The following is a 72,089-nucleotide window of genomic DNA, read 5'->3' on the forward strand; positions in this document are numbered from 1 at the left end:
TATTTTTAGTATTTTTGGTGTTCTCATTATACTTTAGATATATTAGACATTTACTTTTGACTATTTTAAATATTTTAAAATATTAAGATATATTGATAGGTGAAATAGAGAGAAATAAAATATTATGATAGAGAGAGAGGCTAGGAGAAATACTTTTGAACTTGATTAGGAGCTTTTTGAGGATAAGGATTCCTAGATTTCCTCCTTGGTCGTGGAGGACGAAGGTGTTAGTTATTGCCGCTCGAACTTTGAAACAATACTTTTGAACGTGATTACGTATCTGCCAAAACCCCATTAAGAAAACATCTATATTAATCTCGTTGTTCCACAAAGAAAACACGTTATAGATAATTTCAGACAGTAAAAACATGTTTGTCAAACATGAACGTAACATATAGTTTCTATACTATTAAACACAAAAATTTCATCTTCAAATATATTTCGAACAAATTCCAAAAATGCAAACGCTTGATCACATCCATACAAATCAATATGACTTTTTAACTTAATAATGTGCATCAAATGCCAAATACTAATCTATATAAACATTGTTATTAGCCGGGAAAAGCTCCCTAATTTCGAATCGAGGATCAAAATCTAGTTAACTTTTTATATAAATCAACTTGAATATTATAAAGATTTAGTATGTGTTGCCATTTATAATATGCCACTTTTTCAAAAAAAAAATTGTTGATTAATAAATTTGATATTGTACCTTGGCCGACCTTATGTGCCCATATTTAAGATATTATTAGACAGGAGCTTCTAAAGATAGAAGATCACAAGATAGGCTTTCAATATCGTGAAGATCAGAAGTCAAATCGTAAAGGAAACTATCTCTTTTGAGAATAATGCTCCAAAATTGTACTCTATTATGCCAATTTGGTGAAGTTATTACGTGGGGCAAAAAAATTGATAGAAGGAATAAATTTGCACGAACGCCGAATACAATACATGAAACCCAGGTGCGCATAGCCACACTTGCGGTAATCCAGGAACTCTTAAAAGACAATATTAACCCTCATCCAACCTGTTCTGAGGTGGGCATAATGGTAATTAGCCTATCAATTCACCAGACTTGGCCCACAAAAACATGGAAAACCAGGGGAAGACAGCGTCTGGTTTTGCACTAACAAGCGGCAAAATCTGATCCTCTTCTTTATTATATTAACGGACTCATCAACACTCATCTTCTTCATCGACAACTTTCACAAAGCAATTCTCCATTTACAAACAAAACACAAAGCTAAGAGTTTCTGCAATTAAGCAAAAAAAAAACAGAGAGAAAGATGAGTTCAAGGAGCAAATCGTGGTTAGTGGCAGCAACCATTGGAGCTGTGGAGGCCTCCAAAGACCAATTAGGTCTATGCAGGTGGAACTACACGATCCGGTCGGTGAATCAACGTATCCGAAACAATGTGAGATCCGCTACTCAGGCGAACAGGCTCTCTTCCTCGTCCACCACCGTCGTTGCTTCCGGTAAGGATGGTGACAAGGCAAAGCAAGCTGAGGAGTCTCTCAGAACAGTCATGTACTTGAGCTGTTGGGGTCCTAATTGATGAAGACAGATCTAAGATTTTTTATTATCTTTGCCATATATAGATTGGTTCGGAAAGCCTAAGAACCTTATTAGACGCTATGAGTCTTGGGGTTTTGATTGATTGCTTTGGGGATGCAATTAATGACGGATGCGAATTGTACAGAATGTAGAGATGAATATAGAGGTTTATGTTCATGTTACTGGAAATGACAGAAGCTTTAAGCTCGGTAATCACATAATCTATTAATGTTTGGGAAGTTAAAAGACTTAAAAGACATCAGTCTCACACAGAAGTTTCACTACAGTATCATCAAACAATTTAGCACCAATGAGAAATAATGGTTCGTACCTTATAGCTCTGAAATAAAAGGAAATATTAAAGGAACTCCAGCAATGACTAGAATTATAAGAACAGTTAGCTAGTTCTTGTGGTGAACAGAAAAAAAAAAAAGTTAGCTAGATCTTGTTGTTATTGGAGTTTGTCTTAAATCAAGACCATCCCACTTGGATCGATTTTAAATATATCACTTGGATCAAGACCATCCCACTCCAGAAAAAAAGTTATCTAGATCTTCCATAATTTTCTTAAATCACAGATCACTTTCATCTTTGATTTAGGAGATGTTAGTGGGAATTATATTTATAATGATTATTATAATTTTAAAGTTTAGTATTATTGGTTTATAGATTTTTACATTCTTATTAAAATCCAGTGTTACTGGTTTGATGATTTCTATACAAAATTATTTGTTATTCAAAAAATTTAAATTTTAATGGTTTTTCAAATCTATTAAAATAAGTGCGAGTTGTATTCTTAAATTTTTACTTCGTAAACCAAGATTTTGAAAGTATTTCATGTTTCCATAGAACTCATAAAATCATCATATTCCTTTATGGATTTTTAACTTAAAATCCCTCAATTAAGTTTGTTTAGGGTAAAAACTCTCAAACTAAGTATTTAATGAATAAACTCCTAAATTAACTTTATTTAATGAATTAAACCCTTTCCGGTCATAATTACCAGTACTACCGGTAAATTTTTAGTGTAGGGGTTTTTACATTTAAAAAAAAACATAAGTGAGGGGTTTTACCACTTGAAATAAAAAATTTCAAAATATAATAACGTTATCCAAAATTAATAACTTTAATATTTCAAAATTAGTTTTTAAAAAATTTCTGTAAAATATATGAGTCTACTTTATTTTCATAGATGTTCACAATATACAAATTCTCTATAACTCTTTCCAAATTTGACAAATCTCGTAACTTTTCAAATAAAAAACTCTATAGAAATCTAAATTTCACTAACATCTCCTTACTCTTCAACAAAAATGTCACAATTGGTTAACCAAACAAATCCATCTTTAAATTTTCTTTACTATCACACTATTTTATCAAACAATAATTCATTTGACCAAGATTTTCATTAAAAGTAATTGTAATTTAGATATTTTTAAAAGTCTTATTTTCATTTTTAATTACTTCAATACATCATATTTTATTTAAATCTAATTAACTAACTATATATCAGAAAGTAATATTATAAAACAACATAATGTCATTATTTTGACATATATACTTAATATTAATGTGAGATTCAACAGTTTTATTATATCAAAATATCATGTTTATATTTGTATAAAATTTGTCAGAACTTTGTTATCATACATTGTAAAAATTTATTATACTGTAAAAAATACATATCATCATTTTGTAAATAATTTTATTTTACATTCAGTTTAAGCTATATTTTCCATTTTCCATCTTCAATTTTATTAGTTTTAGAACTTATCATTTATAGTGATTTTTTAATCAATTTTCATAAAGTAGTTTGCAATAAAATGATATCAAGTAACATGTATTCAAAATAAGGTAAATTATTAATATCATCAATTTACTAATTAGAATTATTAATGTAAATTATATTTAAACAATATAATAAATATGATATCAACTTGCAAGTAATCCATGTTCAAAATAAAGTAAGTTATTAATGTGATATTGTTTTAAAATAAATGAAAAAAAAATTGACCAATGAAATTATAAAATTTTTGGTTAAAATACATTTATGAGTGACACGTCATTAGAAATCACTAAATTGATTTTTCTATTAATATATAAGAAGGCAAAATTCAATAACAAAATATGATATTGTCGTTAGGCATGGGCATTCGGGATCCCAATCGGGTTTCGGTTTTATCCAATCGGGTTTCGGTTATTCGGGTTTATCAAATTCAGTTCCATTCGGATTATTTAAAAATTCGGTTTGGGACCGGTTCGGGTTCTATCGGGTTCGGATCGGGGTTAGTAAATCTTCCAAGAACTGGTACAACTCAATTTACTTTCGGATTTGGGTCCCAATCGGTTCTTCGGTTTAAAAATATCTAATTTTTACCTACTTTTTAACCAAGAACTTGGATACATACTAATATCGGATTCGGTTCGGATTTTCGGGTTCGGTTTATTTGCCCAGCCCTAATTGTCGTTACAAATTAATTGAAAGATTAGTTTTTTTTTTTTAAGAATCAATCGGAGATATTACAAAAAAAAAAGTTGGCACGAGCGCCAGATATAGTAAGAAACCCGAGTACGCATAGTGCCATCCCGGATCTCTTAAAATACAATATTAGTCCGTATCCAAGTTGTTATCAGGTGGCACATTGATAAACAAGGAAGTTTACTAAATCCAGACGACAAAAACTTGGAGAAACCAGGGGGAAATAGCATCTGGTTTTGCATTCTTAACAAGTGGCTAAATATATAAATAGAACTCATGGACTCTCGTCTTCTTTCATCAACAACTTCCACAAAGCAATTCTCCATTTTACAAACAAAAAAAACAAAACAAGAGTTTCTTTGATTTTTCCAGTTAATTAAAAAGAGAAAAAAAAGATGAGTTCAAGGAGCAAAGCATGGTTAGTGGCAGGGGCGGACCCACATAGACATTGGGTGTGGCACGTGCCCCACACTAACTCTATATATTGTTTTATGAAAGTATACTTGACAATTAGAATCGTCTAGTTAAACTGGCTGCAGAGGTCAAAGTGTGCTCTATCCCACCCGAGTCCAAACCATGCGGCTGCGTTTCATTTTTTGTAAAATATTTTCTTTTGATTTTTTTTGGTCAGCAAATATTTTCTTTTGATTTACTATCTAAAACTATTCTCTTTTATAATGGTGTCATTTAATTTTTAAATAAAAATGATTATTTTCATAAAATATCATAAATTTGTGATGAAAAATGATTAAATGAACTTTCTTAAATCATTTATAAAATTCAACACACCCAATTCCACCCCTTAAAGACTAACGCCTAATTAAACAATAACTCATAAATTTAAACATTAAAGTATTTTTCTTGAAAGTATTTTTTAAATGATGGTTAACTTATTGTATTTTAATAAATTTTTAATATTTTTGTTCTCAAAACAAAAAACTCATAATTTATTTAAATTTAACTTTAATAATTCTTTTATTAAGTTTATTCTATAAGACATAAGCAAAAACTAAAAGAAATGTTTTTTTTATAGTGAAATACTATGTGGATATATAATTTTATGATATTATTGAAAATTAATATTTAAAATTGTAAAAAAAAATTCTTTTAAATTTTATTCATTTTGAGAAAATTAATGATTAATGTATTGTAAAAACTATAGTTTAATTTAATTTATTAAATTATATCTAATACAACATAAAACTATATATTATGCCCCATATTAAGTTATTTTCTGGATCCGCCCCTGGTTAGTGGCAGCAACCATTGGAGCTGTGGAGGCCTCCAAAGACCAACTAAGACTATGCAGGTGGAATTACATTATCAGATCTGTGAATCAACGTATCCGAAACAACGTGAGATCCGCTGCCCAGGCGAGCAGGTTCTCTTCTTCATCCACCACCGTCCTTGCCTCCGGTAAGGATGCTGACAATGCGAAGCAAGCTGAGGAGTCTCTCAGGACTGTTATGTACTTGAGCTGCTGGGGTCCTAACTGATGACAATGGATCAAAAGATTGGATCCGGCAGGTTATATCTATGTTGCGGAGTTTAAAATCGAAAGCCCAGAAACCCTAGATTGGAGGAATTTTTTTTTTTTTTGAAAAAGAGTTTCTAGATTCGAGGAATTACGGACTCTATGAGTTTTGGCGTTTTGAGGATTGAATTGTAGAGGCAAAAATGGTAATTGTTCAAAATGTATATAAATATCATATTATATATTATGATCTTGCTACATCTCAGGATATAAGCGTCCAAGTCCATGATCCATTTGTTTTACACATGATCAAACTTGACTCCATGCTCTTCTTGGAATTGGATTTCTGAGTGGTTTCGCATCAAGAAAAACACTATACGGTTTACGTCAAGCTCCGAGAACTTGGAACATCAAGCTTGATCGTGTCCTTAAGGAGACTGAGTTCACGAAATGCACCAAGGAACTTGCAGTATATCAAAAGAGAGAGAATGGGGAGCTTCTCATCATAGCCATATCTATGTCGATGATTTGTTTGTAATGGGGACTTCGCTCAAACTTATCAAATAGTTCAAGAGGTCAACGAGCATGAGATTCAAGTTGGAATTAAGGAGGAGAATGTTGGATAATTTCAATTAACTTGAGGAGCAAGTTAACTCGTTAAAGTGAAGTTTAATGGGTTGAGGGAAAAAGGAAAACATATCAATTTTAGAAATGTTTCCATATTATTATTAGGAAAAGATGTAGCTTCGTCCTATATAAAGAGTTCTCATAGAAAGATGTAACATCATGAGAAACATATTGATTTAGTTTTGAGAGAGTGTTTAAATCTAATAAGAAATGCTAGTTCTTATACTTTTTGTGTTCTTGAAAAACTTTAAGTTCGTACCTTAGCTTTGAAAGAAAAAGAAAATATTATAGGAGTTCGGAACTCCAGCAATGAAAATAGGAACATTTAGTGAGTACATGTTACTATTGGTGTTTGTTTTATGGTATTTATGATAACTACAGCCTTTGTTTTGTTTTCTTATTATCGTAATTGCATCATCATATCTAGTAATAATCTTAGTTATCGCAAGTAGGCCTGCCATTTTAGGTATCAGTTCGGTTCAGGTAGGATATTTTGGATATCAGATAGTGCTGATGAGGGCTAGATAATGCTTTTATAGTAACCGACTAATGAGAGCTTACTATTCATGGACAATGTCTATTAAAGTTGCTGAATTTTTCAGCATTCAATTTAGCACAACAAGACCCAATTCCATGGTATTGGATGGTGTGTTTATATTGCAGAACATTTTCAATGGATTCATTGAGGCCTTAGATTTGTGCTAAGTGCCATATCATTTTTGTATGAAAAATTGACTGGTGGGTTTACGGTTAGTCTTTGTCTCTGTTTTATCATCCTCCTCTACCCAGGGAGTGTACCTCCTCACCATCCTTTTTTGTGAAAGGAGATGCTTCCTCGGATTTGCTGCTAAGTTTTGGTTTTAGCTTTCTCACTGTTTATCTTTTTATGTAGTGGTCTATACGGGATCAGAAGAGGCAATCGAGATTAAGTTTGGCTCTAAGGTACATGATGGCTTTTAACGTCACTTTTTCTCAACACTTTCAAGCTCTGTCTCAAATTCGCTGTCATCTTCATTCGAAGAACTATCTCTTTTCTCTAATATTGTTGTAGTTTATACTTTTAATAAAAAGGAGGATATATAATTCTGTCTCTAACTATTGTAGTCAAACAAAATGAGAATTAAGGAAAATAATTTTTGATCCAATGTTGAAGCAAAAAAAAATGAAAAAAAAAAAATTCATGTGATGTTCATATCGATTTATTATGTACTTCTATATTTAGCTTTGTGTAGATAGGGAACTCTAACTGAACAAGAATAGTATCATTAACACAACACAAAACTTACATGAATTCCTTTCTCTTTTTAGAGGATATATATGTGACTGGATATTCTTTTTCTTCTTTGAATCATGTACATATACTAAAATAGTAAAATATATAAAAATATGTAGAAAGTTCAATATTACCCCAATTTAACTGATATATACAAGAATTGTTGAATAACGTAAACAAATTGAAAATACGATACCAAATTAAAGTGAATTAATGGAATAGATTTAGTTGTGTACTGTAACAGTTTCGTAGAGGTTTAGATTTCTTCAGACTAATCCAATGAGCTAAAAATACAATGGCTTGTGTTTATAATCCAAAAACTCAGTCAACGCAACAAATGAGAGATACATATGAGGGTTGATCCTCTACTTAAAGACAGAGACCATGAAAAAGTTCAATAACAAAACCTGATATTACCGTTACAAATCTATTGAAGTTGCTGACAAAAGAAAAGAAAAAAATCTATCTTTTTTTGTTTAGATTAGCTCCCAAGGATTAGCTTAAAAAAAGAGAATCAATCGGAGGAGATATTACAATTTTTTTTTGTTTAGACTGGCACGAATACCGATATAGTAAGCAAAACCAAATGCGCCTAGCTGCACTTGCGGCCATCCCGATCTCTTAACATATAATATTAGTCCTTATCCCATTTGTCAACAGGTGGGCACAATAAGTAGTCAATCCACCAAACCAACGTGACAAAAACTTGGGAAAACCAGGGGAGACAGCGTCTGGTTTTGCACTCTAACAAGCGGCTAAAACTTTGATACTCTTCTTCTTCTCTATTATTATATAAATACAACTCATGGAATCACTTTCTTTCATCAACAACTTTCACAAAGCAATTCTCCATTTTCAAACAAAACACAAAGCTAAGAGTTTCTGCAATTAAGAGAAGTACAGAAAGGAAAGATGAGTTCAAGGAGTAAAGCGTGGTTAGTGGCAGCAACCATTGGAGCTGTGGAGGCCTCGAAAGACCAATTGGGACTATGCAGGTGGAACTACATGATCCGGTCTGTGAATCAACGTATCCGAAACAACGTGAGATCCGCTGCTCAGACGAGCAGGTTCTCTTCTTCATCCGCCACCGCCCTTGCCTCCTGCAAGGATGGTGACAAGGCAAAGCAAGCCGAGGAGTCTCTCAGGACAGTCATGTACTTGAGCTGTTGGGGTCCTAATTGATGAAGACAGATGGATAGAGATTTTTTTCTGCCGTCGATTGGATCCGACAGGTTGTATCTATGTCGGGGAGCTGTGAAATCGGATTGTACAGAACGCAATGAGTTTTTGGGGTTTTAACGGATTCGAATTGTATAAGGCGTAAAGGATACTTGTACAGATTTCAGGGATGAATATAAAAGTTTTATGTTTATCTTACTGGAAAAAATAGTTATGTTTATCTCAACATATAGCTTCCATAATCCATTCTTTTGACACATCAAGCTTGTCCCTTGTTTTTGCTATCAAACTTGACTAAATGCTCTTCTTGAATTTGATTTCTAAGTGGTTTCGCATCAAGCCAAGCTTTAGATTCGGTAATAGCATGCTCTACAATGTTTGGGTAGTCAAAGACATTAGTCACACACAAGGAATAGTTAATAGGATCAGTAGGAACTCCAGCAATGAGTTTTGAATTAAAGAAACAGTTGGTGACTTCATGCCATTGTTGGCGTTTTTTTTCTTCTGAGAATTATCATCTGTTTCCTTTTTTCCTTATTACTCCACCTTCTGAATTACATCCTCACATCTAGAATTATTTTATATGAAATGGTATGTAACTATAGTAAAAATCTGCTTTAAAGTATACTATTTCATTAATTAATAAAATACTATTTTTAATAATATTTTAAAATAGCATGAGAAAAGTTCCTGTAAAATAATTTGTTACTAAACATCGTTCAACAAAATCTATAATAATTTAGAAAACATAATCGGTAAACACTAAAATTTCATTAATATTTCATTTCAGATATAATTATGATCTGAAAAAATTATAATATTATTAAACTATATAAATACTATTTTAAATTGAGAATTAATTGTTTTATCAAATTGTTCTACATTTTATATAATTTAGTTTGGAAGTTGACTAATCTTATATATTAAAACATAAGTCATGACTTCTTTCATGTACGATTTTTTTTATTTGGACAACCCCTTAGAAAATTACTTAAATGATTTTTTGTATACATATTTGAATTATTCTAAACAAACAAATCAAATAGATATTTCTAGATTTTCTCTTAATTACATCCCAATAAAATATTTTCAAATTTATTTATTTACAATATAAATATACATTCGTATTTATTTAAAATATAAATATATATTTTGTTTTCACTTAAACAAACATTTTAAATATTTAATTAATTTCGTAATTATTTATAATATACATGTATATTTCACTTTTACTAAAATAAATCTTTTAAGTATCTAACTAATGTTTTAATTGTATTAAACTCATGTATAATTTTGTATTAAATTTGTGATGTTAATTTAATATAATATTTTAATGTAGGTTGATATTAATTACACTTAATGTAGGTTATTCAGTCAAATATTTAAATCATACATACAATTCGATTAATATATATGTACGATTAAAATCTAAAATAAAATTATAAGTGAAATTAATATCTAAGTTAATAGTAAACTGAATGAAATTTGTCGTAAATATCATATAACTAGGATAAGACATGCGCCTTGCGCAGGGTGAATTTTATGATAAATATTTAAAATATATAGTATTTACAAATGATGTCAAGTTAGCAATATTTCGGTTTTATTAGGGGTAAATATGTCGGTTTAACTACATGTTTAGGTTTTATTCAAAAAAAACTACGGGTTTAGGTTCGGTTTGGTTTATTAAGATCTAAGAGACCATTAACCAAAGTCATATCAAATTAGTTTGGTTTGATTTGTGTTCAGTTTTATTTCGATTTCGTGTTCGATTCAATTTTAATTTAGTTTGATTTGTGTTTGGTTCATTTTTTTGTTTTGTTTAATTCAATCGAAATAATTTTTCTAGTATTGTTTTAGTTAAAAAAATATAATTTATAAGAACATAAACAAATCATCATTTGACACTAAGACATTATTTTCTTCATTAATATTAGTATACATTTTTAGTGAAACCTTCAAATAATTCAGATATTGATAAATTAATTGCATGATTTTTAATTTTAATTATCTTATACCTTATTCGCTTATTCACCACTCTTTCTAATTAATACAAACATTCATTTTACTGAAACTTATGAAAATTATATACTACATATATCAATTGCACGCATCATATTGTGCAATATTTTATATTTACTACTTATTTTTTGTTTTTTATGTAAATTATGAAATTATAAAATAATAATTATATATATTAAATAACTAAGAAATCAATTAATATATGTAATAAATTAATGTGCGCATATAAATCAAACGATCACTCTTGATTTTTGCAATCATTTTAGGGTAAATAAATCAAAATAATCACTCTTATATGTCGTATATAATATGTAATTAAATTAAATGATATTAACATAGATATTGCTTTTAATATTGATTTTATTAAATGAGGTTTCTATTCATATGATTTTATGATTATTTGCATATTTGTGAAACAAAATTTTACACCAACGATTTTTTTAATGTGGATGTTTTGAAGTTTCAATGATTTATAATCATTTAAAAAATGAAGATTTCAAAATTAAAATATTAACTTTTCAATATATGTTCAATGCAATATCAAAATATTAGTATGTATTTTCATACGATGTATAGTCTAATTTAAACGATATGAAAAATATATATATAAAACCTATTAAAATGAGATTATTTATTCATACGGTCTTATAATCATTGTATCCTAATATAGAAAAAAAAATTAAACTTTGATCACAAAAGTTTATATGAGACTTTTAACAGTTTTAATTTATAATCGTTTTGAAATATTCAAAATACAACATATACAAAAATCTATTTTTTATTATATGATTAATGTAATTGTGTAATTTATTTTAATAATAAAGAATTAAACAAAAATGATAGAAATTATATAAATTGTTATCAAATCTTTATTATTTAAGATTATTAATTGTCGTATATATTTATTTTAGTCACATTAGGTAATTTTCGTAGGTTTTATTTAAGGAAAAATATATGTGACCAATGTAATGGTAGAGAGTATAATTTTTAGACTATAGTTTATATAAGGTGCTTTTGAATTTTAAAATATGATTTGGAAGGCATACACAAGTGCCACATAGGATGGTTTTTTTTTTAATTTTTACAAAACTAAGGTTCATATTTTTAAATGATTCTCAAATAATATATAGGAGATATTAGTAACTAGGTGTTTTCCTGCACCATGTGCAGTAAAAAATTTTAAAATATTTTTAATAGATAAATATAAATTATATTTTAATTTTTATTAATATTATAAATTTTCTTTTTATTATTAATATTTTAATATAAATTTGATTTAACTGAACATTAAAATTAAGATAATTTTTTTTTGTTTATTTTGAATTATATTTAAGAATGTGTATGTATATATTTAAAATTATAATCTTAGGTAGATTTTTCTATCTATTTATTTTAATTAAATATATTAAATAAATATGTAAAATTCATAATTGTCAAAAATTAAAATCAAACACTATTTATAAAATCTGTAGATATATATAAGAAACTAATGATTTTACGATTTAATTTGATTTTATGATTTAATTTTTATATTTTCTAAACATATGTATATATTTTTAAAATATTTTTAACTTAAATGATATTTCGAAATTTGAAAAGCCATAATTGAATATATTTATTTTAACGATGATTTATGAGTTATTACCATATTTTAAAAAAGTCCAAAAATATAAGTCGACAATAAATATAATATATGATTTATTACCATATTTTAAAAAGTTTACCAAAAATATAAATTAACATTAAATATAATTATTCATGTCATATTAATCCATAAGACATGTCATCAATTTTAGTAGTTATGTCACAATTATTAATCTAGGTGTTTTCCTGCACCATGTGTAGTGATAAATTTTTTAAAAGTTCAATTTTATATTTTAAAATGTAATTTATTAATATTATATATTTTATTATTTTGAACAATAATTAATATAAATATAATTAATTAAGCATAAAATTAAGTGAAAATATTTTTATTTTAAATTATATTTAAGAATATATATGTATATATATAAAGTTAAAATCTTAAATAAAAAGGTTATCTATTTCATTTGGTTAAATGTATTAAATCAACTTGTACAAAATTACTAAAATCATATAAAATTGTATAGTTATCAAAAATTAAATTAAATAATATTTATATAATTTGTAGATATCTAAAAGAAACTAATGATATTACGATTTATATTTTTTAAAAAATTTAGAAAATTTAGAAAATTTTAGATAATAAAAATGTTATATTATAAAAGTAAAATTATATAATATTTCGAAATTCAAAATGTTATATTTGAATATATTTATTTTAGTGATGATTTATGAGTTATTACCATATTCTATAAAGTTTAGCAAAAATATAAATCAATATTAAATGTAATATATGAGTTATTGCTATATTTTAAAAAGATTTCCAAAAATATATATCAGCATTAAATGTAATTGTCCATGTCATATTTAACCATATGACATATCATCAATCTTAATAGCCACGTCACAATTTTTTTGTGAAAACGATTGTAGATAAGACACGTGGCAAATCACTTCTCAAATATAGATTAGGGGATTTTTTATTTTTGTAACTGATCAAGATCGATGATACATATATTTTTATCACTAATTTAATGTGTCTTGTTAATGATAGAAATTGAATTGCACACCACTGAATATTCAGTTTAGTAACTTACCATATTTGGTAAAGTTGGATATTTCAAAATACACTCATCTTAATTGTATGCTGTCTTTCTTAGATACACTTCTTAGATACATGCCTTATTCATACAAAAAAAATATTTCCTATGTAGTTATGTTTATTACATATGTCTCGCTGAGATAGAGACCTTATACATTTCATCTTTTTTTTCTTTTTGTAACCATCAAAACTGCGCTATGGCTGTTGTGCTTATTGGATGCGTCTCGCGTAGAACTGCATCCACGATTAGATGGATTTAAGATTACTTAATAAACATCTTAAAACTTAAAAAATAATTAGCGATGGTGTAAGGTTTTCTTGTCTGAGACACAGCGAAACCAAAACCAATAAATGTAGATCCAAACTTGAAATCTGAAACCAACCAAGATGTTTAGAAACCCAATTAATACCTTGAGACCAAAGGCATCTGCGGAAGATATAATAAGCTCATCCGAAGCTCTGTCACATAAACTCTCTCAGTGTTCCTATAATCAGAAAAAAAGCATTTCGTCTTTAGACAGGCAGCTCATAGTAATTATTTGAAGTCTCCAGAGCACTAATTAACTTGTTTCTGGAGGAGGTTGACCATCAAATATCTAGACCTTATATTTATATTTTGGAAAGACCTTTACATAGCTATGGTGAACGGACTTGTTTCACCGGAAACGAAGAAGTAAAAAGATATTTTTTTTTGGTTTTTGGTGAGAAAGATGACATAAGTTTATGGGATGAGCAGAGTCAAGGGTTACATTAAAAGATTAAGTGCTTAACATCGTAGATATGTGAATATGTTACTCTGTGACAAAAAAAGAAGTGAATATGTTACTGTTAATGTTAATAATAATATATAAAGGATACACTATAGTTTATAGTTAATGTTTTTAGCAAAAAATTAAAATCAATTTTGGACCAACCAGTTTTCCAATTGAATATAATACTGCCACATATGATTAATTGAGTACTTAATTGATTGACACGTAGGAAGAGACAGCTTTTAATTAATACAAAAATGAAGTTATAACTTTTTAAAGCTTCCCAAATAATATATAAGGGATGTAAGGTTTTAATTAGTGTTCATATATTAATAAAAAAGATATCACTAATAATTTGAAACAAAAAAATAAATATATGTATGCAAACTATTAAATTGTTGTGTTTGAAAATATATAATAAACTATTAAAACTATATACCACTAATCATGTAAACCAAATAGTTACATGTATAAAAATGAAAATAATCACATGTACGGTTGTGCGGGTCGAGATCTAGTTTATTAACTTAAATCTTCTTGAAATAAATTTAGTATTGTTTATTTCAAAATTTTATTTTTACTATGTCAAATTGAAATTGATAAAATAATATATATACTACATTTTCTAAATTGTTTCTTTTTGCTAATTTTCTATTCTCTTAAAAATAGAGAATAATAAAGGTTATTGGCATAAATTCAAACCAAAAATATTTATTAAAAATAGTAATATGATCTCAGAATTATTTTCATTATTTATTTGTCTATAATATTGTTTTCAATTTATAATGATTTTAATTGCTTCATAAAAGTTTCTTTCATTATTTATTTGTCTATAATAATGTTTTCAATCTATAATGATTCTAATTGCTTCATAAAATTAATATAAATTAATATAAAATAGTTTTATTATAATGTTCCGCCTATAGGACGAGTCGATCCTAGTTTATTAGGTTAATTAATATATTAATTTCTATCAGTTTAATGTATATCGTATATAAAGCAAACAAAAATCAGATTTTCTATATATAGATATCAAAATAAATACAGCCACTAAATGTAATATAATTTTTTTTTTATAAAATACAAATTAAACTTCTATTAATGTTCAACTAAATCTAAATAAATTAATATTAAATCGTTAAACCAAACTACAATTGGTTTTATAGATTTAATTTTTAAACCAATAAAATTATAGACTAAAATTATATTGATTATAATAAAAATACTAATTTTACAAGTTATTATAAATGTGCAATACGCATGAAATCTCATGGTTGATTCTTTATTTAAAAAATATTTAGTGTCGTATGATATTTTTTTCGTTCAAAATGTTACATGTTTTAGAAATTTCAAAATATTAAAAAAAATATTTTAAATTTTAATTATAAGTGTATTATTTCTTGTGAGTAATTATTTTCCATAATTTTAGTCAATCATAATACAACAATCACAACTATTTTTTAAAAGTCCAAAATTTACAATTATTACTTAATAAAAATGTAGTAAAATATATAAAATATATAATTTGAAATATTCTTATCAAAAACAGAAATTGTTTTTAAAGGGAAAATTCCTTAAAAATACACAGACTGAATTTCTTTTACTAAAAAAATACATAAACTTTTTTGGCTTCCCAAAAAATACACAAACTAATTTTGATTGTCCATAAAATACACTAACTTTTGAATTTTGAAGGTTTCACACCTCGATTTTAACGGTGTAAACAGTGACTAACAGAATAGTAAGACGCCGTTAGACGCCGTTAACTCTGATTAAAAAGTTTATGTATTTTATGGACAACCAAAATTAGTTCGTGTATTTTTCGGGAAGCCTAAAAAGTTCGTGTATTTTTTCAGCAAAGTTAATTTAGTATGTGTATTTTTAAGGAATTTTCAAATGGAGTTTGGTTATTTCATATACTATTCAGAGGCTAGATATCTGGACCCAAAACATATCCAAAATTTTATATTTGTAAACTTTCGGTTTAGTTTTGGACCAAATATTTTCGATCTGAAAGATCCATATCCAGAAAAAACGGCCCAAACCCGACCCAAAGACCTGAAAAAAAACACATTCTCTATCACATGATACAGATCCAAAATTTTATATTTGTAAAATGTCTAGACATTTTAACCGGATTCAAAAACTTGAATCGGAACTGGCCCAAAAATATTCTGTCCAAAACCAAACCAAAAGTTTACAAATATTTGTTGAGTCCAATTTAGTCGAAATCTATCATATATATCTAAAAACTCACAAACAACTCTAAATTTTACACTGAAAATTTCATATTAATTAAAAATGTTTCTGTTACAAAAACAAAACTAAAAAATATTGCAAAAATAATAACAAAATTGTTAGCAGAAAGATCTTGTCGGATTGAATATATTCGTGTCGATTTTATTAGGTCCAGGTCTATTCGGATCAGTTCTTTTTGGTTTCAATTATTTCAAGTAGAAGAGTTTTGGACCCAACAAATATTTGTAAACTTTCGGTTTGGTTTTGGACCGAATATTTTCGGATCAGTTCCAATCCAAGTTTTTGAATCCGGCTAAAATGTCAAGATTAGGTCTAGATATTTTAGCCAGATTCAAAAACTTGGATCGAAACTGACCCGAAAATATTCGGTCCAAAACCAAACCGAAAGTTTACAAATATAAAATTTTGGATATGTATTGGGTTCAGATATTTAGCCTCTGAATAGTATATGAAATATTCAAACTCCATTTGAAAATTCCTTAAAAATACACATACTAAATTAACTTTGCTGAAAAAATACACGAACTTTTTAGACTTCCCAAAAAATACACGAATTAATTTTGGTTGTCCATAAAATACATGAACTTTTTAATCAGAGTTAACGGCGTCTAACAGCGTCTTACTATTTTGTTAGTCACTGTTTACACCGGTTAAATCGAGGTGTGAAACCTTCAAAATTCAAAAGGTCGTGTATTTTATGGACAATCAAAATTAGTTTGTGTATTTTTCTGGAAGCCAAAAAAGTTTGTGTATTTTTTTATCAAAAGAAATTCAGTATATGTATTTTTAAGGAATTTTCCATTTTTTAAAACAGAAGAAATAACTTTTTTTTTAAGTTTCACGGTTTCCAAATATAGTACAACAAAACCAGGTGCATGCACTTGCGGATAATCCAGATTCTCTTAAAAGACAAAGTTGACACTTATGGATAACATGATCTGAAGTGGGTAGATTGGTAATTAACTATACGAATCAATCCGCGAAACCAACGTGACAAAAACTTGGGAAAACCAGGGGAGACAGCGTCTGGTTTTGCACTCTAACAAGCGGCTAAAACTTTGATAATCTTCTTCTTCTCTATTATTATATAAACAGACTCGTAGAATATCATCTTCCTTCATCAACAATTTTCACAAAGCAATTCTCCATTTCACAAACAAAACACAAAGCTAAGAGTTTTCCAATTAAGAAGAAAAAGAAAGAGAAAAGATGAGTTCAAGGAGCAAAGCGTGGTTAGTGGCAGCAACCATCGGAGCCGTGGAGGCCTCCAAAGACCAATTGGGACTATGCAGGTGGAATTACATGATCCGATCTGTCAATCAACGCATCCGAAACAACGTGAGATCCGCTGCTCAGGCGAACAGGTTCTCTTCTTCGTCCGTCACCACCGTTGCCGCCGGTAAGGATGGTGACAAGGCAAAGCAAGCTGAGGAGTCTCTCAGGACGGTCATGTACTTGAGCTGTTGGGGTCCTAATTAATTAAGACAAATGGATAGAGATTTTTTCTGCCGTCGATTGGATTCGACATGTTTGCATCTATGTGGCGGAGCTGTGAAATCAAAATCCTTATAGACGTTATGAGTGTTGGGGGTTTTTGATGAGTAGTTTCGGGATGCAGTCAAATAACGGATTCGAATTGTATAAGGCAAAATGGTACTTGCATAGAATTCAGGGATGAATATAAAAAGTTTATGTTATGTAACCATGTTACTTGGCAATAGAGCTTTTCGTTATCCATTCGTTTAACACATGGTGCTTTTCCACTGTTGTTGATTTCGAACTTGACTACATGCTCTTCCTAAATTGGATTTTCTTTAGAGGTTTCCCATCAAGCCAAGCTTTACATTCGATAATAGCTTGCTCGGAAAGTTAAAAAACACATTTGTCACACAAGATAAATTACAATATCATTACCATGAATGGGTTTTTAATTCTAGGTCAATGGTTTAACATCTGAAGTATATTACCAAGGAGTTCGTACCCTGCATTTTTGGACAAAAGAAAATACTTCGGAAAGTTGGTTTCATGTTATTATTGGGGTTTCATTCAATGGTATTTATGAGAATTATTGCCTCTGTTTTGTTGTATTATTACTAGTTCTTAAAAGATCTTTATCATTTGATACACTCTATTATCCAGCGCTCCATAGCATCCAAACTGACCGGACGGCGTCTACGTCTACCGTGAAACCATACTTAATGATAAACCAGCAATTTGACTTAGTTCTAAACCTTGTCTTGTCTTCACAATCATAGAAAGAAACCAATTCAAACTGTTGTCATAAATATATTGCACAGGTAGTGTGAGCAACTAAGTCCTCACAAAAGATTAGAAGACCTGATACATAGTGTCCTGATTATAGACAAGACAAAACAAAACACAAACATTGAACAGACTTGTTAGAAAGCGACCAAGAAGGGATGTTAATTAGGCGGGCGGGGCACCGGATCCATCCACTGTGGGAGCACAGATTGTGATAATGTAATGACCGACGCTGCATCATGTACAGCATGCTCCTTAGAATCAGACGTGTTTATACACCAACAACCTTCACTATCACTCCAAGTCTCCGATCCCTGACGAAGAGTAAACTCTTGTGTCCTTAAGTTACCCGACACCACACAACTATGTTGTCTACTCCACAGATAGACCAGATCAGTATCAAACGGGTTCATCCCCAAAGGAAAACAATTGAAATCAAATCCAACATATGCCATGTTGATAATTTCATTCACTTATCTAATCAAATAAATTTAAATTCGTTTTTGTTCATTGAAAGTACAAACGATATTAATTCTCTAATTTTTAACTTAAAATCTCAAATGCAATTCGCAAATAATATTATAGATTGTGGCTAAGGGCTTTCACTTTCTTCTCTCACTTAATATATTTCAGATAGAGAGGGTAAATTTCCAATCTTGTTCTTAGATTAGAAATATTATATAGTATATTTGGCCTTTGGGGAATTTTCAAAAATACCACTTTCAAGGTACCATTATTCATCTTTACCACCACAAAAGACACATTTTCAAAAATACCTTATTTATTAAAATGGTAAAGACTCTTATATCTTTATTTTTATATGTTTTTCAAAATTCTAATCCCAAATTCTAATTCCTAAACCTCCAATTCTAAACCCTAAACCCAAAATCTTCAACTCTAAACCCTAAACCCTAAACTATATACCCTAAATTCAATATCCTAAACCCTAAACCCTAAAGTCTAAACTATAAACCCTAAATCCTTAACTCTAAACCCTAAATCCTAAACTCTAAACCCTAAGCTATATACCTTAAACCCTAAAACATCAAATCTAAACCCTAAATCCCAAACCTTTAAATCTAGACCCTTCATTAAAAGTAGTGGTAAAAGTGGTTAGTGTAAACATGAAAAGTGGTACTATGAAAATGGTATTTTTGGCAATTTCTCTTGGCCTTTTGAGTATGATACATTTTTCGTCTATCTTATTTTTTTTCGGTATGCTTGATTGATGTAGCTTAAAATACCCTATAACAAACTCTCTCAAATAAAAAATTAATTGTTATACTTACGGATTGAATCTACCTATAAAATGTGAATGCACAATAGACTATAAAAATAAAAATTAAACTGGGCAAATAATAATAAAAGAAATAAATAATAGCAAATCGCGGTTGTAATATAATATAGGAATTAAGTCAGACATAGGTTTTCATACATGCAATCAGATGTTAAGGGTGTGGTAGGTAACGTCCTAATGTTAAGGGTGTGGTAGGTACCGTCTTAATACTTAGATCTAATCAAATGTCTAAATCGTATAATCTAGCTCTAGCATGCAAATTATAAATACTATCGACATTTTTTTAGGCAAACATTAACGCTCAGATTGATATCTTCACTAAATTAATTAAATCAGTTCTCGTATGTGTCTAATAACCTAGCTCAACATGGTTAGTTCATGCAATACCATACTTTCTTTTGCGCCAATTGTCCAATTATCATGTTTCTAACTGAATATCTTAGAATGCAAATAGTAAGATCAATTCTATGAATGGTCTGATTTAATCATTCTAGAAATTTTGTATCTTACCAAAATAACTGGTCACACATATTAACGCAAAACATAGAGAAACTAAACAAATTGCATTAAAATATAAATTAAAAAATACTGGAGTTCGAATACAAATTTTTGAAAAAATCTTTGATCTTTTCTCCAAAAACTTCTAAAAATAATAAAGTTCTACGAACATGCGTTTGTCGAAAGAAGACCTGGTATTATCGTTACAAATCTTATCGAAGGATTATGATAGGTATAAAGTAGCTTATTACAGAAAGAGAGAAGGGAAGGAGATTGAGAGTGATAACGCTGCAGGAAGCGTGGAGAAGAATAAGAGGACAGATGGAAGCAGTAGTTCCTCTGGTTGAGAAAGAGTGTTTGCAGTTATATCGAGTCTGTTATATGAATTACTATAAATAGTAGAGTCGATGTGTCAGTTAGGATTATGCTTGATGTTGTTTGTGAAAGACGCCATGAGTCTTAACATCACAGTCGATATGAGACTGATGGATTGATCTGAGTTCGCTATGAGAGCTTAGATTGATTCATACTCAAGCTGTAATTATCTTTTACATTCATAATAAGAAGTATTCAGTTTGTTACAAGGTGTAGAGCTAGCTTAAACCTAACAGATTAGCCTAAAAAAGGAGAATCAATCGTAGGAGATACTACAATTTTTGTTTTGTTTAGATTGGCACGAATACCAATATAGTAAGCAAAACCAAGTGCGCGCCGATATCTCATTTGCCAACAGGTGGGCACAATGGTAATAACTACACGACAAAAACTTGGGAAAACCAGGGGAGACAGCGTCTGGTTTTGTACTCTAACAAGCGGCTAAAACTCCATCCTCTTCTTCTTCTCTATTACTCCCTCCGTTTCACTTTATTTGTCGTTATAGACTTCGACACACAGATTAATAAAACATTTAATTTTGTATATTTACTAGATAAAAACATCATTACCAATACACCTAACTAGATTTCAACCAATAGAAAAATAGATTAGATTAAAAAATCAATAAATTTTGCATTGAAATCATAAAACGACACTTATTTTGAAACAAAAATTTTGCTCCAAAACGACATATAATTCGAAACGGAGGGAGTATTATATAAATACAACTCATGGAATCACTCTTCTTTCATCAACAACTTTCACAAAGCAATTCTCCATTTTGCAAACAAAAAACAAAGCTAAGAGTTTTCCAGTTAGGACGAAAAAAAAAGAGAAAATATGAGTTCAAGGAGCAAAGCGTGGTTAGTGGCAGCAACCATCGGAGCCGTGGAAGCCTCGAAAGACCAATTGGGACTATGCAGGTGGAATTACATGATCCGATCTGTGAATCAACGTATCCGAAACAACGTGAGATCCGCTGCTCAGGCGAGCAGGTTCTCTTCTTCGTCCACCACCGCCCTTGCCGCCGGTAAGGATGGTGACAAGGCAAAGCAAGCTGAGGAGTCTCTCAGGACAGTCATGTACTTGAGCTGTTGGGGTCCTAATTGATGAAGACAGATCGAAGGTTTTTTTTATGCCGTCGATTGGATCCGACAGGTTGTATCTATGTCGGTGAAATCGAAAGCCTGAGAACCTTAAATAGACGCTATGAGTCTTGGGGGTTTGATGGATTGTTTTTGGGATGCAATTAATGACGGATTCGAATTGTACAGAATGTAGAGATGAATATGAAGGTTTTAGTTCATGTTACTGGAAATGATAGAAGCGTCTGTGATCCAATCATGCTTACCATTGTTTTGGCTATCGAACTTCACTAAATGATCTTCTTGAAATTGGATTTCTTAGAAGTTCTGCATCAATTCAAACCAAGGTTTAAGTTAGGTAATCACATGATCTATTAATGTTTGGGAAGTTAAAAGACCTAAAAACAACTTGGTCCCAAAACACTTTCACTCACCAATGTTTCTGCACAAAAACAGAGTAATGAAGATCAAACTACTTAGCTCTGTTTTCTCATAAAGATTTCAACATGGTATCATAGCTCCTTTCCCTCTGAAAGGTACGAAAACTGTATGACAAATAGGTGTATCAAGAAAAAAGGAGAAGTCAAGGCAAAGGTTTAAGGAACCAAGAAGAAATTGAAGTGGTTTCACAAAGACAATCACGATGAAGAAAAATTACATGTTTACAACAAGGCAGGAAGAAGAGTGATGGCTTATAGACAGCGGGTGTACAAGTCAAATGAGAAGACCTTTATCATTTTACTATATTATCCAGCGGTCCATAGCATCAAAACTGACCGGACGCGTCTACGTCTACCGTGAAACCATACTTAATGATAAACCAGCTATTTGACTTAGCTCTAAACCTTGTCTTGTCTTCACAATCATAGAAAGAAACCAATTCAAACTGTTGTCATAAATATATTGCACAGGTAGTGAGAGCAACTAAGTCCTCACAAAAGAGTAGAAGACCTGATACATAGTGTCCTGATTATAAACAAGACAAAACAAAACACAAACATTGAAGAACAGACTTTTTAGAAAGCGACAAAGAAGGGATGTTAATTAGGCGGGCGGGGCACCAGATCCATCCACTGCGGGAGCACAAACTGTGATAATGTAATGACCGACGCTGCATCATGTACAGCTTCCATATGCTCCTTAGAATCAGACGTGTTTATGCGCCAACAGCCTTCACCATCACTCCAAGTCTCCGTTTCCTGATGAAGAGTAAACTCTCGTATCCTTAAGTTACCCGACACCACACAACTATGTTGTCTACTCCACAGATAGACCAAATCAGTATCAAACGGGTTCATCCCCAAAGGAAAACAATTGACATCAAAGCCAACATATGCCATGTTGATCTCTTCCCTTAACAAGTGCCACCATTCCCCATCAGAGTTGTTACTCTTCAGCTTCCAAACCTTCAATCTTGGATACAATATTTCAACACAGATAACATCTCCTCCCGAAGTAGTCAAGCATCTAACAACGTTTTCGTTATAGGGGACAGGGAGAGGTATAATCCGAAACTCATCATCGGCTTCTTGGTTATAAAAATCATGAGCTACAAGGACTCCAGGGCCAGTAATATCATACAGTCTCTTCTGCCACACATAAAGCACCCCGTTGAGATTCAAGGGCCAGTAATATCATCCACACATGGGTCTACTGAAAAGCATAAGTAACCATGAGGAGGATGAAGAGGATGAGTTTGGGTGAAGAGAGACGAAGAGGCTGCGGAAATACGACGATTCTATCAAAGATCTCCACTGTTTGCAGACTGCTTTCAATCTCGCAATGCTTCTCAACGGTAACCTTGCGATGATCTCCGCTACGATAGCATCTGGGATTGATCTTCTTCTTGTTCTTCTTCCTGTCTCCTCCATTGGGACGAGGGTTCCACTCGCCACTCTCAGTCAGTCAAACACAAACTCCTTTTTGTCTAGGGTTTCTGATTTTTTGACCTTTCACAATTCACAATTTCTCGAAATGAAATCTAGTCCGGTTGCAACCAAAGTAAACTGAACCCACCGAACCAAAAATGTTGGGTTTCGTCTATTCTATTAAAATACAAACACAATCTACTAATCAATGTTATATACAACTATATATTTTATTTATAAAAATAATATTAAATACGGACGTCTAAAAAAAAATATTAAATATAAATATGATAATAAAAAATTCAAATAAAAAAATTAATAATTTCAAAAAGTTTTAAAACAAAATATCCCTAAATTTTCCAACTTATTACAATGATATGCTATTGGATTATTCATTAATCTACTTTTTAGGATTTTATGTCTTTTTTTGTTTAGTTAATATTTAATTATTAATTTGTTATATCTTAAATGTTTACATTTATAATATAAAATATTATTTCCATACAACAACACAATATATATAGAGTTATTTATTTTCTAAAAATAAATTTTATCAATTAACTAATATAACATATAAATCAAATATATTTGATACAAAATTCATTTTTAATTATAAATAAATTATATCTGAAGATTCATTAAGAGTATCAATGACTTTAACCTCTCTAACTTTTACGTATTACAAATATAAATAAATATTACTTGATTCTCAATATTCACTCAATATCTGATAAATTCTTTGTACACTATATTCATTATTGATAAATAAATCTTAAAAGTCATTCAACATTCTCTTTTAGTTTATATGAAATTAAGAATTTTACTTGATTAATATTTAGTTATGTGTTTTTGTTTTCTAATTTTAAATTTTTATCAAAAGATATTATTTATATGACAAAAATATAGAAATTATCTTTTTCTTTTAATTTTAAAATATGTTTTTTAGGTTTGGATAACTCTTGTTATTATTAATTTCAATCACTTATCTAATCAAATAAAATTATTTTTTTTTATTTTTTGGTTAGTTTATATATTTTATTCATTAAGGATAAAAACAATATTAACCACTCTAACTTTTAAATTTTAACGTGAAACCTCAAACGAAAAATACTTCACAAATAATAGTATAAATTGTGACTTAGGGGCTTTCACTTTATTCTCTCACTTAACATATTTCAGATATAGAGGGTAAATTTACAATCTTGTTCTTAGATTAGAAATATTATTCAGTATATTTGATTTTTTGGGTGTGATACATTTTTTGTCTATCAGATTTTCGGCTTGCATGATTGATGTAGCATAGCTCAAAGCACCCTAGAGCTCCCTCAAATAAAAAAATTAATTGTAAAAATTAGGGACTGAATTCACGTATAATGTGAACACACAATAGACTATAGAAAAAAAAATTAAGCTAGGCAAGTAATAACAAAAACAGTAAACAATAGCAAATCAGTTGTAAGATAATATAGGAAATAAGCCATACATAGGATTTCATACATGCAACCAGATGCTAAGAGTGTGATAGGTATCGTCCTAGAACTCGAATTCAATAATAAGATATCCAACTCTTGCTCCGAATCTAATCAAATGTCTAAATCATATATTCCAATTCTGCGAATTAAGAAAAGTGTCAATCGATACTATAGAGTGTCGATCGATATTTCTTTAGATAAGCATTAATGTTCATATTATATCTTCACTAAATTAATTAAATCAGCTCTTGCATGTGCCAAACAACCTAGCTCAATATGATTAGTTCAGGTAATACAATGCTCTTCTTTGCACCAATTATCCAATTATCATGTTTCTAATTAGATATTTTAGAACACAAACAGTAAGATCAATTACAGTATAACTTCTATAAATTAATAATCTATAAATTAATATTTCTATAAATTAATATAATTTCATAGTTCCAATTAAGTTTTTGATTCAATTAGTATCTCGATAAATTAATAATCTCTATAAATTAATAAAAAAACATAATTTTGGTGTAGTCCCAACATTATTAATTTATAGAGGTTTCACTGTATGTGAATGATCCAACTAAAACACTCTAGAAGTTTTATATCTTACAATCATCAAATTTGGTGTTCAAAAAATAAAATCATCAAAATCCTAAAAAAAACTAAATCTAACAAAAAATACTATTCATTGATATTAAAGCTAGATATAGAGATAGGTTAAATATATTGCATTAAAATATAGATTAAGAAGTACTGGAATTCCAATACAAATTTCTAATTTCTGAAAGAATCTTTGATCTTTTCACCAAAAACTTTTTAAAATAATAAAGTTCTATGAACATGCATTTGTCTAAACAAGACGTAATATTATCGTTACAAATATTATCGAAGGATTAGCCTAAAAAAAGGAGAATCAATCGTAGGAGATATTACAATTTTTGTTTTGTTTAGATTGGCACGAATGCCAATATAGTAAGCAAAACCAAGTGCGCCTAGCGCATGGCCGATATCTCATTTGTCAACAGGTAGGCACAATGGTAATAACTACACGACAAAAACTTGGGAAAACCAGGGGAGACAGCGTCTGGTTTTGTACTCTAACAAGCGGCTAAAACTCCCATCCTCTTCTTCTTCTTCTCTATCATTATATAAACAGACTCGTAGATTATCATCTTCCTTCATCAACAATTTTCACAAAGCAATTCTCCATTTCACAAACAGAACACAAAGCTAAGAGTTTCTGAAATTAAGCAGAACAAAAAACAGAGAGAAGGATGAGTTCAAGGAGCAAAGCGTGGTTAGTGGCAGCAACCATTGGAGCTGTGGAGGCCTCAAAAGACCAATTAGGACTATGCAGGTGGAATTACATGATCCGATCTGTGAATCAACGTATCCGAAACAACGTGAGATCCGCTGCTCAGGCGAACAGATTCTCTTCTTCGTCCGTCACAGCCGTTGCCTCCTGCAAGGATGGTGACAAGGCAAAGCAAGCTGAGGAGTCTCTCAGAACGGTCATGTACTTGAGCTGCTGGGGTCCTAATTGATGAAGACGGATGGATAGATATTTTTATTATCTTTGCCATATATCGATTGGTTGGGATAGGTTGTATCTGTCGGTGAAATCGAAAGCCTAAGAACCTTATCTAGACGCTATGAGTCTTGGGGGTTCTGATGGATTGTTTTGGGGATGCAATTAATGACGGATTCGAATTGTACAGAATGTAGAGATGAATATAAAGGTTTATGTTCATGTTACTGGAAATGATAGAAGCTTTCGCGATCCATTTGTTTGATGAATAAAGCTTGCCATTGTTTTTGCTATCGAGCTTCACTATATGCTCTTCTTGGAATTGGATTTCTTAGAGGTTCTGCATCAATGATCAAACCAAGGTTTTCGGTAATCACATGATCTATTAATGTTTGGGAAGTTAAAAGACTTGAAAGACATAGGCTCACACAGAAGATTAACGTATCATCAAACAATTTAGCACCAATGAGAAATAATGGTTCGTACCTTATAGCTCTGAAAGAAAAGAAAATATCAAAGGAACTCCAGCAATTACTAGAATTATAAGAACAGTTCGCTAGTTCTTGTTGTTATTGGAGTTTGTTTTATTGTATAACCCCTGTTTTGTTTTCTTATTACACTGTACCTTCTTAATTGTATCGTCACATCTAGAAATCTTAGTTATCGTAAGCACTAATTGTTGGAACTAAATTTTTGATAAAAAGAAAACACAGAATGCTGATTTGTTCACTTTTCTAGTAGCTTTTTCGACCAAATCGGTGGCCATGGGTTGACGGATTATTAGCTCTTTAGAAAGCTTGTAACTAGCACTATACGTCAAAAACAAAGTAAATTAGATGAGAAATGAAGCAATGAAGTGAGGAACTTAGATGTAAACAGAGTAAAAAGGAGTCTCAGTTCGGGTAATTGAAGCCATTTTCACTTGTATATATATATATATATGTTTCCACTCCTATCATTTTTCAAGGATTTACATCCTCATCTTCATTGCTCTCTTAGTCAGTTTTATTTTATTTACATAATAGTATAAAAAGGTAACAAACAATTATCTTTATAGTCTTAGCTAGTAACTTCTCTGAATTCTCTATGTGTGATCACTGATCTTTTGTGGACCTGATCCTGCATTACTACAATGTAATTTACTATGCCTTTAAAGACTGTCACAAATTTGATATTTTGTGGACCTGAGTATGTCGCAAAAGAGATTAAATGGTTTGGCGACCATATCGATTGAAAAGAAGATGGCTAAAAAGTTGGACTACAAAAATTTGATGAATGAATTCGTTAGTAAGACTGCAAAAAAAAATTATTTTTAAAGAATAATGTATTTTCATCTTTTAAATCATACACCAATATAATTACTCGACTCGACTTGTAGGATTATAGATGACCGAAAATGACACGGACAATGTTCTCTAATGGTTGACCCAAGGTTCTCGGAATATATATCCGATCACCTTAGACAAACAATTAAAGAACACATACATTCTTACCAGATATCACTCTAAACTTTTCAATCCGATAGCAATATTCGATAGTTAGTTCGTCTGGGACAAGAACTAATATCATATGAAAACTCGTGATTTACAAACATTTTTATACATTATTTATTTACTTTAAACATCTTACAAAGTGTCGTTGACAAAAAAAAAAACATCTTACAAAGTGTTATAGTTTTACTTATGGCCTATTGCCCAACAACGTTTTAAGTATATATACATCAAAAGGTATGTTGCAAGGACAATAAAATATTACCGCTGGTTAGCCATTCCTTCCGTCCAAAAGTAGTGATCTCCCAACTAGTGGTTACCTACATACACAACAATGAGTTATGAGCAACTAATTTACTCAATGAATCTAGAATCACAACACAATCAATATTAAACAAAACAAATATCAAATGCATAAATATGATTGTGCAAGTACCAGTACTATAATCATCATTGCGAATTCTAATTTTAAATATCACCTCCACAATTTTCGCCCGTCAACATACTCATATAATACAATATATACTAAACCCGAGAAACCACTAAAGCTAATCGAGCCTAGCAAGTTAGCATTACCATCATCCTCGAATGTCCTTATAAACATTCGAGACTGCATCGTCATGAAGTAAAACGATCTCTAGGGTGCTACCCCATCATCATGTCTTCATGATCTTGTTCCATTCGCAGGATCAAGTCACGGTTTATGTGGAGACTTTAGTGATAGTGAATAATAATAAGAATTCACATAATTTTATTTCCATAATTATTCCAAAACTAAATTTTAATTAATCCTTAATTAATCATAATTAATTTTTAATTAATTCCAGATTAATCCTTAATTAATCTCACATTAATCTTTAATTAATCTCAAATTAATCTTTAATTAATCCAAAATTAGTACTTAACTAACTATGATTACTTCTTAATTAATCCAAGATTAATTCTCAATAAAATCAAGATTAAACCAAGATTTGTTTAGATTGGCACGAACGCCAATATAGCTGCACTTGCGGCCATCCCGAATCTCTTAGAATAAAATATTAGTCCTTATCCCATTTGCTAACAGGTGGGCACAATGAGATAATAACTACACGACAAGAACTTGGGAAACCCAGGGGAGGCAGCGTCTGGGTTTGCACTCTAACAAGCGGCTAAAACTCCGATCCTCTTCTTCTCTATTATTATATAAATACAACTCATGGAATCTCTTTCTTTCATCAACAACTTTCACAAAGCATTTCTCCATTTTCAAACAAAACACAAAGCTAAGAGTTTTCCAATTAAGAAGAAAAAGAAAGAGAAAAAGATGAGTTCAAGGAGCAAAGCATGGTTAGTGGCAGCAACCATCGGAGCCGTGGAGGCCTCGAAAGACCAATTAGGTCTATGTAGGTGGAATTACATGATCCGATCTGTGAATCAACGTATCCGAAACAACCTGAGATCCGCTGCTCAGGCGAACAGGTTCTCTTCTTCGTCCACCACCGCCGTTGCCTCCTGCAAGGATGGTGACAAGGCGAAGCAAGCTGAGGAGTCTCTCAGAACGGTCATGTACTTGAGCTGTTGGGGTCCTAATTGATGAAGACAAATGGATAGAGATTTTTTTTTGCCGTCGATTGGATCCGACAGGTTGTATCTATGTCGGGGAGCTGTGAAATCGGATTGTACAGAACGCAATGAGTTTTTGGGGTTTTAACGGATTCGAATTGTATAAGGCATAAATGATACTTGTACAGATTTCAGGGATGAATATAAAAGTTTATGGGAAAATTGTCATCTAAATAATGAACTTTCAAATTTGGTTGAAAAAAAGCATGAATTTTTTCTTGGACTATTTAAAGCACCAACTTATTTTGACTAGTCATTTTAAACATTAATTTAATTTGACTAAACCATATTAAACACCACGTTAACTCGGGTAATGGAATGATTAAACGGAGTTAATGACCATCTCTAATCTCCGTTAAGTACAAAACGACATCGTTTTAAAACCTTTCAAAAAATCATATCTAGGTGGAATCAAACCCGTGACCAAGGACACAGTCGTTGGAAGGCTAAACCACTAAACCACTTGTATTATTTTAATTTGATTGACTACTAATAGTTATTATTATGAAACCTCCAAATCATCTTCTTAAACCATAAATCTTTAAATGATTTTATAAATATTAAAACTTGTAAATAGCTTATTAATTATTCAAAATTTTGTGAGTATTATTAAAAATATTGAAACTTATAATAATTATTAAGATATTTATAATTTTAAGTTTCATTTATAAGTATATTAAAAATACTACTTATAAATAATTAAATGATACTAAATATTTTTAATTAATAATAATACAAAATTATTTTTAATTATGATTTTTAATTAAAAATATTTTAGTATTATTAAAAATTATAATTAATAATAACTTGTCCGATTTATAATAATAATTAACTAAATTTTTTAGTTACTAGTAATACTAAATGATTTTTAATTATAATTTTTAATTACTAATAATACAAAATGATTTTTAATTATGATTTTTAATTATGATTTTTCTTTTTAATAAATATCTTTTAGTACTATTAAAAATTATCATTAAAAATTATAATTAAAAATCATTTAGTATTGCTAGTAATTAAAAAATATAATTAAAATCATTTATTATCATTTAGTTATTTACAAGAACTATTTTTAATAATACTTATAAATAAACTTAATATTTAATAAGCTATTTACAAGTTTTAACATTTATAAAATCATTTAGAGATTTAGGGTGGAAGAAGATGATTTAGAGGTTACATAATAATAACTTTTACTAGTCACTTAAGTTAAGAAAAATGCAAGTAGTTTAGTGGTTTAGCCTTCCAGCGACTGTGTCATTGGTCACGGATTCAATTCTACCCAGATGTTATTTTTTGAAAGATTTTAAAACGATGTCGTTTTGAACTTAACGGAGATTAGAGACGGCCATTAATTCCGTTTAATCATTCCGTTACCCGAGTTAACGTGGTGTTTAATATAGTTTAGTCAAATTAAATTGATGTTTAAAATGGCTAGTCAAACTAAGTTGGTGATTTAAATGGTCCAAGAGAAAGTTTATGCTTTTTTCAATCAAATTTGAAAGTTCGTGATTTAAATGACAATTTTCCCAAAAGTTTATGTTTATGTTACTGGAAAAAATAGTTATGTTTATCTCAACATATAGCTTCCATAATCCATTCTTTTGGACACATCAAGCTTGTCCCTTGTTTTTGCTATCAAACTTGACTAAATGCTCTTCTTGAATTTGATTTCTAAGTGGTTTCGCATCAAGCCAAGCTTTAGATTCGGTAATAGCATGCTCTACCAATGTTTGGGTAGTCAAAGACATTAGTCACACACAAGGAATAGTTTGGATCAGTAGGAACTCCAGCAATGGGTTTTGAATTAAAGATTCCTTAAAGGAACAGTTGGTGACTTCATGCCATTGTTGGCGTTCTTTTTCTTCTGAGAATTATCATCTGTTTCTTTTTTTCCTTATTACATCACCTTCTGAATTACATCCTCACATCTAGAATTATTTTATATGAAGTGGTATGTAACTATAGTAAAAATCTGCTTTAAAGTATACTATTTCATTAATTAATAAAATACTATTCTTAATAATATTTTAAAATAGCATGAGAAAAGTTCCTGTAAAATAATTTGTTACTAACATCGTTCAACAAAATCTATAATAATTTAGAAAACATAATCGGTAAAACACTAAAATTTCATTAATATTTCATTCCAGATATAATTATGATCTGAAACAAATTTATAATATTATTAAACTATGTAAATAGTATTTTAAATTGAGAATTAATTGTTTTATCAAATTGTTCTACATTTTAATTTAGTTTGGAGGTTGACTAATTTATTATCATGAAAAAGATAATTCGTGTAAAAGTGTTTTAAAACTTAAATCTTCTTGAAATAAATTTAGTATTGTTTATTTCAAAATTTCTATTTTTACTATGTCAAATTGAAATTGATAAAATAATATATATACTACATTTTTCTAAATTATTATTTTTGCTAATTTTGTGTTCTCTAAAAATAGAGAATAATAAAGTTTACTGGCTTAAATTCAAACCAAAAATATTTATTAAAAATAAAAATATGATTTCAGAATTCTTTTCATTATTTATTTGTCTATAATATTGTTTTCAATTTATAATGATTTTTTTTTAAATTTATAATGATTTTAATTGCTTCATAAAAATTTCTTTCATTATTTATTTGTCTATAATATCGTTTTCAATCTATAATGATTTTAATTGCTTCATAAAATTAATATAAATTAATATAAAATAGTTTTATTATAACATTCTGCTTGTACAGCGAGTCGACCCTAGTTTATTAGGCTAATTAATATATTAATTTCTATCAGTTTAATGTTTATCGTATATAAAGAAAACAAAAATCAGATCTACTATATTTAGATATCAAAATAAATACAGCCACTAAATGTAATATAATTATTTTTATAAAATACAAATTAAACTTCTATTAATGTTCAACTAAATCTAAATAAGTTAATATTAAAATCGTTAAACCAAACTACAATTGGTTTGATAGATTTGATTTTTAAACCAATAAAATTATAGACTAAAAATTATATTGATTATAATAAAAATACTATTTTTAAAAGTTATTATAAATGTGCAATGCGCATGAAATCTCATGGTTGATTCTTTATTTAAAAAAAATATTTAGTGTCGTATGATATTTTTTTCGTTCAAAATATTACATGTTTCAGAAATTTCACAAATATTAAAAAAATATTTTAAATTTTAATTATAAGTGTATTATTTCTTGTGAGTAATTATTTTTTCCATAATTTTAGTCAATCATAATACAACAATCACAACTATTTTTTTAAAAGTCCAAATTTTCAATTATTGCTTAATAAAAATGTAGTAAAAAATATAAAAATATATAATTTGAAATATTCTTATCTAAAACAGAATTTGTTTTTTAAAAACAGAAGAAATAACTTTTTTTAAAGTTAAACACGGTTTCCAAATATAGTACAACAAAACCAGGTGCATGCACTTGTTGCGGATAATCCAGGTTCTCTTAAAAGACAAAGTTGACCCTTATGTAAAATGATCTGAAGCGGGTAAATTGGTAACTATCAAACGAATCAATTCACCAAAGCAACGTGACAAAAACTTGGGAAAACCAGGGGAGGCAGCGTCTGGTTTTGTACTCTAACAAGCGGCTAAAACTCCGATCCTCTTCTTCTCTATTATTATATAAATACAACTCATGGAATCTCTTTCTTTCATCAACAACTTTCACAAAGCATTTCTCCATTTTCAAACAAAACACAAAGCTAAGAGTTTTCCAATTAAGAAGAAAAAGGAAGAGAAAAAGATGAGTTCAAGGAGCAAAGCGTGGTTAGTGGCAGCAACCATCGGAGCCGTGGAGGCCTCCAAAGACCAATTAGGTCTATGTAGGTGGAATTACATGATCCGATCTGTGAATCAACGTATCCGAAACAACGTGAAATCCGCTGCTCAGGCGAGCAGGTTCTCTTCTTCGTCCGCCACCTCCGTTGCCGCCGGTAAGGATGGTGACAAGGCGAAGCAAGCTGAGGAGTCTCTCAGAACGGTCATGTACTTGAGCTGTTGGGGTCCTAATTGATGAAGACAAATGGACAGAGATTTTTATTATTGCTTTTGCCATCGATTGGATCCGACATGTTTGCATCTATATGGATAGAGATTTTTATTTTCATTGCCATCGATTGGATTTGGACCCGACATGTTACATCTATGAGCGTTGCAATGAGAAGCCTAAATAGACGCTATGGGTTTTGATGGGTTGTTTCTGGATTAAATTAAATGATAGGATTCGAATTGTCCAAGGGAAAAATGATTCTTGTACAGAATGTAGAGATGAATATAATTTTTTTTTTAAGTTCATGTTACTGGAAAAGATACTTGGACACATCATGCTTGTTCGTTGTTTTCACTATCGAACTTGACTACATGCTCTTCTTATATTTGGTTTTTATGAGGTTTCGCAGCAAGCCAAGCCTTTAATTATGTACCTAACTTTAGTATGTTTGTGACATATCGGTTACAAGTGTGTTAAGGTCAATAAATCTTTGTTGTACCAAAAATTGGATTAATGAAAAGTTAACAGTGACAAAAATAAGTTTTTCTTTAACATTCTTTGTTGACTAGGTAATTGGTAAATGTTTAGAAAATATGATGATGATGATGATGATGATGATATGGTGTAATAGACAAATGAGTGCTCTGTTGGGGGGAGGAAAATAAATAAACTGATTGTTCTGTTTTCAGTTTAGTGATAATAAGTTTCAATACAAGCTTGTAAACATACTGACTGAAGAAGAATAGTGACTTAAAGAATATTGCAACAATACAGAAATTTAAGATTTAGTAGGTTTTGAATATGGATCAAAGTGAAAGCAATTTAAGTGAGGCAAGGGCATCTCCATGAAGAGTTAGTGAGAATCTTCAGAGAGGGTCTCCACAAACCCACCTTCTGATGAATGTAAATGATGAGGTCATCAACCCACATCAAAACCAAAAAACCTTTCTTTTCCAAGACCAAAACCTTGCATCACCAATGACATGCTTTAGGGCCACAAAAAGAGTTTACTTTAGTTTGTAGAAACGATCATGAACACATTAAGAGAGTATTCAAACCCTGACCCAATGAAGAGTTTTCTAAAGGATTACACTCTGTGTTTTACAATGGCGCAACTCCAAGGCTATGAGAGAGGTCAGAACTATGCGCCATGGCGCGCAGTAGAACGTGCGCTTAGACAATTACCGGGTAGAAAAGAGGTGAGTTTTTGAATCTGTGTAATAATTGTATAAACTGAAGTAAACCAAAATTAAACCCCCATAATCTGGAGCTGGTGAAGTTTGTATGAGACCAGAGGAATGAGTTTGGTTGTTGTAAATGCTTTGACATTCATAAAAACCGATCTCCAAGATATGAGTAAGGTCTTCTTGGTTCCACAGGCGAGTTAAGAATGAATATTAGAGAGTTACAAATAGTCTTGTTTACACAGTGAGATACACTTCTATTCTTTGTTCTATGTAAATAATTCAACTTTCGAATCTGTAAGCTTACAGTTTTATTGTACAAAGTGGATGAATCCTCTTGCACTTTTATGAATGCTTTCTTTTTTCACAAATAATCAAGAAACCCCTCATGTTAAAAAGAAAAGAAAAACCCGTGTTCTTGTCTCAGTTCTGTTTACAAGCTCATTGCTCTTGCTGAACCTATTCGTTCATCAACCTGCAAAACACTCATCAGGTTTCAGTCAGCCATCATCATAGGCAAGTCCAGAAACATATATTAAGCAAACAGAAGAGACTTTTTGTCGGTATGAAACATAATTACTTGCTCTTATTCAACAGTTTCAGAAGACAAATGATATAGATATCACTGAGAGTTTTTATGTTTTTGACTCAAGGAGCAGCCAATAAATGATTACTTTTTTATAGTCAGTCATACCGTTGTTTCTGTAGCATCTTTCGACTTGTTTTCGTTGAGGTAACGCTCAAAAGCCCCGTCTCCTCTAAGTAGTTTTGCTGTGCATCCACGGGAAGCTTCTGAGACTGTTGAATCCTCATCTACAATAACAGCGTCGATTCTTTCGTCTCCCTTCTTAGCATCTGGAATCTGAGAAAACAAATGATAAAGTGTGAAGAAAAAGAGTTATAATAAGAATCCTTTTTTTGGTAGTAGTTGAAGTACCTCAAACATGGCTTCGGTAAGAATGCTTTCAAGCAAGGCTCTTAGCCCCCTCGCACCTGTATTTTTCACCATCGCTAGCTTGGATATGATCCCCAACGCTTTCTCAGTAAAATGTAACTTTACCTGAAAGTTTGCAACAGATCAAGCATCGATTACGTTCCAAAAAAAAGTCTTGTCAAGTGTATGTTTCGAGGAAGCTTACATTGTTCATACTAAAGAGTTTCTTGTACTGTTTCCCAAGAGCATTTTTGGGTTCTACAAGAACCTACAGAGCAAACAACAAAAGTCAATTTTACTTGCCCCTTAATATGACAAGGGTAACCACTAATTTTGATGAGATAAAAGTAGGCATCATCATTCGTGAGCTACAATATAAGGCAACACAAGCTTTAAAAAAAATGTTAAATTACCCGAATGAGCTGGTCCTCTGTTAGAGCTGGCAAGCTAACTAATATGGGAAAGCGCCCTACAAACTCAGGTATAAGGCCATATGCTGTAAGATCAGCACTCTCTACCTGAAAATGCACCCGGCATTCCAAAACTAAGATCTCTTTCAACTAATGACAAGTGATCACTTAAGGAAACAGAGTATTTACCGATTCTAGCAAAGATGAAGTTATTGCACCACTGGTAACTCCACTGGTCGCCATGTTGGCACGGACAGGAGCTCCAAAACCAATTGATGAATCTTGTCGTCTGGAAAACATTAGAGATGACGATGATGATGATGATCGAAGTCAAACAGAACCAGTAATGTATGGCAACAAAAAAAAGAAAGCATAGTGAACTTACCTATCCACAATGGTCTTCTCAAGGTCAACAAATGCTCCTCCACAGATAAAGAGGATGTCCTTTGTGTCTATCTGTACATCATAAGATAATAATATTGGGTAAAACAACACTTGTAGATGCGTAATGAGACTAAAGATAAGAGTTCAAAACCTGTATATGGTCAGCCCGTGGATGCTTCCTTGCTCCCTTCCCTGGAACATTTACGATCTGGAAAGATCACACGATCAATACAGAAGCAAATCAAGACCATCAGTTACACAAGGGCGTCCATGTCTAGTAACAATGATTCCAGTAAGAGAGCGAGCAAATCCACTTACAGTGCCTTCAAGTAATTTCAAAAGTGCCTGTTGGACTCCTTCCCCGGATACATCCCGGCTAATGTTTAAACTCTCAGCCTGCAGAAGGAAGCATAAACCCAATTTGTCTTGTTCTTACAGATTTCAGGAGGTATCATTGTCTTGTGCATACTGACCTTCTTCGTTATCTTATCAACTTCATCGATATATACTATTCCCTGCTGTGCTGCTTGCACGTTGAACTCAGCGACCTACAAGTCATAACGGACTAAGATTGGCTAATGTGCTGAGATTGTTATCCACCACTGAATAAAGAAATGGTACCGTTAGTAGTTTATGAAGGATTGATTCAACATCATCACCAACATAGCCAGCCTATACAAAAAAGATGGGTCAAAGAGCAACATTCAAAAGCATAAATTGCAGGAGCTATGCAAGATCACAACCCATACCTGAGTCAGTGTAGTTGCATCAGCAATGACAAATGGAACATTTACAAGCCGAGCCAAAGTCTTTGCAAGTAATGTCTTCCCTATTTGTTCCAAGAATCGAATTAAATAATCAAAGCAGGGAGAGAGCAGAAATGAAGACAAGCTCAAAAAGAAAACACAAAGTCATACCAGAGCCGGTAGGCCCCATCAGAAGAACATTGCTCTTATCTAATTCTACATTATCGTCATCATCAATTGGTTGTGCTGCTGACCTAGTATTCAAGGCCCACAATGTCAACACAGTCCACATATAGCAATAAACATTGACAGATTGAACGTTGAATGCTCAAGTAAACCAACCCTTTCTTCATAGAGGTATGATATATTCTCTTGTAATGGTTATACACAGCAACAGAGAGCACCTACAATCCAAGTCAAAGACCACACACAATGTAGTAAGTAATCAAATGACCGGAGAAGAGCAGTTAAAGTGAAAAGAGAGAGAACCTTTTTTGCACGGCTTTGGCCAATGACGAACTTGTCAAGCCATTTGCAAATCTCTTTTGGAGTAGGAAAGTCTCTGCCTAGACTAGCTCCACCCCAACGACTAACGTCTTTAGCTGCTGCATCCGGTAACGGAGAAGCATCCACTTTAACAGCGCCGTTAGAAGCTGGAGAAATGTTGTTAGGAGGAGGAGGAGGAGGAGGAGGAGCGTTCATGTGAGGTGGAGGTGGAGGAGAAGACCAATCCTCAGGTGGCTCAGCACCGTAAGATCTGAGCGTATCCCAGAAGGAAGATCTGAGCTTGATTCTGTGATTTGAGATGGGATGCGGATCCTTTGAATGTTGTTTCCTAATGGTGGTCGTTGTTGGTGACTGAACACGACCGATCTCGACGAATGTCCCCTGAAGAGGAGAGACGCCGTAAGCTGTTTTGCACGTCGGACAGAAATTGACAGACTGGAAACTGGTTTTGTCTGAATCTGAATCTTCGGTGGGGGGACGGTTGAGAAGGTTCGGAGAAGGGAACTGACGATTGGAGAAGAGAAGATCCATTTGTTTCGAGCAGCGAGGGCAATTAGGCTCTGCTCTTAGCTTCCGCCGTGTGACGGGGACTGAATAATCATCGCCTCCTCCTCCTCCTCCGTTGTTGTTTCCACCGCCTTGCTCCGATTTGAATCGTTCTTGGAGACGGCGGCGAGGTTGGGACGATCCCAATTCAAGAGAATAGAGATGAGCGGGAAGAGGGGAGACGGAACGGGCGTGGATAGCTAAGGACCTGAGATTCCTCCATCTCCAAATTCCAGACATTTGATGATTCAAACAAAATATAATTTTTTTTTTTATAATTCAGACAGATAAAATGAAAAACTCGAGATCCGAACCAAGGAGATATGTCTGCATCGGCTTCAATTATGTTGTGTCTTATATATATATAACTTTTTAAATCGAGTGGGGAACCTTAAATCCGTCAATTTGGAGAAGAAAGAAGAGAGACGATAAACGATAGACTCGGAGAGAAAAAGACGAAGCCACTCACATCTCTCTCTCTCTCTCTCTCTCTCTCTCTCTCTCTCTCTCTCTCTCTCATCGCGTTTGGTGGAATAACAGCACATGGGGACACGTGTAACCCCACACCTCTGACCCTCCACGCGCCGTAACGCATGGCGGAACCATTAGCTCAATTTATCTCCGACGTGTTTTCCAAGTCGAACCATTTGAATCATCTGAAGCAAGTTCAATCCTTTCTCCTCGTTTCCGGACTAAGTCACTCCCACTTCCTCTGTTTCAAGCTCCTCCGTTTCTCCACTCTCCGTCTCTCCAACATCTCCTACGCTCGCTCAATCTTCGACCGCTTCTCTCACCCTAACACCCATCTCTACGCCGCCGTTTTGACCGCTTACTCTTCCTCTCTCCCTCTCCACGCTTCCTCCGCCTTCTCCTTCTTCCGTCTCATGCTTAACCGCTCTCTTCCTCCTCGTCCTAATCACTTCATCTACCCGCTCGTCCTCAAATCAACGCCGCATCTCTCCTCTCCTTTCTCCACTCCTTTAGTGCATTCCCACTTGTTTAAGTCCGGGTTCCATCGCTACCTCGTCGTGCAAACTGCTCTCCTTCACGCGTACGCTTCCTCCGTTTCTCACATCCCTCTCGCGAGGCAACTGTTCGACGAAATGCCTGAGAGAAACGTTGTTTCTTGGACTGCTTTGCTTTCTGGGTACGCGAGGTCCGGTGATGTCTCCAACGCTATTGCTCTTTTCCACGAGATGCCTGAGCGTGATGTTCCTTCTTGGAACGCCGTTCTTGCTGCTTGTACACAGAACGGTCTCTTTGTGGAATCGATTTCTCTGTTTGGAAAGATGATCGATGAGACTGATGTTCTTCCTAACGAGGTAACTCTGGTTTGTGTCCTTTCCGCTTGCGCTCAAACTGGTAACCTTCAGGTTGCCAAGGGGATTCACGCATTTGCGTACCGTCGCTCTCTTTCTTCTGATGTGTTCGTTTCGAATTCGTTGGTGGATTTGTATGGAAAATGTGGCAACTTGGTGGAAGCAAGCTCTGTTTTCAAGACGGCGGACAAGAAGAGTTTAACAGCTTGGAACTCCATGATTAACTGTTTTGCCCTCCATGGTAGAAGCGAAGAAGCCATAGCTGTGTTCGAAGAGATGATGAGTAAAGATGTGAAGCCAGACCACATCACTTTTATAGGTCTTCTCAATGCATGTACACATGGAGGTTTGGTAACGAAAGGTCGAGATTATTTAGACATCATGACAAACAGATTCAATATTGAGCCAAGGATTGAGCACTACGGCTGCCTAATAGATCTTCTAGGCAGGGCAGGTTTGTTTGATGAAGCATTGGAAGTTATGGCCGGGATGAAGGTGAAAGCAGACGAAGCTATTTGGGGATCATTGCTCAATGCTTGTAGGAAGTATGGCCATTTGGATTTGGCTGTAGTTGCTGTTAACAATTTGGTTGATTTAAATCCTAACAACGGAGGTTACATCTCTATGCTGGCCAATTTATATGGAGAGATGGGTAACTGGGAAGAGGCACGCAGAGCTAGAAAGATGATTAAACACCAGAATGCTTACAAAACACCAGGCTGTAGTTGGATTATGATAGATAGTGAGGTCAATCAGTTCTATTCTCTTGACAAGTCGCATCCCAAGAGCGAGGAGATATATATGATACTTGACAGTTTGATGTCTTTATAAACACTTCGGGAGGATGGCCTAGATTTTCCATATCACCTGACAGAGCTGTGTACCTCTTTCTAATGGCTAATGTCATGGACTATGGATGATTCACACTGGAAATTGACTTAAGAGAAGCTGTGAAAGTTATATAGTTTTTCTATTTTTCAAATTGGTTGATCTCTCTACAGGTTACACATTTTTTCCTAATACCCAACAGCTGCTACTGTAATGTTATTTATATACTCTTCTGTTGTGGACTTTGAAGTAAAGAAGCAGAAGCTTTCTTTTTGAGCAATAGAGAAGCAGAAGCTATAACGTGATTTTCCAGCCAAAAAAAAAATATGTTGCTTCTTGAGCCAGTTACTTTCTGGCTTATCATGTTACTTGAGCAAAAACCCATTATTTTACTCTCTTTTTGCCTGTTTTTTTGTACTTCTCAGGGTTTCATGGTGGTTTGGCGAAGGAGAAGTTACTTATGCTAGACATTACTTGTTCTTTAAGTTTCGTTTCACTTTCTCGCGTAGATTTGTTGAGACTGATCGATAAACAAATAGATAATATAAAGACCTGTTACAGGATTTATTGCATTTAGAAAAATATATTACATAGATCTTACAAGACATCAAACTCGGTTCTGGATTTAGCAAGAGCTCTTGTTAGGACTAAGCAGAACTGACTTTGTCAGTTTGGTCATCTTTAAACTCAATGTCAACAACTCTTGGACCCTTGACTTTGTCTGTCGAAATCTTGTTGATGGTAATGGTGAGCACACCGTTCTCAAGCTTGGCCTTGATAGTGTCCAAATCCACGTTGTCAGGCATTCTAAACTGTCTCCAGAACTTGCCGTAAGACCTCTCAACTCTATGCCAATGATCTCCTTCTTTCTCTTCCTCTCGTATCCTCTCGCCGCTTATCTGCACAACTCGATTCACCTCCACTTCTATCTTTATCTCATCCTTCTTCATCCCCGGCACATCGAGCCTGATCACATGCTCTTCTGGTGTTTCTTTCCAGTCCACTCTCGCTGGAGACAGAGCCACGCTCTGATCCCTATCAAGACCTAGTGGGATTTGCTCCAAGACTCTGAAAGGATCCCGCAAGGACCCTTCAATTGTTTTGATGTTCCCGAGGAACAAAGTTATTAGGAAAAGAGCTAACAAAGAAAGGGAGAACTGCTTCATCTTAAGCCTTTACTGCAGAACTTCTGATATTGGATTTTTAACTTTGATTACTTTTAGTGATGAGCTTGTTTCTTTCTCTTCTCTACGAGTGTTAAGGAACGAAATCTGTTCTGAATATATATAGACGTGTATCATGGGGTGTAGCGTGTTCGCACATTCTCGAACATTCTAACATTATTTTTTTCTTCTACCTGAGATAGAAAATTTGGACGTTCTAGGTTTTGTCCGTCCTCATGTTAGGACATAAGTTTCTTCTGTAATTCTCCAGACACTTCTGTTCATCAATCTAGAGAAGTCCTAAATGCTGTGGTGCTTAATTGGTGTTTTATAGAAGACCCAATACAAAATAGGCCCAATTTCTTATTGCTATATAGGTTTTATTATTAGCATTAAGAATTGTATCGGCGCAATGTCGCGCGGCAGCTTATTCAATATAAAAATATATTACATATTATATATATAAACTATATTTGTTTCCACAATGTTGAAGATTTATATGTAGATTTGATGACGTTACAAATTTTCAATGCAAAACGATATAGTTTATATTTGCAGTTTATTTTTGAAAGTATAAATTGTCAAGTAGAGATCAATTATTTTTGAATAATTAAAAAAATGAAAATTATAGATATAGAGTAACAATTAACAGTATTAGTAAGGTAACTTATAACGACAAATAGGACAATCATGAGCGATCTCCAACTAAGAAAGTAGACATGCATGATCGAAAACATGTTTACATGGTAATTGTAATAAAACTTGTTTGTTAACAAAATCTTCTTGGCATTTTACACAAATCCCATTTTCTTCTCCTTTATCTTTATCTTCTATATATGTAGTGTTTGTCAAGGAATTAACTGCATCCAAAGAAGCTGGTTTTGATTGCACATCTAAACTATTAAAGGGGAAGTACAAATTGTATTTACCCTTTAAAGTTGCACAAATATTACAAATAAATGCCACTGGTTTTAAACTCTAAAGGTTTAGCGCATCGCATAACAATTACTCCGCTTATAATCTAACCGTAATTAAAATTACTTAGCCCAATAACTGAGTGGTCTGGTTTGGAATCAAATAAAATGTTATGGGCCCAGATCATCACCACTTTATTCAACATCAAATTCACGAAACATGTGACCAATTGACCAACATCAAACCACAACCATTACAAACAAAAACGTCAAATCATAAGTTTGAGAAAACATGAAATTTAATATATATGAGATAATGTATTTTCACATCGACCATTTCTTAACATTTGTTTCTTAGTTGAATATGAAAATCTATATTATGCATATTAATGCAAACCGAGTACGGTTTAGCGATTTTAAAATATACTCAATTTATGATTTGTTTAAAATTATTGGGTTTCTAAGTTTAAATGATAACGACATCAGAAAATTTAATCCGAGTACAAAATAAAAAATAATCAGAAGATTTAATACATCCAAAGTTGAAACTAAATTTTCCAAAAACGATTCCTACTTATACGCAATAACAATTAACTGGAAAATATATAACTAAATATTCCTTTTCGAAAACAAAAAAAAACATTATGATTTTTTTTTCTTATTTCTATGCAGTCTTAATAAATTAAATTATATCAATTAACTGACACAATCATCATATTATGTTTTTAAATATTGTAAAACACGAAAACTATATCTATATTATTAAAGTTGAAGTACACATTCGAGATGCTTGGAAACAAGTACAAATTTGGTTTGTTTGGAAACATAAATAACAATTTTAAAAAGATATTTGTTTGAAAACTTGGATAGCACTTTAAAAAAATAAGTTTGTTTAAAAACATGAATATCAATTTGAAAAGAGGTTTGTTTAGAAACATGAATAGCAGTATAAAAAGATATAATATTGTTTGGAAACATAGATATTATTATATTAAAAATAAACTAAATTTATGTTATTAAAAAAAATTGGAAATCTATTATAATATGAGAAACTATTTATTTGTGTCAACTTTAAAATATACGAAAATGAGTTAATCTAATTATCTAAAAATATCATTTGTCTAAAATAATCATAAAACAAAATTTAAAATTTATATACATATTTCAAATTAATAAAATAATTTAAAATGACTTATATCAAAAATGGATTTAAAATTTATATATATATATATATATATATTCAAAAAATTAATTTTACTAAAATATTTTCCAATAACCATTATTAATTTTTTTTCAATATATGTGATTATTGAAAATATAATATATGTGATTACTTATATGATAGTACATATATAATACTATTAATTATATGTTTGATGTGTTTTTAAAGGAAAAATATATTGTGAATTAGGGGTGGGCGTTCGGGTACCCATTTGAGTTCGGTTTAGGTCTATTTGGGTTTCGGGTTTTCGGTGTCAAAGATTTTAGTCTCATTCGGATATTTCTAAATATTGGTCCGGATTCGATTCGGATCTTTGCGGGTTTGTTTAGGTTTGGATAACCCATTTAAATTCATTATATACTTTAAAGTTCTCAAAATATATAAAAAATAATTTGTTACATATAAATTTGAATAACATATATTAGAATACCTGAACTTAACATATAAACTAGTTTGATTTAAATATTTGGATATAGATCAATAATTATGTTAAGTATTTTAGATATTTACATTTGACTATTTATATATTTTTCAATTACTTAAACCAACTTATAAGTACCATATATATTCTGGATGTTTTTATATATATTAAGTCTAATAAAGTAATATATATATGTATAAGTATATAAATCTATTTCAAATACATTCAGGTATTTGAAATACTTCGGTTTTGATCGGATTCGGTTTCAGTTCTTTAAATATCAAAATTTTGATATTTAATCAATTTCGGTTCGGAGTTTTTACTTCTTTTGGATCAGTTCGATTTTTTAGATTCAGATTTTTTCCCTAACTCTAATATTGACATGAAAACAGTATATTCTATAAAAATATACACCCGTACGGGTGTGCGGGTCAAAAATCTAGTTTGTTATATTAAAAGAATCATCAATAACTTGTTCTTTCCAATGGTGACTATAGGTTTCGTCAAAAACTTCTAATGTCAGGGGAAGTGTAATGATCTTTGATGAAAAATATCATGTGGACTGAATAGTTTGTGAAGTAATAAGAATAAGATCTTCCATAAATATATTTGCTTCTTCAACTTCAATCCCCTCCTCACACAAAGAATGCATGAAATCCTCTTTATCTATCGATTCAGCATCTTCAATAAATTCAACTACTTTAAATGAAAAGGACCTTAATGATGGTACTGTTGTGAATGTATTGTAAATCTTGCAGATTATAAAAAGAACACGAGCAGCATAACCGAATAATGGTTCATCAATAGTTACACTATAAAAAGAGTTTGTATTGTTCGTCATATTCACTGGATAATGAAAATATACTAATTATTTTGGAAATTAATTTGGTTTGCAACCGCAACACAATATTTTTTTTTTAAAAAAGTTGTAACATATTAGTATCTATTTATCGAGTTTTAATGTAAATTGTTTATTAGATTGATGCTAAATACCTGAACAGTTTGAAGGTTGTTATTTTCGAGAAAGTGATAGAGCGTTATCTTTATTTTTGATACAAAAGTTTTTAAAACAAATGGTGTAGAAAGTATTGGAGCCGATTTCTGATTATCGTCTTCTTATATAGAAATATGAAGAGTTACGAGGGTTTAATGGAAATCCTTAATTTTACGAGTTTCCTATTCTAAAGGTATAATCACAACTTTTGACTTTCTTTAGTAACACTTGTTCACATTTTGTTGGTTTTTAATCTATATTTGTTATAAATTTACAAGAATATTTAATTTCACATGCAGTTGCTCATTTATGTTTCTTAGATTAAACAAATAAATTCTGTATTTATAAGAAATTATAATAAATTCAAATTGCCCATCCTATAATTAAGGTTTCCAACAATCGAGATCGAGAAGTTACATTACGTAATGGCCATACTACATGCAACTGTTTTTTTTTTTATCAACCTACATGCAACTGCTATATCAGTATCCGTAGCGACACAAAAATCCATCTTTATTTTACAATAAAAATATTTATATTACATTAGTTTTGTGTAAACATTATTAATATTGAATACGCATGTGAAACAGTTTTTTTAAATAAGCACTTCTAACTAGTGATTAGTCTACTGTTTTGTATAAACGAAGATAAATCGACCCGGCTGCGGAAAACACTATTAGAAATTACGTCTCGTCCTTCTTTTCTAGCCAGCAGAATACCACCTATTGATTCTAAAGATTAAATACTCATTTTAGAGCCATTTCAAATTTAAGATCATGTGGTATATGTCGTAGAGAACGTATCTCATGTACATTCCAAACAACAGGAATTCACTGCAATCACGAAAGGTTTTTAAAACCAATTTAGAAGACATTATTTATCATTTCATAAGTTTATATCCATGAATAATGACTAATATAGCATTCTCATACACTTTATAAAAAGAAGACATTTTCAATTACATTGCTGTATATAATTTGAAGATATGGCCTAAATAATTTAAAATGATAACAGAAGAAATTATCGAGAAATAAACTTAGTATGCACATATACCTTAATAAAGAAGTCGAAGCCTGTGAGAAGAGGTCTTCACGAACACACATCTTCTTTTTGAATTTTTTGTCCGTATACAGTAAGTTTGACATGTTGTAGTGTTAAAAAGTTTTAATAAAAACTTAATATGTTTTTTTCATGATCTATAGCACGGAATTTCTAAACGACGTGAGTTTGGTTGGCCATATTAGTGAACTTTGTTTTGTAACTGTCTATGACTTTTATATTTATAATTTTTTAAACATAAGAGGTTTCTCGATTTCAAAGTTAATGTATTACAATTGTATTATCTGAAACAATTGCTTTAATAGTTATATAATTGCAAGCAGTACATGTTGTAAGGAATCGTAGTAACGTGCTGTTTACTTATATATATATAGACGAAGAAATTTTCTAGAACAGCTTTCAAAATATAAAGGTATTGTAAACAGATATAGAAATGTTTCGAAAGGATTGACATTATCACTGTATATTAAATATGCTGATCATAACGTTATTTGTAATTTTTAATATGCTGGTTCTTAAACATCTCAAAGAGAAAAGAACTTTTAGTTGAATGGAACTGAGAATATTGTAAATATAATTGTTTACAGATGGAAGAATTCTCACTATATTAATGGTAACAGTCAGTTATAGGTATGTTAATGTTTAGCCAGTTAAAGAGCGTGGGTTTTGTATTAAATTTTCTAATGTGCATGTGGTTAAAGAAAATTTTAATGTTCACATTTTCGTATATATTTCAAATTTCCATGGTTAACTTTCTAGTATATCTTTTTACCGGAAAAAATGTATCTGAAACTTGATCCAATACTAAAACAAAGAATAAGTGCTTGAATACGTTCCGTATTTAAAAAAGATTTGAAGTTTTTTCCTTAATCTATGTTAAGATATTTTTTAAATGATTGAACTTTTAATTTGATTTGTAATACTATACTTGTCATGGTAAGAAACAAAGAGGAAAAACTGTATTAAAGTTTTGTTAAGAAATGTATATATTTATATAATAATACATAAATAGTAAAATTTTATTAAGAAGAAATCCAGCTTAAAAGAATAGTTTGATATGAATTTATATAAAATTTACAGAACGAATAGACATACAAAATGTGAACAACTAAATTAAAATTATAATTCACTGTGAATAACTATTAAGTTTGTAAATAATAACGACCGTTTCATAATTAACATATTTTTTAGTAACTGTTACACTTTTTTAAAGATTATTAAATACTTCCTTATAAACAATATTAAACACTTTTTATTGCTGCTTCTTGATTTTGGAAATTTTTTAAATCTTCTGAAGTAGTTATTCTAGACAAAGCTACATATATCTGTCCATGACTAAATACTGGCATAGGTAAAAATAAACCAACTCTATTTAAACTTTGTCCTTGACTTTTGTTAATTTTCATTGCATAACATATTCTTATTGGAAATTGTTTTCGACGAATAACAACTAGTATCTTTCCATCACCTTGATCAAGAAGAATCCTAGGAATAAGTATCTCATCTCCAGTATTTGGTCCTGAAATTATCTTTGCATTAATCACTCTATGACCCAAACGAAGCACTACCAAACGAGTTCCATTACATTGTCCATTTCTTTGACAAATATTTCGAATAAGCATGATTGGAGTGTTTACTTTGAGATGTATTTTGTGTTGTGGAAAACCAGGTAAGTTAATAGTATTTAAATACTCAACAGGATAATTTAAAGAATAATCTTGTTTTGTATATTCTTTGTTGATAATGGAATCTGCACTTGCATACATCTTTGCATGACTAGGAAGCCATTATAGCATCACTTTATTGATTTCATCAACTGTATTATTTCTTGGCGTAAGAATTGCTCTTTCCTTTAAGTAATCTATATTTGAAAAGTTAGTTTGAAAAGATTTGTATATGTATGTAGCCATTTCTGAAATACTATTTCCTTTATCGTTTAGATTAAACTTTTATCCACAATAAATTGAGCGGCGCCAGAGTATTCACTTGAGTGATCTTGTTCTTTTATGGCAGTACCATTTCCAACATTTAAGAGCCATTATGAAAATTCAATTTCTGTTTGCTTGACACACATATTTTTAGAAAGATTAAAAACCTAACATAGTTCATAAATATATAATTAATTACGGAGTTGTATAATCTATCATGCCTTCACATTAATTAAAATAGTAAATTAATAATTTGACAATAATTCCAAAGATAAGACCGGTTAATTGCAGCTGAAACACTATCTTGTCTGCTTCCTTGAGGAATAATAGGTAAGGTTTGACGAAAATCATCACCTAATATTACTGTTTTACCACCAAAAGGCTTGGTATAAGAATCCGGATCAGTGCAAAACATGATATCTCTCAAACTTCTATCTAGGGCTTTAAAAGCATATTTGTGTGTCATGGGAGCTTCATCCCATATTATAAGATCTGTTTTAATCAATAAATCTGCTAACATAGATCCAGATTTTATTTCACAAACATCATCGCCCAATGTTTTTAAAGGAATTTTAAATCTAGAGTGAGCTTTCCTTCCTCCAGATAAAAGCAAAGCTGCAATACCTGATGATGCCACGGGAATAATAGTCCACCCTTCCGAGCGAAGGCAATTTATAATTGTATTGTATACGAAGGTTTTTCCGGTATCACCCGGACCATACAAAAACAAGAAACCACCTTCCTTCTTTTCAACGGAACCAGTTACAACATCATATATACACCGTTCTTCAGTTAATAAAATATACTGAGTTAGGTGTTCTTCTTTTAGTTTCTCTATATCATAACTGCTTTCTTCTATTATCATTGAGTTAGATAGCCTTCCTAATATAGTGGTTCCAAGGACTGGCATGTTAGGGTAATCACAAAGGGACTTATCGTATAATCTCAACAATAGTTCTATCTCAATTAGAGTATAACTCTCAATTTTCTTTTCCTTTAAATTCAAATTTCAAAATTTAAGGAGTTTCCATTGTAGGTAGACAATGTCTTCACTTAGATATTTCAAAAATGAATTCCACTATTTTAATGGATTTGTCACTTCACAATGTACTAATAACATAACAAATAAATTTCGCAACTGATCTGGTATCGCCCAAAGTGATGCTTCTTTCATTGACTCATGCCACTCTTCATCATTTTCTAATAAACTCCTTGCTACACAGGCATCTTTAAAGGAACTGTGTAACTTACCATCTACTGTATAAATATCCTCATAGCTTGTAGGAGCTTTTACATAGTTGATTACCATCCTTAGATAGTATAGCTCGCTAGCTGAAGGGTGTACATTATATATTCGTCCAATAGATGTACCAATTTTTCGCTTTGGCCAAATATTTTGTTTTTTTATTCCATACATATTTTGAAGGAATTTGTACGTAAGTTAAGTCACGTGCCTCCATATCGTATTCATTTATTTTAAATCAAGCAGTAAACATGCTGTCTTGATACTCCATATTTAAGACTACTTTTTGTAAGTTGTCATGGTTTCGTGAAATTACTAGTTGTTGATTAGGAAAATGAATACTTAGCCGTTGAAGAGGCACAATTTAGTGATGAATTTCAAATTTAAAGATCCGCCAGGAAGCCTCACATGCTGATACGTATCTACAATCCAAATAGTTATCTATTTCATTTACTACACTTCTACTGTTTTCAACATTCTCATATTCTGTAATAATTTTCCTTTTTTTTTCTTTAATACCATTGTTGCTTTATCAACATCTTTTGTTATATATTTAAATAAATATTGTACCTTTTTAATAATTCCAAATTTTGGGGTACAACATATCTGTTGTCTACCCTGATACAATCTCCCTTGAGTATAAATCTAGAACTAATATTTCTTCTTTGGTAAATTATATATCCATCTTTATCTACTGAATAATGCGAACAAAAATCATGTGGATATCTTTTACTACATACTCCACGTTCCATACAAAAATTTGAAGGTCGATCTATGCCACATGGGCCATGCATCATATGTTGTTCGACTAATTGATATCCTATTGGATCAGTATTAATATCTGGTATTTCAGCAGATTCAAACTTGTCAATTTTTGTGGATGAAAGATTTTTAAAATTTTCTTTTAAGATTAGTATATGTGCGTGTGGAAGACCCCGTTTTTGAAATTCTATAGTATATACAACTGCAATATAGAAAAAAAAATCTTAACAATGTAGAAATTTTATATGTGTAAATTAAAGGTAATTAGATTATTTAATAATCCTATTTGTATTAACTTAGAAGAAGATAAAAATAATTTTATTAATATAATATATATTAGTTTGTTTAGTCAGTAATATTCTAACGATATAAAAGTAGAAAAATTAAATGAATTGATGTGTACCTCCATTGGTTGGACCGAAAAATTTTTTTTCTCAATATCTGTTACCAATTGCTTTAGTTTTATATGGAACACACGTCAATATCGGGTCTCCCGCTGCCGGATACATCGCCCGTCAAAGTTACATAGTCCGTTATCTCGACCCATTTTGGGGTTTGCAGTTACCGTCACAAATAAGTCATGATTTCCATAACATCGACACATTGCCATAGCATCTTGATATTTTTCAGCCATATATCTAGGACTTCCAGTATGAGGTGATGGCAAGATAATTCATTTCCCAATACTCTGTGGATCATTATCGCCTCTGTTCACAGCATTCTTAACATTGTTGTATATGTCAACTCTAATTGTTGTTTGATTTGATCTTATCCATTGAAGACGATATGACTCTAGTGATGTATAAGAATCAACAATAAATTTATGAAATAATCTTCCATTTTTAACAATAAATGAATTTTCAGAAGTCCTTGTTTGAATACTATATGTGTAGTATTCTCTCATTGACACATATATTTTTCCTCATTTAATTGAAAGATTGTTTTTATATTTAATCCCTTCGTAGAATTCAATTTCACTATATGGGAATAAAAGTGGATATTGTAAAGTCATATACAATGAGTGAGTACTCCATATACGTTGTAAATTACCAGAGTGATGTTGTAAAATAATATCTCTTTCTCCCATTGTAGAACTGAAATCTCCAACAACCAAAGCTGCAATTTCATTGGAGGAGGGCAATTCATATTGTTTTTTTTTGTCATAACCAATTAAATGAATTTGAAAATTTTCATGTCCTGTATTTTCATAACGATCTCTTGCTTTTCGAAATACTTTAGCCTGGACATATATTCATCCACCATGTCTATTAGTTATGATACAATATTCAGATCTAATTCTTCTGTGACATCTACACCCATCACCGCTAGACGAATTTTAATCTCGTTAGCCGTATCATATATATACATCTGTGAAAACTTTGGGGGTTCACCTTCAGTTGGTAATAAAGATCCTATTAAGTGATAATTTTCTCTTTGTACTTTAAAACAGTACAATCCATAGTTATTTTGGACAGAGTAGTCAATATCTACATTCATAGAAGTGAATGCTAGGATTGAATTATATGCTCTTATATATCGTAGGAATTCAGAGTCACTTAGTAGCTCTATTAACAACGATGGTGGCTCTTGAACAGTAGGTAGTAATACACGACCTTGTTTGCAGCAAATTGAAAAAATGACGTTTACTAACTGAATCTTTTTCAGTACTTTCAATTAACCAAACCCAAGCATTGCAATAGTAACATTGCATTAATATATTAATAGTTTCTTTTTAAATGGTCGTCCTTTTTTCCCTGTTAATACAATTAATAAATTACCAAATGTGTTATGTTTGTTGTGCATAGATCATATTCATATTTTCAATTAATATTCCCTATATGTATAAGCACATACGTAGATTCACACTTACTTTTTTTGGTCTCGGTGGTGTTGCTTGTGAATGATATCGTCTCATTACCATCTAAATACAGAAAATCAATACACGACATATTAATTTAACTTACAATCTGTATATATTCAATAAAAGTTTTGTAAATATAACATATTTATACTATTATGTTTTTAATGGTGACAATCTATTTTTTTTTCAAAAATGAAAAGTTGAAAGTTTTGTTATTGGCTTATTTAGATATCATCGAATTGTATTATCAGTAGTTAAGTTTCCAATATTATATAATTTTGAGTCATGAACAAACTTTTAGGTGTTGAATAAGAACAACCTTCTTCCATTTCCTTTTTCATATTATTCTCCATCATGTGTTTCTCTACACCAAATCATGGAAACACATAAGTAATAAAATATTTTACGTGTAAGGCGGTTATAACAAGTAGTGTATTTAACGAATAAAATAAACGCCATTGAATTAAATAGTTAAACACGTCTAATTAACATAGCTGATTTGCAGGAAAACATTTTTAATGTTTGGGCATAGTTTTAGTTTTAAGAGTTGGTCGGCTAACAACAACATAGTATTCAATGGTGGATTATCATTACTAGAAACTGTAAAAGATAATATGCTCACTATAACCAGTTATTGATGACGAACTCCCTACGTAAATTAAAATTTAGTTTTTAGTAATTAAAATTTAATTAGAATAGAAAATTTGTAACGATTTTTATATACAAAAATACGATAAGCAAAATAACCTTTCTCGTTGAAAAATACTGGTATGCTAGATCTTTGATCACCCCAGATAAGTATTGGTCACTTCTAATTCTTGTGAAGGCAACATTTTAACTTCATCGTTTAATCTCTTGTTTTGGTGAATTTCGCTAACTGAACGTTTACCCATTTTTTCTATAAAATAAAACAAAAAACAAGATCTTGTTAAGTGATGTATGACAGACAATATATATAAAGAATGCGGAGATACAAGCTACAGATACAACTTTTCATGACAAACCAGTTATCATTTTGTTACAGTTTTTGGTGATGAAGATTTAATATTTATCTAACAGTTGCATCTTTTCACAATTAAGTTTATTCAGTTATATCATACTCCCTCCGTTTCAGTATGTAAGTAGTTTTGTATAAAAGCGCGGTTATTAAGAAAATTTGATATTTCCTAAAGCAGCAATTAATTTTTGTTTTTGTTTATTGCACATAATCATTTTGTCTTCAACAATTAATTAGAGAGAGATTGTTGTTATTAATGAAATTATTAAAAGAAAATTGAGAGTAATACCAACAATCTCACACGATGGGATGGAGTTGTTTAGAAAATTTTAACATCATTTTGGAGCCAAATTTTTTGTATAACTAATTTAAACTAAAAAATCAAAATTTTATGATGGAGCCAAAATGAAATTTTTGAACAGTTTGTAAAATGCTTATTTAAGCTTGGATCCAAGAATGGTCACTCATTCTTTCTTATGGCTTCTGATTTCGATTTAAATGTTCGACCTGAAAATTATGAGAGTGACTTTTTGTTTGATTTAAATGAAATTCCATCAGAAGAAGACGAGAGCGTTAACGAATATATACCAATAAGTATTCCAGGTGTTATTTCTTGTTAGTCATTGGGTTATTTTATTTTCTTTTAGAACTGTGTGTTATGATCGTAACGAATTATGTGGTGGTGCCATTATTTTCTTGATATTTAATCATTTAGATATTTTGTAAGTGAACATTATTTTTCTGAAACATAATCTTATTCTAAGAATTCATTGGTCTGTGTGATGCTCTGGTCAAAAATTGTTGGCGTAATCTTATTTCCTTTGATTCAATGTATATGTTGTTTTGCTGTCAGTCATAATTCTTCTATCTATTTAATCTTATTTTTTCTTATCTTCATTTTTAACAGGATATGATGTCGTCGTCCAAAGTCAGCCAAATTAAGAAAAACAAGGAAATTTCTGTCAAACGAAGAAAGTCACGAGATCTTCGGTGTTTTACTTGAGAAGAGTTTTGCTGGAAAGTTGGCAAAAATATAACAAGAGAAGTTTCTCATCAGTTCTCGTTGTCTATTGCAACCGTACAGAGAATTTGGAAACAAGCAAAAGCAACATCCAATAGTGGAAGGGTTAATGTATCTCATCGGAGAACGGGGAATTGTGGTCGCAAAAGAATCACAATCGAGCCAACTCAAGTTACTGCTGTTCCATTATGCAAATGGACAACTTTGATATCAATGTCTATGGCTATGGGTGTGAGTCTTACAACATTGTTTAGACGCAAGAAAGAAAGGCTTATTCGACGTCATACGAAAAGCATCAATCCTTATTTGAAGGAAGCCAATCTAACAAGCAGGTTACAATTTTGCATCTCTATGTTGGATAAAAATAGTCTACCTCATGAACCCAAGTTTGTTGATATGTACAACATGGTCCATATTGATGAGAAATGGTTTCATATGACGAAAAAGACCGAGAAATATTATCTACTTCCAATTGAAGAAGAACCACACCAGACGTGTCAAAGTAAATATTACATTGGCAAGGTGATGTTTCTAGCGGCAATGGCTCATCCGAGATTTGACGAAGAAGGCAATGAGTTATTTGATGGGAAAATTGGAATTTTTCTATTTGTTACTCTTGAGCCTAAAAGAAATAGTAAGAACAGAGATGCTGGGACGTTGGTGTTAAAAGCGTCAACGTTGGTCAAGAGAGAGGATATAAAAGCATTTTTGATTGAAAATGTTCTTCCAAATATTCAAGAAAAGTGGCCAAAGGAAGATAGAGGAAAGACTATCTTCATTCAACAAGACAACGCAAGGACACATGTTGAGTGTGGAGATCAAGATTTCCAAGAAGCGGCATCAAAAAATGATTTTGACATTCATTTGATGTCTCAACCGGCAAACTCGCCGGATTTAAATATTTTAGATCTTGGATTTTTCAGTGCTATTCAATCCTTACAACATAAAGAATGCCCAAAAACCATAGAAGATCTTGTTGGTGCAGTAGAAGAATCTTTCAAGCAATACCCGACAGAACAGGTAAACCGTATATTTCTGACTCTTCAAACGTGTATGTGTGAGACCATGAAAATTGGAGGACTAAACAAGTACAAAATTCCGCATATGAAGAAATCTGTGTTGGAAAAAGATAGTCTTCTTCCTACGAGGATCAGTTGTGATGCAATGTTAGTTCAAAATGTGATGAACGCACTTGGATTGCTGTAAAGTTTTTTTCTGTTTTTTTTTGTTGTCAAATGGTTTATTTATGATGCTATGATAATCTTTTTTACTCTTCTTATCATATCACATACTTTTATTATTTCAGAAAATCAATTACCATAAATGATCAAAACAAGGAAAACTATTTAAACACACATAGAATAAAAACAAGATTAAAAAAACTTAGGACAATTAATCTTCAATATAGTTAATATAATGTCTTCAATTTCTCTGTCGGGATGAAGCTTTCCAATATCATAATGCATCTTGTTTAAGTCAAAAGGCCTAGTGAACATCTGCAACTTTGATTGTGTTTTATTGATTTTTTTAATATTTTCTGTTTCTTTTTCTTTTTTCTTTTGATCTTCATTTTGATCCATAATTTTATGAAGAAGAAAAAAGTTGAAGAAAACAAACAGAAAGAGAGAACTAAAGGAGTAGACAACACTTACATTAGTATTTATACTGAACGTAATAGTAATAGATTTTTTTGGTAACTAATTAATGTTAGTCAACTAACCTTGTAAATTGTGTTTAATAACATTGGAAACTAACGGCAATATGTTTAAGTTTTTAGGGGAATTTTTAAATTATTTTATTGCCTTGGGTTTTGAGAACATCTTATATTATGAAACAAGTCTTTTTTCCTTAAACTACTTAGATATTGAAACAGAGGGAGTACATAACAAAGCTACTTTTCCTGGCCTGACCGTGACCCAATATATGAGTCTATTTTTCCTTGGTGACCCACATGCATATTTCTGATTGAGTTTTACCAACAAACCTCTTGTTCTATAATCCAAACCAATTCGTTGAACGGTAATTATAATACTTAATCAAATAAAAATGTAACAAAAAACTGATCGTAATTATAATCTATGATTTTTTAATACTTGCACATATATACTCCATAGAACAATTTTTATTGGTTTTCCATTATAGAAAAACAAACGGAAAACTATATTATGGTCTTATAAGGACCCTAGTCTTGTATTCATAAGAATAAAATAAAATAAATAAATGAAAGGCTGGTGCATCCGTGCATGGTATGAGACAAAAGTCAAAAAAGTGGAGGCTGATTAAAACAAAATGAGAACTGAATCATAATGAGAGAACCGATTGTTTTGAAATATTTGACACAAATAACTGGAACATTAGATGTTTAAATGAATACACTGATTAACATTCTTATATCATATAATGATTTAATGTTAAAAATCCATTGGTGTCAACATGATTTTACATAATAGTGAGTCTAAGCAATGTTAGACACAACATAGGTGAGAATTTTTCTGCTCATGAAACATTCCGGTGCATTTTACGGATTTATACAACTTTAGCGATCACCTAACCCAATTGCGGTTAATGTGTTGGTGAAATTTCAGTTGTATCAAACAGTTAATATGAGCAAATATTATCAGTTTAATAGATTGATGGCGGTGGTGATGTGGGAGTGGTGAAAGTGGGGAAGATGAAACTTGGCCCGCAGATGTTACAAATCGTGCAACATCTATCTCGTATAACCATGGCCTATTCTCTAGTAACTTTAATATGATCAACTAATACTTTGGTGATTTATTAGAATGTTTGTTAAATCTTTGTTATACATCATAAAAAATGATGTATCTAAAGCATCATCAATAATTAACTCTACCGGCTACCTTAGAAATAATTAAAGTTTTATTTATTAAAAACAAATAAAAATTGAGTTTACAGATATTTACTAATATTTTCACTTATTAAGCTTAATGATCCTATTATATCTTGTTGAGGACATATATCATTACAAGTGTGTAATTTATATTTAAATAATATATATTATTGCATAATATTTTGAAAAACAATAGTAAATAGGTATTATTGAGTGATTATTAAATAGAACAACATAATGAATCTAAATAAAGTATGCAGCAATTTTGTAATTCACACGTTAATATGTGTGTGTTGTATTTTACAAATGTTATGTTACCATTTATTACATTTAAAATGTACTTTGATTATGGAACACAATAACGACATAAATGACACGAATTGTTTATTTGTAGCCAACAAATTAAACAGTTTTCACAAAACTTATGACCACATGGTATACATAAAATACTTTGATATTTTATATATGATTCTACACAAATCATACTTGTGGTATTTTTCCATGTCTTCATCATTTTCAACTCCAACAAACATCTCTTTCTTCAGGGAGTAAATAGAATCTTCAGATGCAGATCTTTGGACTGAACGTGCAATGTCAAAAGACTCTTGAATAGCTTGTTCTTCTGTCATAGTAGCCACAAATTCTAGAATGTGTATTGATAAATACAATGTAACATTCTTCAAGATTGAGTAATTTGGGAATAATGTAATTTCTTCAGTTACAGTTACAAGACTGCTTAATATCCTACTAGCATCAATTATTTCAACCCCCTCATTCAACAATGAGACATAAAAGTATGCTTTGTCAGTAGAAGCATCTTCATATATAAAGTCACCATGTTTAAACTGAAAATTATTTCATAGATGGTGCTGTAGAGAAAATTTTGTAAAGCTTGGATTGTAAGATTATCAAACCACTTTTTTTTTCATTTTCTGATACACCATAAGTAATCTCAAATGTGGTAACTGATTGATTCATATTGTGATTACGAGTGTACTTGAGAAAAATACTAAAACAAAGTTTTGTTTAAAAAATATTTTATTAAAAATTAGACAAAAATCGTTTTATTAGAAGTGTAAATCATTTTAAAAATTCATGCAGGCAAAATAGGCATACAAATAACATAGACAAACAATAGCGACAAGAAAAGGCGAGAGTATTTAAACTTTTCCACACTCAATATTTTTAAGATTGATTTAAGGATTAGTGAAGAATTTTGTAAGAAGAAGAATTATTTCATATCATTTAATGCCAGAGCTTTTAGCGGTGGAAACAAATGAGTTTGTGGAGAAGACGACAAGTAGCGGATGGATTTATTTGAGGACAATAAGAAGATGATGTTGGAGCCATGAAAAAGCACGGTTTATATAATTTTTAAAATGTGTTTTGTTAAGGGTGCTAATTAAGTAATAAAAATTTCAAAATAGCGGTTACAGAAAATTTATCTTGAGAACTTGTTTTTAGCAGTTAACTTTATGATTTAATAATTAACATAATTATGATCGACAAAGAATATTAAAAAAATGTATTTTGTCTCTAATAAATATGCAACAGAAATTAGAAAATAATAAATAATATGGAAAGCATTAAATAGATTTTATATAAATTATTAATTTAAGTTTCTACAAAATTAGAGTTGGTTTCACCAGTTAAAATTTTAATACTTTAGTTCACCAAACGAAACTATATGTCACTTGATGAAGAGACATGTCTCTTAACTTGTACCGTTGTTTCTCATCACAATAACGTTCTTCCATCTATAAGTACATCCGTATATTACCTAACTCCTCTACTTTCTGTATAACCAACTCATGAAATCCTCTCGAGTAAATACAAATCATCAACAGTTTGGAAATGGATTTTAATTTAGGTACATTACCCTTCTTATTTTAGACACCATGCAGATAATGTAACTTTTCTTTTACAATTATAGTAAGAGATAAACATCAACAATTTTTGAAATTTTTTGTAGATGTTCGAGACAATTATTTGCCTACTGCGTTTAGTTATAGGGTGGAGGAACAGCATCAAAATGAAAGCGAGGGGAAGATCATAATAGAAGCTGTTATTACACAAGAAGAAAACAAAGACACTGCTTGGTTTTCATATACTTTCTCAATTGAGGAATTTATAGGAGATGAACAATCATCATTGAAAGATGAATTATTATGCTCATTCATTTATGGCGGAATAAATTTAGACACATCTTTATCATACATCTACAGTGCCACTATGATAGCAAGAGATGTTATATCATCACCTGACTATGGTCCGAGGAATCTACTTCGTTTAATTTATTTTCTTCATAGTAATTCAAGATCCTCACTAATCGAAGCATATCTAAATCCAAGGCTCAGGCAGTGAGGAAGAAAACATTCAGCTTAATATAACAATACAACAATCTTTAGAAAACAATGTGATCAATTTTCTTCCATCAGCTATATCTACAATAAATAATTCGAGTGTCGAAATATATCCAGGATGCAATTGTGGAACTATTAGTTGTGATTTCCCAACATGTGTTATTTGCTCGGACAATTTTGTTATTGGAGCACAAATAGTGAAACTTGAATGTGGTCATAAGATTTGATCACGAATATATTGTAAAATGACTAGGCACAAATCATTATTGTCCAAAATTCAAATATGAATTGCCAATATAAATACAATTTAAGTTTATGTAATGAGTTTGTCCTTTCTTCTTTGAAGAAGTAACTTCTTCACATATTTTTTTCATAAAAATTAGAAGAAACAAATTTAAAGACGTCTTATAAGAAATTAAAACAAGCTGCAAGATATATATCCATAAAATCCATTTCCATAGTAGATTACAAATTGCTATACAAATTTATAAGCTAACACTTACAAACATTTAGAAAAGTATAAATAAATACATATTTTGTGACCATTTTTGACGATTATTAGGTAGATTAAGTAATATATTTTTTAAATTTATTAGATTATATTAAAACTAAGCGGTAAAAAGATTAATTTCCAACTAAAATACATGTTACACTCATATGTACCCTACTTATAATTCGGCAAAAGGCTCGTTGCAAAGTTTTTTTCAATCTAACTTTACATACTTCTCATAGAACCCACAATTTCATAATCTTCACTTTATTTTAGGATTCTGAACCACCCAAGGAACAGAAGTGCAACTATCCTTAACTTGCTCGAAATTATACAATCTGAGAACATGACCTTTTTCTGACTATGCAAAGGACCAATAGCACACTTCTTTCTCTAACTGCCAAAGAACAGAATACTTTTCGTCGTTATCCTTTGCATTTACATTCAGACGTGTTATGGTAATTGTTTTGCTGTTTTCTCCTTCCTCCCGATAATTATTGGAACAATGGGAATGAACACCCACACCGATCTGTCAAATAGCGCCAGTGCCTTCGCTGCAAACGGATGTGAGAAGAGAAAGAAGTGGCACTACATGTTAAAAACTACTGTAGGTTTAAATGACATGTTAAGAAATGCAACACAGTTTTTAAACAATACGGTTTTGTTTTGATTTTATTATGCATGGAAGATTTTTTTGGGCATACAGAAGTTTTTTGATTGGATAAAGTATATATTTAAATGTGAATGTATTAAAATGTATTAATATAAATATATGATTTATCATTCAAAAAAGGTTTTCTTCGATCGGACAAAGATTCACTAATAGTGTTTAAGACACTGGTTGCTATGGTTTCTATACATCCACAAATTATAATTGTTTATAGAAGCTACAAGTCATCTCAAATTTGATGTTTCTAATAATAATGTTTGTTTGGTATGTCAAATTTGGACGCGGCCTAATTTTCTTTACACGGCCAGATTGTTTGAAAAATGGCTTTTAAATTATCTTTTATTTAAATTTTGTTGGTAGCAACTATGCACCGCATGGTTTGCAACTATGCAACCGTATGTGTCAACGAAGGATATTATCATATGCATTAATGAAATATTACAGTTGTGATCGAATGGTCATGTGTCAATAAATAAGAAAACGTATGGTTACCTTATGTAGGGACGTGTCTATTCACCTCTACAGTATTATTATTTATCGACACCGACATTGTTCAATTATAAAGTCATCTTCTGTTTACTAATGAACTCTACTTTCCTATAACAAATTCCCAAATCTATAGAGTACTTAAATCGAATTATCAAAAAAAAAAATTGTTTACCAATCAACTCTCCTTTCCTATAACAAATTCCCAAACATATAGAGTACTTAATTCAATTTACCAAAAAAAAATTTTGAAATGAATTTTAATGCATGTAAAGTCTTGTCTTCTTTGTAAATTTATTAATCGAATCAGAAATTTTTTCCTACAATTTTGTAAGATGATATCCTAACAATTTTCCTAATTTTGTAGGGTTACAAGCAAATTCTCTGCAACTTACGTTTGATTTAGAGTGGAGGAACAAGAAGAAATGGCTGCGAAGGGAAGATTATAGTTGAAGCTGTTATTAATCAAGATCATATAAGAGAAACCATCGGCTTCCCATATACTTTCTCGGTAGAAGAATTCATAACAGATGGACCATCTCCATTAAAAGATGATTTATTTTGTTCTTTCATTTCTGGTGGAATTAATACACTCACATCTTTATCATATATAAACAATGCAACTATGATAGCAAGATACTTTACGTTATCACCGGAGTATAGTCCCAGGAATGTTCTACGATTTATATATTGCCTTCATACTTAACCAAGTTTATTGAGTTTTGAAGAAAACCAACATACATATTCTGATAGCGACGAAGAAGACATTCAGTTTAACATAGCAGTTTAACATTCATTGGCAGACAATGCGGTCAATTTCATTCCAGCAGAAAAATCTACAGTGGATTTTTTAAGTGTTCATATATTTTCTGGGAGCCAAAGTGAAGCAAATAGTTTTAGTAAAACTAGATTGTGGTCGTAGATTTGATCGTGAGTGTATTATCAAATGGCTAAACACCAGTCATTATTGTCCAGTATGTAAATTTGAATTGACAATATAAATACAAATAATGTAATTGAATGACAATTTCTTAATTTATACATCATAAAAATTATTTTAAACGATTTATAAAGATCAACTAATCCAATTACGTTGTAAATTATATTTCATAACTCAGTCACTACAAACCTTCACGTTGTCATCTCTTGTTTTCGAATACAATAAAACCATTTGATCATTCCGTCATCACCGTAATTCATTTATGTGATGTTTTGTTAGTTCAGACGCTTTTTATTACCTTTGATGAATACAAAAAATAGCCTTTTTTAGAAGGATTGTAATATTTGAGTGGATTAGAAATCATGTACTGCCTACGTTCGTGTACATTTTCCCAGTCACAAAAGTGTAAGGAAAGAACTTCAGGTTGATATTCAAAATTTAAATAATTTAAATAGATTCCTTAATTTTTTTATAAATGGCTGTCTAATAAATCTCTTACTTGCAATTATGTATCTATATTTTCTTTTCAAAAGAACTATTACAATTTGACTTCTTATAAATGAACTACTATTTTTTCAAACGCGAATTTGTCATACAATTATTTATTTATTCTTTGGTGAAAACTACTAAAATCACTACAATTAAACCTTAAGTTTCTATCACCGACGAGTCGCAGCTCCACTAACTGAAACACACAAACATTTAATATAGAGCTTCTTTCATTCTTTCTTCCTTCAATTTATATATGTAAAGGGCTTCAAAATTAACACAATCCAACCAGTTCACTCATAATAAAATTAAATTAGTATATAAAATAATATATTCATAATTAGTATATTATATTTATTATGAACTGCAAAATAACCATGGTCGAATGCGTGAGTAGTGGATCTTTGATTATAGGGATATGTATAAAACAGTCATGGTACTAGTGAAGAAAACATATTGATTTCGATAATTAAAACTTTGCAAACTGCAAAAAAACCTTACAGAAGTATCAAAGTTTATGTTATTTGTATCATAGATTAATTAAATTGAAAATCCTATGCGGCCAAGTCATATCATTAATGTTATATAATTGTGAACACAGCCCATTTATTAAAGTCTTATTAGTATCATTTGTGGAAAAAAAAGTCCTGTCGTTTGAGTAAAACTTATGTTCCCCTTCTTTCAGTTCCATTGTTCTTAATTATTTTACAGAGAGATCTTCTATGATGCTCAATTTAGTTATAGAAACAAATAGTCATGTCGGTTGGTAATTCTGTTATTTTTATCATATTTTTTTGTGTGATTAACTAAATACCCAAAACCAAACTGCCATGATCTCAACCTATATATACTTTCATTTCACACCCTTCTTGTTTTTAGATCTATTGGTTACTAAAGATGAGTGATTATAAACGCCGACTTATGCAAGATTTCGATTTGGGGGCGGATGAAGCCCCCATTATCTTGCCTCCAGATTTGTGTGCGCAAGCTACGCATTCAAATCGCTTCTCAATTGTAGGGGTTCTTGTTAACCCAGCAAAACAGAGCATGAAATAATTGATAAACCAGATGCCTTGCATTTGGGGCTTTCCTGATGTTGTCATTGGTCGGATGATTAATGCTAGGATGTTTCAGTTCTTGTTCCCAACTGAGGAAGCGCTTACCAGTGTCTTGCAAGGAGGGACTTGGTCCTTTGCTGACTGGATGATAGTTACTAAGCGTTTTGAAGCCACCGACACGGAGGAAGACTTAAAGATGGTCCAGTTCTGGGTTCAGATAAAGGGAATACCTCCACAATATCTATCAAGGCCAATTATCAACTTCATTGAAGACACATTTGCTCAAGTACTTGCTATTGACTTTGAAGACGCCACCAACCTTACGGATCATGTTTGGATCTTGGTCAACTGGAACATTGACAACCCACTACGTTTTAAACGTAAATGTCAATTTGCTATAGGTGAGATTTCCATGCTATCCTTTCGTTATGACCGACTTGTGAACTTTTGCGTTTTGTGTGGAATGTTGACACACGATGAGAAAGAATGTCCTTTGTACGTTGAAAATGATCCAAACAAAAAGACAGATGAAGATATCGCAAATGTTGCAACTGGTTTTGTCATGAATGACAATAAGCAAACTTTTACAACGGCATTTACTGGGGCAGGCATGTGTGTGGGATCTTCTAATGATGTGTATGTTCCCAATTCTTACAACCCTCCTATTGATTGTGATAAGATTGCCGAGACATTGCGATATCTGAAAGCAAAACTTGGAAAATCAAAGTTACCTGTGGAGCACAAATGGAGTCCAACAAATGCTATTACCCAGCCTGAAGACTGCTATGAAGATGATCATTATAATCCTCTTACAGGTGATGAGAATCTCATTAAAAAAAATAGTTATGGAAATAATGTTCGGCTTTTCTATTCCAAATTCTTCGACTATGTGTATCCATTCTAACATTTCTTATTACTCTCCAACGTATGCAGGGTGGCCTGTACTTGTAAGAACAGAAATGTGTATCATCCTACGGAAAACGATTTTCTGATAATCTTAATGATGAATTCATCGTTAAAAATCTAATAATCAGAGGTGTTTCTGGTGTTAAACACAAGTGGGAGGAGAATGATGAGGATGGTTCTATTGTGGTCCTCTATTCTGGCAGTAAGGAAGACGCGTGTGAATTTGGTGATTTGAGCAAACAGAGAAGGCTCCTTTTCTCCGATTGTAACGCAGAGGAAGTCCAGGATAGTGGCACCCTCGTGAGTAACCTGATCATGAAACCAAAATTCAAGCATGAAGATAGTGAATCTGTTGATTCTTCTGAGTAGATATGATGAAGGTTGTTTGGAAGGAGCTTAAATAGAATGTTTCTGTATTTCAAAAACTACAAATTCTTTCTGTATTTTATTTTTAGGAGCTTGTTGTAATGTTATGTAAGCAATAAGTGCTTATATATAGACGTATATTATATAAAACTTAAATGTTAATTATAATGATGTTAATTTCCATTTGTTATGTATTTTAGAGGAACTCAAGTCTAAGGCAATTATTTGACCATTGAAAGAGTTGTAACTAGGTAGTCACAGCGTTTTTTCTTTTTCTGTGTCAACAATTACAGCGATTTAAACAATCGTGACAAATTTTTTTAGTATGATCTTGCGTTTTATATCGTTAACATAAAAAAATAATGTGTAATTAATCCTTAACAAAAAGTATTTTCTAAAATGTTGAGAACAATGTGAGGGTTTATTACAATTATAAGTTTACTTCCATGTGTAAAAATCATCTACTCTAAATTTTTTGTTTCGTCTTGGCCGTTCAGCACTTGTGTTAACTTTTGGAACACCAGATTTCACTAAATTATTTGTCTTTTTTTTGTTTCTTTGGTGTTCAGATGACTTCTCGCAGGTTTTTTACTTGACTCTTCTTTCATCTTTCCACTTCTAATCTTTCTCACGTTCTCACCTGTTTCCTCCTCTCCTTTACAGTTAATATTATTATGATCGTCACTCTTATTTATATTTTCCTATATATACAGAAATGATAAATATAAAAGCTCATATAACAAAGGGGGAAAATTAAACAGAAATTTTAGTACTAAAAAGTGTCAATTACACTGTTGGTGGTACAGTCTTTTCTATGATGAGTCTCAATGATTGTTATACCAGAAAAAGTGGATCTAAAATTATATGAATTTATTCTTATAGTAAAATAAATTCTTCACCAACAAGATTTTCATTTAAAAAGGACATTACATCATCTTCTTCCGTATCAACGTCATATGTGGTTTCCTATAGATTTAATTTATTATTTTACATGAATTTTCAAAATAATATATGATCAATCAAATATAAAATACTTACAATATGATCAACTAATTCTACTGGTGATTTATTTATAATTTTTGTTAAGTCTTTGTTGAACATTATAAAAGATGTTGTATCTGAACCATCATCAACAATTTACCTTGTCAATAACCAAAACTTTTATAAATTAAAATCAAATAAAAAATGAACTTTACGGATATTTACTATATTTTTATACATATTACCTTAATGATCAAGTTATATCTTGTTCAGGACAGATATCACATACAAGTGTGTCTCCATCTTTCTTTAGTTTCTTTTTGCACTTATCACATGAAATGTAATTCCAACAACTTCTAGAACATATATCAATAACCTTCGCATAACACCTGAATACTTTATCCTATAATTTAAAATATTTTTTAGAAGATTTTTTTGGTAAAAAGTTTTCTAAAACGAGTAGTATATTGTACAGGCTGAAATTAACTACTTTAATTATGTATTGTTACCTGCAGTGGCGGACCCATGAATTATTATATGGGGTGTCAAAATTTAGATTATAAAAAATTAGGTGTCAAGTTAGGATCGAACTCAGGTTTATGGTGGGTCAAGATGTGGGTTTTACCATAAATGCTAAGGAACTTTTACAATGTCTACACGTAAAAATCTATTTATAGAGATTTAACCGGTGTCACATGACACCCCATTGCTCTTAGTGTGTCCGCCACTGGTTACCTGCTCAAATTCTTCTGGCAGAATAGCAAGAAGTTTGGAGATCGTAATAAATGTATATTGACTTAAGTTCACAGATTTTTTTCCATTAAGAATATTGCCTTCTATTTTCGGGAGTGTTCTTATTTAATATTTATATGTACTAGAGCTTTTCCCGGGATACGCCCGGGTTATTTTCATAGATTTTTATTTATTTTAATGGAAAATGTTATTATGTTAAATATATAGTTTATATTGTAAACTATGATAAATATAAATTACTGAAAGAAAGTATATTTTATTGGAAGCAAAACGTAAAATAATGATAAAATACATTATTTAAAATATATCACAATAAGAAAATAAGTTAAAATTTTAATCATTTAAAATATTGATTTTCTAATTCCTTTGTTCATTCTATCTTTTGATTCGTATTGTATATTTGGTGGCTAAGAGTTTAAATTCTTACCAAGAAAACAAACTTTTTAGAAGTATACATTAAAAATAAAACAGGAATTATGGAAATTTTCTTCCAATTTCAAAAATGTTGGATATAATAATAGTTTTTTTTTGTAAATACCTTGATTAAAGGTAACAGTTAATTTCTTATTGAATATTTTCTGAAATTTCATAAATGTAGAAAAATATACTATAGTTTTCTGAATGCTTCCCACACTTTTTCCACAACTACATTAATTTACCAATCTTGCTCTAAGAGAATAATTCAAAGATACAGCTTAAAAGTTAAATTAAAAATTATTTTGGTTTTTAAAATTAATTTTTCCAAAATTGTATATTTACTTCTTTGATAGCTATTGATATTAATCTACATCAATTGATTCTGTAGCTACAGTAGAAAAACTTACAGTTTATATTCTAAAGCAAAGTAATTAAATCCACAGCTTCTACCAATCAAACACTTCATGAAGTTCTTATGTTACGAAGACTAAATATCTCTGCTAAATATTATATTCTAGACGTAGTTCTCTGCTAAATATCTTCTTAAATGTTATTAGTCTCCATGAGGTTCCTATTTCTCATCATCGATTTTCCAAGAGTGAAGATATAAGACATTAGCGTTGATTGTATATTTGTGTATGCTGATACATGAGTCCTCCTATTGGCCCCAATTAAGAAAAAAATACTGTACATGTTAATCAACATCTTGCTGGCAGAATCGAAATAGATTAATAAATATAAATCAAATAATATTTTGTTAAAATAATAATTAAGATTTGGTTGTGATTTTGCATCCAGTTAGTCATGTAAGAATTTTTTTGTATTAAAATAACACAAATGTTTGTAAGATACTTAAAACGACCAAAATAGGACTCGTGTGCATATTACATATTTAAATGTTATTAAATTAGTGGAATTCTAATTTTACCATATATTTATTTCTAAATTTCTTTTTTAAAGTAATAACTTTCATAAATACCTTAAATATGTGATGAAAATAAAACTAAAGTAATTCTCCTAAATTAATTATAAATGTTTAAGAATCATTTACAAAACATTTATTAGAATTTTATAAGCCCAACCTTACTAAATAATAATTACTAAATTATAAACTCAAATTCTATAATATTGTTGCTTGAAAGTATTATTAAAATATGGTATCTAAATTATGGTGTTTTAAGTAATTGCTCATTAAATTTGGATATTCTTTTCTAATGTGTTTTTTTAATTTTTTATTAAAATTCTTAAAATCTTCAGTATATATTGTTTTAAAAATGGTCAGAATATTTACAAAAACTTCATGGTTTTATTTGCTGTAAGTTTGGAACATAAACTATTTTCCCCCTTCAGCATACAATTTGTGTTATTATAAAATGTTCATAATTTTGAAAAAAATGAGTAACGCAGTAAGTAAAGATGGAAAATGTAGTTTGGCCTTCTTTTCGCGACAAAAAGGTAGTTTGTTCTTATTTACTGTATTCCGCTTACTTCTTATCTGTTTTGGTGTAGAACCTTTTTATATTACAATTTTCCTTTAATTTTATTTTGGGGTAAAATTTTATATTTAAAGTTCTAATAATATCAATAGAATAGTAGATGTAAAAATCTTCTCGATGGTGTTAACGCATTAATTTTCCTGTATTTTCTAATTATTTTTTAGGATATGTTATATAATTCAAATGGGTTTTGAATATATTTTGAGATTGACGATTGTGATTACCATGGTTTTTATCGGGTTTAAGTGTTTAATAATTGTCTGAACACAGTTTTTCATTCATCTTGTATAGAAAAACTGAGAAATATGTTAGCAATGTACAAAAATCATCAAAGCTTCATTATCACTATATGTATATATTTAGTTTATAGTGTTTGTTTGCTTAGATGTAAATCTATAAAATAATTCATAATCAAATACCGTGTAATTAGCTTGGATATAATTTCTGTTTGTTCATATCCAATTTATTTTGTTGTACTCTCTTTGTTTCTTAAGATGATTCACTTTGACATATTTTACGGTGATTAAAAAGATTGTATAATATATTAAAATATCTTTATTTAATATATGTTTAATTACATAAAAATAATTTAAATAAAAATCTATTGGTTATTAAAAAGAGTAAATATAGATTTAATGTGAAAAGTTACATTGAAATGTAAAGATGACATTTATTGAAAAAATAAACTAAATCTAAAGTGATACAGTGGGTATTAACTTAGTTTAAGCTTCATTTTATGTGTATTTAACTCTTTTTTTTACCTATTAACTTAGATTTGATCCACTTTATTTATTTCATCACAAATTGACATGCAGTCAAAACATTTCAAATGTACACCTATATTTTTTGTTTATTTTTTGTAAATTAAATGTACACTGATATAAACAACATTTTTTAAAAAACATAGACTATGCAGAAAATGTATTCATATACAAAGTATACCCAAGTTTCCTTACTTTAACAGTAGTCGGAGTGTACAACACTTGGCCACTTGAACCCAACCATCTACATAAATCATCATCATCATTTCCAAGTAAGCAATTCAACTCTTAACTTTGGTCCAACTATGGTGCTTTAGGAGACTTAACATCTTCCAATTGAGATCAACTTGGTTTCAAAAAGCTCAAGTTATTTTCCGTGACGTGTATGGAAAACGTAACTCTTTACTACCAAACTCTGTTACATTATCAAATTTACAAAAGAATTTTGGAAATCTATGAAATAAAAATAAGATATTATGGTTAAACTTTGTAACTTAAACTGTTGGTTTTGATTGATTAATGATCTAGACATAGATTTATGGAGTCTGAAAACGTAGTCATTACTCCAATCATAGCAGTGAAACCCATATTCTCTCCTCGACGTTGACTTCTTCGTCGGTATCTATTTCAAACCATATGCGCTGTTTAATTAACATTCACTTGAGAAGTGTCATTAATAGAACCAAATATATAGTCACGCTAACTCAAAGAAAACAAACTCCACACCACCAATCAGATGGACCTGTTTCATTTGAGATCGATAAAACATGTTTATCATGATACAAAAAAATCTTGAATGACAACTACTGACAAAGAATTCCTTTTGCTAGCTTCTCATGCGAGAAGCTTTCTGGTTGTAGCAGTGCCAAATACAGTTTGCTCCACATCAAACAACATAGTTTTTGGAGTGTTCCTAGGTTCCAAAACTTTCGGATAGATCTTCTCTGAAAGTAAATATGAATGTACCGATACACATTAAGCACCCTGATTGAATTAAAGTCTAACCACATTATTAATCACTCCGCTCCCCCCAAAAAAATGTTCACTCACCACAGAAAAACCTGCACTTTCAATAAAAGCTCATCATCTCAACTATACAAATGAATTTCATATACACATCTTACAGAATCCATGCCTAGAACTTAAAAGATGATAAGCACTTTATATACAATATTAAGCTCTTACCATATCTGATAAGACATAAAAAAGGGAAGGGAAGCTTACATGGCTACACTAATAATCTGAGCAGCCATCGGTGATAATCTTTACCCAGTTTCTGCAACTCTGCAACCACACGTCTACCAAATAGATCCAACGAAGGCATCATAGACATAATTAGAAGTCGCGAGGGAAGATTCAAAAAAGAGAGAGATGGAACCTGATCGATTACAGGCGGCGCGTTGAAGGTTCGACGTCAGGGGTGGCGCATGACCTCCACGCAAAAGCTTGCACATATGCTTACCCGAATCAAACCCTTTGTTGATTATTCGATGTCAAGCTCACTCATATGGCGTGTTCGCACTGATTGAACCATAACTGATCATCACCCATGACTGTAACCCTTCGCCGAATCCGGTTTCAGTTCATCGATCTATTTCTCTGCAGAAATTGAAGCAACAAATGAGCAATGGAACGGTTCAAGAAGAGGACGTATTGATTGGAGGTAGGTTGATTAAAAATGTTAAATGATGAATTTGTCTAATTAAATCTATCAAAAACGAAATTACAGGGAATGAGAGGAATAGATCAATGCTAAATAGGAAACTAATTGTAGGGAAGAAGACGAAGAGATGAGACTGACGGTGGATGATTTTGGTAACTCTTTTCTTTAAGATATGAAATGGCAGAAGTGAGATGGGTTCACGGGGAGTATCTTAATTGTACGATCCGGGTTCTGATTTTTGAAGCCCAACAAACCTTCGCATTTTGAAGCCCAAATGATGTAATGGACGAATCCGACATGGCAAAACTCTCTTCTCCTATTTGCTGATTTAATTTAATGACGTGGACAGCTTCTCCATAGCTTATATTTGCCTTTTAGTATAGTATAGATTAGTTATATCCAAAATTATTAAATAATAGTAATAAATTGATAAATTATAAATTGACCTTTGTTTGAAATCGTTAATTGCATTTATTGGGTCATCAAATTTAATTTTGGAAGCGGATGTTGTATTTAAGTATAACTAGGTGGCCGGTCCGCACCCTGTGCGGGCATTGTACAGATTCAAATTATACGGGTAGAGCTGGATCTGCGGATCGACCCACCCCGTCCGTCCCGCCAACCCGCGGGTCACCTAGTTTTTTGACTCATAATTTCGATCCGCATGACCCGCAATGAAAGATTCAAAATACCTGCACCCGCCCCGCCCAAATTTGCAGGTAATTCGCGGGATCCGCGGGTTAAATATTACGGAATTCATTATTTTAATTATATTTTAATAATATTTTAATGATATTTTAATAATATTTTAATTATATATTAATTATTTATGTAATAAATAATTAAAATTATATATTTAATTTTCATAATGAAATTGTTTAAGGAAATATATTATATTTATATTGTCATAAAATAATATGCATTTATATGATTTTAACTTGCGCAAGTAATCAATATTAGTAAGGTAAGTTAATAAAAACAAACAACCTAATTAGATACAAATCGTTAAATCGTATTAAGCAATGTAATCAATATGATACCAAGAGTGAATGATTTACCATATTTGTAATAAGGAAACTTATTAATACTTGTATTAATTAATATTCTTGCGGAAGTAATATATAATAAGGTTAGTATTTTTTGTGT

General features: G+C 31.0%; 12 protein-coding genes across 12 annotated transcripts; 9 read left to right on the forward strand and 3 right to left on the reverse strand.

Annotated features, from left to right (window-relative positions):
• The first annotated feature begins 1,181 nt into the window (after window positions 1-1,181).
• Window positions 1,182-1,771, forward strand: LOC108811713 (uncharacterized). The gene has a single exon (XM_018583801.2). The coding sequence runs from the start codon at window positions 1,290-1,292 to the stop codon at window positions 1,557-1,559; it is 270 nt and encodes an 89-aa protein (XP_018439303.1). The 5' UTR covers window positions 1,182-1,289; the 3' UTR covers window positions 1,560-1,771.
• Window positions 1,772-8,130: 6,359 nt separating this feature from the next.
• Window positions 8,131-8,788, forward strand: LOC108852618 (uncharacterized). The gene has a single exon (XM_018626120.2). The coding sequence runs from the start codon at window positions 8,324-8,326 to the stop codon at window positions 8,591-8,593; it is 270 nt and encodes an 89-aa protein (XP_018481622.1). The 5' UTR covers window positions 8,131-8,323; the 3' UTR covers window positions 8,594-8,788.
• An 8,607-nt stretch (window positions 8,789-17,395) lies between these two features.
• Window positions 17,396-29,978, forward strand: LOC108809832 (uncharacterized). The gene is made up of 2 exons (XM_018581971.2): window positions 17,396-17,837; window positions 29,805-29,978. The coding sequence occupies exon 1, from the start codon at window positions 17,519-17,521 to the stop codon at window positions 17,786-17,788; it is 270 nt and encodes an 89-aa protein (XP_018437473.1). The 5' UTR covers window positions 17,396-17,518; the 3' UTR covers window positions 17,789-17,837; window positions 29,805-29,978.
• LOC108809840 (uncharacterized) lies at window positions 21,465-22,059 on the forward strand. Its single transcript, XM_018581980.2, has one exon. The coding sequence runs from the start codon at window positions 21,582-21,584 to the stop codon at window positions 21,849-21,851; it is 270 nt and encodes an 89-aa protein (XP_018437482.1). The 5' UTR covers window positions 21,465-21,581; the 3' UTR covers window positions 21,852-22,059.
• On the reverse strand, window positions 22,700-23,460 carry LOC108846517 (F-box protein At1g49990-like; the record flags this gene model as incomplete). Its single annotated transcript, XM_018619749.2, has 1 exon — window positions 22,700-23,460. A coding segment is annotated over one exon (594 nt), but the record flags the coding sequence as incomplete, so codon positions are not given.
• Window positions 26,317-26,915, forward strand: LOC108809852 (uncharacterized). The gene has a single exon (XM_018581991.2). The coding sequence runs from the start codon at window positions 26,435-26,437 to the stop codon at window positions 26,702-26,704; it is 270 nt and encodes an 89-aa protein (XP_018437493.1). The 5' UTR covers window positions 26,317-26,434; the 3' UTR covers window positions 26,705-26,915.
• Window positions 29,249-29,978, forward strand: LOC108809809 (uncharacterized). The gene has a single exon (XM_018581952.2). The coding sequence runs from the start codon at window positions 29,377-29,379 to the stop codon at window positions 29,752-29,754; it is 378 nt and encodes a 125-aa protein (XP_018437454.1). The 5' UTR covers window positions 29,249-29,376; the 3' UTR covers window positions 29,755-29,978.
• A 3,472-nt stretch (window positions 29,979-33,450) lies between these two features.
• Window positions 33,451-34,115, forward strand: LOC108809821 (uncharacterized). The gene has a single exon (XM_018581960.2). It carries the CDS (start codon window positions 33,457-33,459, stop codon window positions 33,832-33,834), a length of 378 nt encoding a protein of 125 aa, XP_018437462.2. The 5' UTR covers window positions 33,451-33,456; the 3' UTR covers window positions 33,835-34,115.
• Window positions 34,116-35,194: 1,079 nt separating this feature from the next.
• On the reverse strand, window positions 35,195-38,942 carry LOC108811749 (CLP protease regulatory subunit CLPX3, mitochondrial). The gene is made up of 15 exons (XM_018583841.2): window positions 37,958-38,942; window positions 37,811-37,872; window positions 37,640-37,722; window positions 37,472-37,551; window positions 37,344-37,394; window positions 37,196-37,270; window positions 37,041-37,118; window positions 36,874-36,930; window positions 36,724-36,794; window positions 36,528-36,627; window positions 36,342-36,446; window positions 36,134-36,196; window positions 35,932-36,054; window positions 35,689-35,856; window positions 35,195-35,469 (listed from the first exon to the last, which is right to left on the reverse strand). Exons 1-15 carry the CDS (start codon window positions 38,759-38,761, stop codon window positions 35,428-35,430), a joined length of 1,962 nt encoding a protein of 653 aa, XP_018439343.1. The 5' UTR covers window positions 38,762-38,942; the 3' UTR covers window positions 35,195-35,427.
• On the forward strand, window positions 38,921-41,078 carry LOC108811758 (pentatricopeptide repeat-containing protein At1g33350). The gene is given in 2 exon segments (XM_056986614.1): window positions 38,921-39,088; window positions 39,091-41,078. Coding segments are annotated over 2 exon segments (1,605 nt in total). The 5' UTR covers window positions 38,921-39,064; the 3' UTR covers window positions 40,672-41,078.
• Window positions 41,079-41,207: 129 nt separating this feature from the next.
• Window positions 41,208-41,926, reverse strand: LOC108811768 (22.0 kDa heat shock protein). The gene is given in 1 exon segment (XM_018583861.2): window positions 41,208-41,926. A coding segment is annotated over 1 exon segment (525 nt). The 5' UTR covers window positions 41,835-41,926; the 3' UTR covers window positions 41,208-41,309.
• Window positions 41,927-54,466: 12,540 nt separating this feature from the next.
• LOC130497082 (uncharacterized) lies at window positions 54,467-55,459 on the forward strand. Its single transcript, XM_056989994.1, has one exon. It carries the CDS (start codon window positions 54,467-54,469, stop codon window positions 55,457-55,459), a length of 993 nt encoding a protein of 330 aa, XP_056845974.1.
• The last annotated feature ends 16,630 nt before the right edge of the window (window positions 55,460-72,089 follow it).

Source organism: Raphanus sativus, chromosome 1, assembly GCF_000801105.2.
Source record: "Raphanus sativus cultivar WK10039 chromosome 1, ASM80110v3, whole genome shotgun sequence".
In the NCBI taxonomy this organism is placed as follows: domain Eukaryota; kingdom Viridiplantae; phylum Streptophyta; class Magnoliopsida; order Brassicales; family Brassicaceae; genus Raphanus; species Raphanus sativus.

Excerpts from the sequence above, each read along its gene's own strand:
- LOC108809821 (XM_018581960.2), top strand. The coding sequence starts at position 33,457 with ATGGAATCTCTTTCTTTCATCAACAACTTTCACAAAGCATTTCTCCAT.
- LOC130497082 (XM_056989994.1), top strand. The coding sequence starts at position 54,467 with ATGTCTATGGCTATGGGTGTGAGTCTTACAACATTGTTTAGACGCAAG.
- LOC108809832 (XM_018581971.2), top strand. The coding sequence starts at position 17,519 with ATGAGTTCAAGGAGCAAAGCGTGGTTAGTGGCAGCAACCATCGGAGCC.
- LOC108809809 (XM_018581952.2), top strand. The coding sequence starts at position 29,377 with ATGGAATCTCTTTCTTTCATCAACAACTTTCACAAAGCATTTCTCCAT.
- LOC108811749 (XM_018583841.2), bottom strand. The coding sequence starts at position 38,761 with ATGTCTGGAATTTGGAGATGGAGGAATCTCAGGTCCTTAGCTATCCAC. Across the intron at positions 37,873-37,957 it reads GCCAAAGCCGTGCAAAAAAG|GTGCTCTCTGTTGCTGTGTA; the intron begins GTTCTCTCTCTT and ends CTTGGATTGTAG. Across the intron at positions 36,055-36,133 it reads AACTCTTTAGTATGAACAAT|GTAAAGTTACATTTTACTGA; the intron begins GTAAGCTTCCTC and ends GCAAACTTTCAG.
- LOC108811713 (XM_018583801.2), top strand. The coding sequence starts at position 1,290 with ATGAGTTCAAGGAGCAAATCGTGGTTAGTGGCAGCAACCATTGGAGCT.
- LOC108852618 (XM_018626120.2), top strand. The coding sequence starts at position 8,324 with ATGAGTTCAAGGAGTAAAGCGTGGTTAGTGGCAGCAACCATTGGAGCT.
- LOC108809852 (XM_018581991.2), top strand. The coding sequence starts at position 26,435 with ATGAGTTCAAGGAGCAAAGCGTGGTTAGTGGCAGCAACCATTGGAGCT.
- LOC108809840 (XM_018581980.2), top strand. The coding sequence starts at position 21,582 with ATGAGTTCAAGGAGCAAAGCGTGGTTAGTGGCAGCAACCATCGGAGCC.